At 44.6% G+C, this 72,089-nt stretch overlaps 3 protein-coding genes across 3 annotated transcripts; 1 reads left to right on the top strand and 2 right to left on the bottom strand.

Annotated features, from left to right (window-relative positions):
- Positions 1-17,032: 17,032 nt before the first annotated feature.
- Positions 17,033-18,092, bottom strand: MAGEB17 (MAGE family member B17). Its single transcript, XM_045872784.1, is given in 2 exon segments — positions 17,033-17,386; positions 17,388-18,092. Coding segments are annotated over 2 exon segments (1,038 nt in total). The 5' UTR covers positions 18,072-18,092.
- A 13,058-nt stretch (positions 18,093-31,150) lies between these two features.
- Positions 31,151-65,661, bottom strand: GRPR (gastrin releasing peptide receptor). Its single transcript, XM_045875192.3, has 3 exons — positions 64,742-65,661; positions 36,822-37,173; positions 31,151-35,037 (listed from the first exon to the last, which is right to left on the bottom strand). Exons 1-3 carry the CDS (start codon positions 65,152-65,154, stop codon positions 34,648-34,650), a joined length of 1,155 nt encoding a protein of 384 aa, XP_045731148.1. The 5' UTR covers positions 65,155-65,661; the 3' UTR covers positions 31,151-34,647.
- LOC123844563 (small ribosomal subunit protein eS24-like) lies at positions 59,578-60,013 on the top strand. Its single transcript, XM_064574817.1, has one exon. It carries the CDS (start codon positions 59,663-59,665, stop codon positions 59,912-59,914), a length of 252 nt encoding a protein of 83 aa, XP_064430887.1. The 5' UTR covers positions 59,578-59,662; the 3' UTR covers positions 59,915-60,013.
- Positions 65,662-72,089: the final 6,428 nt, after the last annotated feature.

The following is a 72,089-nucleotide window of genomic DNA, read 5'->3' as shown; positions in this document are numbered from 1 at the left end:
GCCCAATAATGACATTGAGACCTAAAGAAATGACCAAGGCAGAATGTTTTTATACTTTTTAGACAAGGAGACAATAAATCTGTGAGGAATTGACAGGACAAAAAAAAAAAAAAAAAACTTCAGGAGCTTGAATTAGTAAGGAATTCTAAACAGAATTTAGGCTGTCAGAGTAAATTGGTAAAAAGTAACAAGGGTTGTTTATACAGTCTTTTTGGCCCTGAATTTCCTATCTCTGATGATAAGAATGTCTCTTTACCTTCTGGTACAGGGAGGGCAACTTTCATATGGGAGATTTATTTCCTGCTTTCAGAGGGACAGAGGGTCTGAGTGTCTTTCTTGCACAGGCTGTCTCTTAAGTCACTTTTATTTAAAATAATCAATATACCAAAGTGGAGCATTATTGGGGCAGCCTGCCCTTGGCCCCTACCATCAGTATAGCTAAAGGCTTGTCGATTTTGTAGATATTTTAAAGAATCCACATTTGGTTTCATCAGTTTTCTTTATTATTTTTCTATTCCATGTTTCATTTATTCCTGCTCTGATCTTCCTTATTTCCTTCTTTATGCTTGCTTTGTGTTCAGTTTGTTCTTTTGCTAGCTTCTTTTTTTTTTTTAAGATTTTATTTATTTATTTGAGAGAGAGAGAGAGAGAGAATGAGAGAGAGAGAGAGCATGGGGGGGGAGGGTCAGAGGGAGAAGCAGACTCCCCGCTGAGCAGGGAGCCCGATGCAGGACTTGATCCCGGGACTCCAGGATCATGACCTGAGCTGAAGGCAGTCGCCTAACCAACTGAGCCACCCAGGCGCCCCTCTTTTGCTAGTTTCTTAAGGTGGAAGATTAAGTTATTAATTTGAGATCTTTCTTCTTTCCCACCCTCTGAGTACTGCTTTAGCTACATCTCACAAGTTTTGGTATGTTGTATTTTCGTTTATTTTCTAATTTCCATTATGATTTGTACTTTGATATCTTGGCTATTTAGAAGTATGTTCTTTAATTTCCACGTTTGTGAATTTCCTAAATTTCCTTCTGTTTTTTATCTCTAATTTCTTTCCATTGTAATTGGAGAATATACTTTGTATAACTTCAGTTTTTAAAAAATAGAGATGTGTTTTTGTGGCCCAATGTATGGTCTGCCTAGATAATGTTCCATGTGCACTTGACATGAATGTGTTCTGCTCTTGTTGGGTAGAATATTCTATGGATGTATGTTAGGTCTAGTTGGTTTATGGCATTGTTTACGCTTTTTTTTTTTTTTAAGATTTTATTTATTTTTTGACAGAGAGAGACACAGTGAGAAGAGGGAACACAAGCAGGGGGAATGGGAGAGGGAGAAGCAGGCTTCCCGTGGAGCAGGGAGCCCGATGCGGGGCTCAATCCCAGGACCCTGGGATCATGACCTGAGCAGAAGGCAGACGCTTAACGACTGAGCCACCCAGGCGCCACCATTGTTTATGCTTTTTTTTTTTTTTTTTAAAGATTTTATTTATTTATTTGAGAGAGAGAGACTGAGAGAGAGAGAGCATGAAAGGGGGGAGGGTTGGAGGGAGAAGCAGACTCCCTGCCAAGCAGGGAGCCCGATGCGGGACTCGATCCAGGGACTCCAGGATCATGACCTGAGCCGAAGGCAGTCGCTTAACCAACTGAGCCACCCAGCGCCCTGTTTATGCTTTTTAAGAGTGATTTTTCAGAGCTCCTTATGCTACTACTCTGGAAGTGATTTTCCACTACAGTTAATTGAACAGAAAATAGAAAATAGCTTTAGGATGATGCTTTCAAAGAACAAGGGTTTTCTTTAGGTTGACAACATCAGTATTAATAAAATAACTTACTTGTACTTGTCACAGTGCCTGGTAAAGCTGTACCCTTGTCTTTGGTTGCTTCTGTGAAATGGTGTGGTTTTAATACTAGTGAAAAGCTTTTCTTGGGCAAGCTTTCAACTATACTTAGTAGTTGAAGATGTAAAATAGTTTTCCTGGCAGTATCTAATGTCAAAGGCTATGGCTGAATCTTTGCAGATAAACAAGTAATAGGAAGTTATAAGAGACCGAATTTGATTGAGATTTTGCCATCTCTAGAACATTTGACAATGTCTTGAGACATTTTTGGTTATCTTCACTAAAGAGCATTATAGATACCTAGTTGGGAGAGGCTAGGGATGCTGCTATACATTCTAAAATGCACAAGACAGGCCCCACAACAAAGAAAAACATCTGGTCCAGAATGTTAATAGTGCCAAGATTGAAAAACCTTGTTCATAGATTAATCTGTTGTGATCAGAGGAGGAAATATTTAAGTTTTATTTAAGTTTTATTACTATAAACATCATGCATATTTTAAGTGCCTTGATTTTTTTTTTATTATTGATTATATTCCCATGACTTATTTAACAAGTGCCCTAATTTTGTTTCATTGAGGAAGGGAACTCAGAAGTACAAGGTAGAAGTACATTTTTAAAGTTAATGGATGACAAACTTGAAATTCAGGATATATTACTGAAATCAACATAAGAGATAAGCATAAGATAGTCTTAATGGAAAAAGGCCTTTGATAGGACGTAATTATTTCACACAGAGATTAATCATGAAGAGATGGTATTTTCTTTTTCTTTTTTTTTTTTAAGATTTTATTTATTTGAGAGACAGCTCGAGCAGGGGGAGAGGCAGAGGGAGAAGCAGACTCCCCACTGAGCAGGGAGCCCGATGCGGGGCTCGATACCAGGACCCTGGGACCCGAGCCAAAGGCAGACACTTAACCAACTGAGCCACCCAGGTGACCCAAGAGGTGGTAGGATTCGAAAATTGATCAGATACCTTTTCTCTGTATAATACTAAATACTTAGAATACCTTTATTAAATTTTGCTTTAGGTTTCATAGACTTTGTAAAGGTATTTAGGTTTTTAACTTATTTTTTTCTTTGTCTAATAGGTAGCTCCCATCTAGAATCTACTGGTATATATGTTCCATGAGGGCAAGGATTTTTTGTTTTATTTTGTTTTGAGTGTTTTGTTTTCTAATGTTTCCCCATCATCTAGAATAAGAGTCAACAAACTTTTTTTATGAAAGGCCAGACAATAAATATTTTCACCTTTGCAGCATATATGGTGTGCATCACAAATGCTCAAGTAGGATTGTGATTGGTTTTTGTTTATTTGTATGAAAGCAATTATTTTCTGTATATTGATTTTATAACCAGAAATATACTGAAATTCTGTATCATATGTAAGTTTTTTAGTTCATTCTGTTGGTTTTTCTACAAAAAATACCATTTATCTATGAATAATGATAACTTTATCTCCTCCTTTCCAATTTTTATGACTTTTATTTCTCTGGTCTAATTGTTTTGGCTAAATTTTAAAAAATTAAATAATAATGGTAATAAAAATTATCCTTGTCTTGTCCTTGTTTTAATGGAAATGCTTCTAGCATTTTCCCATAAATCATAATACTGACTTTGGCTATGTTCTATCATGATAAGTGAGTAAATTAATCAATTTCTGTTTTATTAATAGTTCATTTAAAATCATGAACAGATGTTGAATATATCAAATGCCTTGTCTGATTCTGTAGAAAAGTATAAGTCCTTTTCTTTTGATTTGTTAACCTTCCAATCTCCAGCTTACTTAGTTTTCCAAACAAGTTTTTTATAGTCCCACATTTATCAGGTAGAATCATAGTCTCTAAGGAATTAACTTTCTGTCCTCGTTGTTGCCCAGTTCTGATCATAGATATAGCTGTCAGCTCAAAAATGATGCCCGTGGTCTATTCCTTAGTTCACATCCTCTTGGGTAGAGGGTTCCCTGGGAAGACTCCCGGTGTCATTTTAATTTATCATCCTCTGGAATTCTGTTCTCTGACATCCACCTTCCCAAGGCTACTGCCAGTCTCTCATATTATCACTCACTAATTTCATGGTGGGAAATGCTTATTCATGAGCATTTGCTCTTCCTTTCGAAAGCAGGGTATTTGTGATGCCTTTTCTGTTGTGTTTCCCATACTTCCTTCCCTTGTATGCTTCCAAATGGGTTGGAAGGAAGGAAAGTTGCATGAGATTTAGAAGTTTAGAAGTTAAGCAGCAATGTTTAGCAGGTACAGAGTGTCAGGCAAGTTGTCACTGATCAGCTGGCTTACCTTGTCAGCAGGGGGCAGTACCTGGACACATAGCTCATCCAGCTTCTTAGAGGTTCCCTCTTTAGAGTTCTCTGGGACAAGTGCATGTGCTGTGCTATGGCAAAGCCAGCTTCTCCTGAAGGTTACCCATGGCATTGAGGATGGAGGTAGTAAGAGAAAGATGTAGGTTCCAGTTTGTCTTTGCTTTTATCTATGCACAGCTCACCTGCAATTGCTCTTCTGCCTGAACTATAGTGACTTCTGGCTCAACACTAGGTGCAGAGAAAACAGTCTTACACAAACTATTTTACCACCCCTACAGTAAACCCTATAATAAATCCCTTACTCTACACGCATTGTGTTTCTGCTTCTCTGTTGAACCCTGACTGATTCAGATTTTCTCTGAAACTAGTAATTAGAAATTATTTTACCCCTTCTCATTGGTGACTTTAGGAAGTCTTCTGGCACAATGTTATTTCATACAGAATCATCGAAATTTTATATATTTTGTGTCATAAGTTAAACATCAATATTAAAAGGCAACTGAATCATCCTGAGGAAAATTTCCTTGTTTCTCAAGAGCTAGTAAATTATTTTTGTCTGAGGGAAAGTGATTTCCTGAATGGAAGCCTTTGAAATTGTTGGTAATGTATGTTGATTCTGTAACTCTAATAATCATATTTCAGTTAAATTATTACATGGAAGTCCTGGGAGACCACTGGTCAGATTCTCTCTTGTGGGAGTTTAGACTTTCCTGAATTGCTCTGATTTGTCTTAAAACTCAATATATAGTTAGTGAGTCCACTCTTTTTTTTTTTTTTAAGATTTTATTTATTTATTTGAGAGAGAGAGAGAGAGCACAAGCAGGGGGGAGGGGCAGAGGAAGAGGGAGAAACACTCCCCACTGAGCAGGGAGCCCAACGCGGGGCTCGATCCCAGGACCCTGGGATCATGACCTGAGCTGAAGGCAGACGCTTAACTGACTGAGCCACCCAGGTGCCCTAGTGAATCCACTCTTGTTGGAAACAAATGGGACTAGAAATTGGGACTTTTGTCTCTTATACTTAGCTAAGTCACGCTGAGTGCATGTCCCCAAAGACAGTTTATATGCACTGCAATGAATGAAATATGGACTGCTTAAGTATTTCTTTTTATTCCTTTTTATCTTTTTTTTTTTTTAAGAGAGAGAGCATGAACGGGGGTTGGGGAAGGGGCAGATGGAGAGGGAGAGAGAGAATCTCAAGCAGGCTCCACACCCAGCATGGAGCCTGACATGGGGCTTGATGTCACGATCCTAGATCATGACCTGAGCAGAAATCAAGAGTCAGATGCTCAGCCAACTGAGCCACCCAGGCACCCCCTGCTTAAATATTGCTGTGAAAATTTTCACTCAGCCCAGAAGAGATGGTGCCAAATTTGCTACAATGATGTCATTTTTACATTAGAGAGGGACCTAACAATTAGGTCTTCTTTTTGTGAGGCAATAGAATCGCATTTGGCTGAATATGTTGTTTGTATTTTCTGCCATTGGCACTTTTTGAGGAATTGATCCTCTCATAGGCAAAACCCTCTAGGTTCATCAATTCCCAGCATATGTCAGCCACACCACTATACACATTTGGGGCCAGATAATTCTTTGTTGTGGGGAACTGTGTAGTGGCATCCTGGACCTCTACCCACTAAATCCCAGTAGCACTCCCACACTGAGCTATGACAACCAAAACCATCTCCAGACACTGCCCAGTGTGCCCTGAGGGACAGAATCACCCCAGGTTGAAAACCGCTGAGCATTTTGATTCAGACACACTTGAACTATGGGTTGGAGGGCAAAGAAATCTCACAAATGGAGGCTTAAGTCATGGTGAGCACAGTCTGAATACTGCTTAATATTGTTTGGAAAAGAGAATAAAGAGGCAGTAGGAATATGCCAAGTCAGTGCTATGATCTTCATTACTGCTATGTGAGATGAGCCAGGATGGAACAGGACGCCATCTTTTCTTAAGTACTAGAATGCATCTGATTCTGTTTCTCTGCATCAGCTTGCCCAGGGAATAAGTTTGAGCCTAAGGGTTGCTAATTATACTCATTGACTACATGGTAGGTGTTACAATAGAAAAGTAACCAGTTACAAAGTAATTATATAAAAAATATTGCATTTGGACTTCAGTTTCCAGTAATAGCACAGGCAGAGTTTCCAGATTGACCCTCCTGCTGAAAACAATTTAAAATACTAGGTTTAAAAAGTTATTAGAAGAGCTGATAGTTAGGAAGAAAGGAACATGTAGATAATAAATTGTATAAGGATGGAAACCAAGAGAGCTAAATAGTGTACTGAAGCAGTCTTTGATAATGAAAGTACTGGCCAAACTGATGTGAACTTGAACAGTGTCACACTGTTGTGTGGCATGGATTCAGGGAAAAAAATCAAGGCCTGCCTAAGAGGACGAGTCTGTCAGAAGGCCCCAGCGAAAACACTGGGAGCCCGAAGGGCTGTAGGGTCAGGGGACTGCAATGAAAATTGCTCTCTGAACCTTGGTACTGAGAAGAAAGGGAAGAGATGCCCTCAGGAAGATGTAATCATAAACTGCTTCTTTAGAGCCTAGGCAGCCCAAATTCATATTTCTTGAGTGTTCAACAAAACCTGAAACCAATAATGTAGTGGTTTTAGACAGGTTTGCTTAGTGTCCACAGCTGGCAGGCCAAAGCCAAAGCCAGTTCTCTCTATACTAGGAACTTCATTTCAGATCTCCAAGGATTCCAGCAAATAAATTTTTTTAAGAAATACAAGCAAGAGGGGCACCTGGGTGGCATAGTCGATTAAGCATCTGACTCTGTTTAGGCTCAGGTCATGATCTCAGGGTCATGGGATCAAGCCCCACATCGGGCTCCCTGCTCAGTGTAGAGTGTGCTTGAGACTCTCTCTCCCTCTCCTGCTCATGTGCATGCTCTCTCTCTCTCTCAAATAATAATAAATAAATCTATAGTAAAAAAAAAAAAAAAACACTTAAATACAAGCAAGAAGCAAAAGAGATTTGAAAAATGGAAGAAAATGTGGCACCATGAATGAGAGCAAAAAAAACAAGAGCAAGAAGAAACAGACTTACAAAGGTTTCACATATTAGTCACAGAATATAAAATAGCTAATGATTACTATACTTAAAGAAGAAATAGATAATTTTTAAAATACATGCAGGGGACAAAAAATTGTGAAAAATGGCCACATAGATTTGAAATAGAACCTTTAGAACTTAAAAATAGGTAAATAACTCAAAAAGAGCAGTTTAACAGAAATTAGATCCAGTTGTAGAAAAAACTAATAAACTGGAAGATTTATTTGAAGAAATTAACCAGAATGCATTAAAGAAAGATAAACACAAAGGAAAAGTAAAAGATAGGTTAAAAGAATTGCATGGGAATTGCATGAGAAGACTAATACACATCTAATCAGAATTACAGATACCAAAGATAGAACAAATGGGCACAGGTAATATTTGTACACACAGTATAATAAAATAAAACCACAGGACATAATTTAAAATTCATTCAACATGAATTCATAATTCATGTTCATAGGACATGTTCATTCCAGAATATAACTACCAAATATTAAATAAGAAGTGTTGAGTTTAATCCAGAAACACAAGATTTAGTATTTAGAAATCAATCATTAACAAGAAAACATTAAAATATATTAACTCAGCAGATGCAGAAAAAGCATTTAAAAAAAAAAAAACAGCATCATTCATAATATAAAAAATTACCTCAAACCTTTTAAAAAAAACCAGAATAGGAGGGAACCACCTTAACCTGCTAAGAGCACCTGTTAGGTTAAAACATATGAAATTGCTATTTTTGTAAGTCAAAAATGGTCAAATGTCACCAATTTTTGTATCTTTCAACCTAATACAAAAAGTTAAGAGCAAACATCATTGTCAATGGGGACATCCTAAGTGCCTTCTGAGGTCAGATAGCATGAAGGACTCAAGTAGGGCAAGAAAACCAAACATAAGGAAGAACTGGAAAGGAAGAAACAAAATATTATTCACAGCAATGTGATTATGTTTATAGAAAAGCCTAAACCATGCACATATAAATGAAAATCAGTAAGAGAGTTTAATAAGATTACTTGGTCATGTATATATAACATTTATTATAGTACATATATACATTACATTTTTTTTTACTTTTTTTTTTTTACATTTCTTTTTGTCAATTAAAATTTGAAAGGGAATGGGATTTCCATGTATAGTAACAGCAAAAATATATGTACCTCAAATTAAATCTAACAATGTGGAGTAAATTATAAAACTTTAGTGAAAATTATTAAAAAGACTTAAATCATTAGAGAGATACACCACATTCATGGATTGGAACACTCAGTATTGTCGAGGTATAAAGTCTTCTCAAACTGATTTGTAGTTTATTTCATAGCGATCAAAACTCCAATAATTATAAAAATTGACAAGTTGATTCTAAAATTTATGTGGAAGAGTATAAAGGGCGAAGAAGAACAAAGAAAGGAGGTTCAAGAGCAGGATGAGGGGATTTACCCTCCTTGATAGCAGGGCTTAGTATTAAAGCTATAGTGATTAAGACAATGTAGTGTCATCTCAGGGATAGACTAATAAAACTATGGAACAACACAGAACCCTGAAATACACTCATGTGTGGACTTTTAGTACAAGACTGGAGGCATGGAACATCATTGGGGAGAGGATGAATTTTTCAGTAATTGGCATTGAATATGGATAAGAAAGAAATGTCATACATTTCTCAAAAGTTACTCAAAGATTCATACCAGTTGAATTAAAGAAATAATATGAAAGGCAAAATAACAAAAATTTTAGAAGAAAATATGAGAGAATATTTTATTTTCTTTTATTTTTTTTAGGAGGGTAGGGGAGAGGGAGAGTGAGAACCTCAAGCAGGCTCCACACCCAGTGTGGAACGCAATGCAGGGCTCCATTTCTCAACCCTGAGATCATGACCTGAGCCAAAATCAAGAGTTGGATGCTTAACCGACTGAGCCACCCAGGCGCCCCGAATATTTTATCATCTTAAAGTAGGGCAGGATTTCTTACACAAGAAATAAAAACTATGGAATTTTAAGGGAGGCATTGATAAATTTGAAAGAAATCCTTAAAATTAAAGACATCTTTAAAATTCACCGTAAAAGTTATGAAAAAACAGGTAGTGTAAGATATTTACAAAACATGTTAACTATGTGAGGATTATTTAAAGAACTCAAATAAAAATCAGTAAGGAAACAACCTAACATAAAAATAAGTACAGAATTTAAATAGACCTCTCAGAAGAGGATATCCAAATGAGCAGAAAACACATGGCAAGGCCATCCACCTCAAGAGTAAACAAGGAAATGCAAACTAAAACCCCAATGAGCTATCACTACACATCAAATGGACAAAAATTTAAAAGTGAAAAAATACCAAATGTTGGTGAAAGATATAGATCAACATATTCTCTTCCATTGTGGTGAAAATTAGAATCACCACTTTGGAAAGAGTTAGGTATCACCTACCTAGTAAACTTGAACGTGTGCATGTCCTATGATCCAGTAATTCCAGTACTAGATATGAAACTTAGAAAACCTTTTGTACAAGTGAACCAGGAGATAACTACAAAAGTTTTCATAGTAGCATTAAACAACTCAAAGATTAACCAAAGTAAAGTGGATAAATACATTGAGGCATATTTATACATTGGAATGTGTATTGTAAGCCCTGACGGTTGGCTTTTCTTTTTGTAATGCAAATGCCTCATTTAAGTTTTGATTCTGAGGATCCTCTTCAAAGAGGGCTATCTAGCTCGAATAAATACATTGCCAGCCATACCAGACTAGATAAAGAGCCATGCCACTCCCTAGCCCCCAGACTTCTTTGTTTTAGAGATCTTGGTTGATTTCTGTAACTGAACATTTGGGCCACTATTTTTCTTTCTCTTCCTATGCTTTGAATTCCTGCTCTTATGTTTTAAATTTACCAATAAAAAGTGAACTTGTGGAAATCCTAGGCCCCCATCCTTGACCCCAATAAAAGCAGAATACCAAGTTAGCTGGCTCTCTCTCTCTCTACCTGCAACCTCATTGTGTAGCCCCAGGTGTGCTGTGTAATTTCTAGGTCTTATAAACAATAAACCTTCATTTTTCAAATTTCCCTGATGGTTATTGGTTATTGCTGAAGAGCACCTTACAATCATAATAAGAACCACAAGGGCCGGTCCAACCATAACATTGCTTATTGATAGGCTGAGACTGCCACAAAACAAATGTTACACAGCAATGGGAATGAGCAAACTAGAACCACATGCTTCAACATGGGTGAATATCACAAATATAATAGAAAACAACAACAACAAAAAAAGTCACAGATGATTACCTACAGTGTAGTTCCATTTATTTATTTTATTTTTTTAAAGATTTTATTTATTTGGGGTGCCTGGGTGGCTCAGTCGTTAAGCGTCTGCCTTCGGCTCAGGTCATGATCCCAGGGTCCTGGGATCGAGTCCCGCATTGGGCTCCCCGCTCAGCAGGAAGCCTGCTTCTCCCTCTCCCACTCCCCCTGCTTGTGATCGCTCTCTCGCTGTGTCTCACTCTGTCAAATAAATAAATAAAATCTTAAAAAAAAATATTTTATTTATTTGACAGAGAGAGAGAGAGAGCACAAGCAGGGGAGCAGCAGAGGGAGAGGGAGAAGCAGGCTCTCCGCTGAGCAAGGAGCTGTACGTGGGCTCGATCCCAGGACCCTGGGATCATGACCTGAGCCGAAGGCAGATGCTTAACTGACTGAGCCACCCAGGTGCCCCAGTTCCATTTATATAAAGTTCAAAAGCAGGTAAAACTGGACAAAGGATTAGATTGTTTAAAGATACATTCAAAGTGGGGGGAAAGAAAAGAAAACAAATACCACAAAATTCAGAATAGTGGTTACCTCCGGGGTAGTGTCTTAGCTCAGGCTGCTAGAACAAATTACCATAGACTGGGTTACTTTAACAGCAAACATTTATTTCTCACAGTTCTGGAGGCTGAGAGGTCCAAGATCAAGGTGCTAGCCAATGCAGGTCTTGGTGAGGGCCCTCTTCCTGATTTGTTGAAGTTTGTTTTCTTCTTATGTCCTCACAAGGGGTAGGTGGAGGGCTGGCTCTCCTCTGTTAAGGACACTAATCCCAGCATGGCGGTTTCACCCTTGTGACCTAATTACCTCTCCAAAGGCCCCACTTCCAAATACCATGCCATTGGGGCTTCAACATATTGGTGGGGGGCATAATCATTCAGTCCATAGCAGGTAGGAAGGGGTATATCATTAGGGAAGGACCACTGGGGGTTACTGAGGTAGTGACGATGTTGTTTCTTAATCTACATGTGGGCACATAGTGTTCATGTACTTATTCTTTAGACTCTACACACACATTTTATAGGCTTTTCTGTATGCAATATAGATTTCAGAGTTTAAAAAAAAAAGGAAGAGTGATATCAGAATTCCTCTGGATAATCTCAATGCACTGATGTCCTGAAATTCTGACTCATGGTAAAAGAAACAAAATTAACTTTACCCAGAAAAGAAAGACACTCCTGATTTTGTCAAGCTCTTGTTTTTTTCCCCTGCTAATGTTGTGATTGAGGGTTCTAATTCCTTGGAGAATCTAAACGTCAAGGGATACTGAGATCTTTTATCCCTAGCCTGTTGGCCTACAAAAGAGGGGGGATTGTCTTGTTCACCTATCTGTTATCTGTGCAGAGAGCCACCCTGTTGGAGCCCACTGGCTCCCCAATAAATGCACAGAGAATTGAATGACAGTGTTCAGTGGGCAAGTGTGGAGAGAGAGACCCCTTCTGCCCTAGAGGTCCTTCTCACTCCTCCCCCCCTCATCACACATCTGCCCATCCTTCAAAGTGCTTGCTCATAGCTTTGCCCTTCTATGAGTTCTTCTCAGAGCTTAGTTTGAGGCCAACTCTTCCTCTCCTGTTTTCCTCCCAGTCTTGTTTCTCAGTTTTCATTTTGCCCATTCTTGAGTATTTGTGGGTATGTTGACCAAACCCACTTAGCTTTGCCACTTTTTTGGGGTGCATATTAGGTTGATTTGGAAAAGAAAAGCCGTTTCATAGTGTGTCTGCTCTCCTTGGCTCCATATAGCTGACTTAAGGGGACTCCACTCTAGTGAACGATGATATAAAAATATTCATATTAGCCTGGCAGGAACTTCTGCTTTCCTCATCATTGCTCTTAGCACCTTCTTAAGATTCTGTGCCTAAAACACCCACAGAAAGCGGTGGTGGTGTTTGGCACTCTCCGAGGCTCCTGCAGAGTGCTCTGTGACCTGACATCACCCTTGCTCTGGGGAATATGCCCAAAAGAAGGAGAGAAGGAGGACGGAGACTCTTCTTCCACTGCGATAGTGGCCCGTACGTCCCCAAGGCTCTAGGACTCATCTCAGGCCTGGCGGCTTTTCTCACGGGCATAGAGCTTATTTTTCTGACCTCAAGACATGATGACTGTGGCTAAGGACAGCAGAAGGGAATGTGGCAGGAGGGCATGTGGTGTGGCTCCTGGAGGAGAAGGGTGAGAGGCTGTGAGCCCTTTTGCCAGGGCGATGCTCTTGGACCCCACAGGGCTCCTGTTCTTCTGGTCAGCCTGTCCCCTGAGGGCCCCCGAAGAAGTTAGAATGTGCCTTGGGCTGCAGCCCACCAGCCTTGCCTGGGGCTGCCTGGGGTGACAGCAGGGGCTGGTAGCAGGGATCCTCCCTGCTGGTTGGAGGCCTGTCAGTTTACAGTCAGCACCATCATATCAACTGTTGGCAGGGCCTGGGCCCCTCCCTTCTGTTGTACTGAAGTTGACCCCTAAAACCTGGCCCCCACCTTCCTGGAATCCCCAAGAGGAGAAGGGACCTGGGGCTGACAGCTCAGTGAGGGCCTTCTCTGGCCTGGGCTCACTGGGAGTCCCTCTACTGACATGAGTCCACCAGCCTCTGAAGGGAGAACTTGGGTACACCACATGTGCCTACCCCTGCATGGAGCTCCTGGTACTGCCAACAGGGGTGGGGCTCTGGGTGGCCTCCCCTTTTGGAGCGAGGTCCCCTGGTGAGCACTTGGGTTCCTCACTTGGATTCCAGTTAGGACCCAATCTCCTCTCTTGGAAGAATTGGGACCATCTCCGTAAACTAAGGCCCTCCCCTTCCTGAGACCTTCCAAGCAGAAGTCAGCCCATAGCTCTGTCCACCCTCCTAGTGCTGAGAGAGGACGTGGGGGTGGGGGGCAGGGGGCACTGGGCAGCTCCCTTGGTTATGGGCAGAGTGAGCTCTTCAGTCCACATTCAGGGTCCCCAATCTGGAAACTTGACCAGTCCTGGAACTTCATCCTCTTTCCTGAGTCTGTGCCCCTCAGACCAATGCCCTCATTTTCTGGATTCCCCGAGGGGAAAGTCAGGGTGGGCTGTGTCCAGCCAAGGCTGTATGGCACCTCTGAGGGCTGACAGCAGGCACAGGACCGTTTGGGACCCCAGTGATATGCATCACAGCCTGGACTCCTCCATCTACTCATCTGGGTCTATCAGCCTCACACTCAAGTCCTCACCTTCCTGAATGCCTAGAACATGGACTGCAACATATCTGCTTACCCCTGCCTCAGGCCTCCCAAGGCCAAGAGCTGGGGTGGGACTCTGAGAAGTCCCCTGCTTTGGGGAGAGTTCCTCTCATTAGTACTCAGGGTCCTCACCTGCACACCAATTAGGGATAAAACTCCTCCCTCTGTGACACTAGGGCCACCCATTACACCAAGGCCCTCCCATCTCGGTGACTCCACAGGCAAAAATGAAGGGTTTCTGGGCTAAATGCTCTGCCCTCGGCAATCCAAGGATAAGAACATACAGGGCCCTGTGGGAACCTCTCGACCAGTGGGAGTCCCCTCCTATCACTGAGTCCCAACCTTGTTTCCTCTTAGTTCCTGGGTCTCCACCTCTGCAGAACTGGGGCCACCCCCACTAGACCAAAGCCCTTCTCTTCCTGCTACCCTGCAGGCAGAAATGAGGGGGCTCCCCGATCTAACACCTCTTCTCTAGGCTTCCCAGGGTTACTAGCTGGGGCAGGAGCAGGGGAGGTTTGTGGGGCCTCCTGTGTTCTCAGGTGGGTGTTTCCCTCACTCCTTCAGCGTCCTCACCTTGACACCGAGCATTGTGGTGTCAGGCCCATTCTTGGGATGCCACCTCAGCTGACCTGGGGCTGCTTCTCTCACCTTCCTGGAACTACTGAGTTGGAAGACAGGGTGAGCCAAATCCAGCTACAACTGTTCCAGACCCTCAAGAGCTGACAGCTGGGGCAGGACCTCATGGGATCCCACTGTTCTGCTTGACTCCTTTCCTCATTCCTCATTCTAGGTCCTCCCCTTGTTGTCTGTCAGTGGCTCGCAATTCTCCCTCTACTGAGCTGAGGTCGCCTTCCTTAGACCAAGACGCTCATGTTCCAGACAACCCTGAAGGACGAGGGGATGGTCAGCCCTGCCTGGGGCCCTGTGGTCTGAGGGCAGATGCAGGTTAGTCTCTGTGAGACCACCTATATTCTGGGGTGTTGATCTCCCCATCCTCTGACATAGGGTCTCACATCTTGGCTCATGTTCCTAGATTACAGGCTTCCTAGGAAATGCTAGGTCCCTGCAAACACTTGAGCACCTTTCCTCCTGCAAACCTTGCAGATAGAATTGGTGTGGCAGGAGTGATGGGAGACTGGGAGGCTGTAGCTCAACGCAGCATGCCCAGGAAAAAGCCGGCCTATTTCTTCCTTCTCTTCACCAACTGGACTTAGCCTCGTATGTAACTTTGGTTCTAATACATCGACTTTCTCTAAGGCAGGGATGGAGCTGCATGGTTTGGTGAGCCCCTATCTTTCGGGGTGATCTGACACTGCATATGCAGATGATCATATGGTCCCCAACTATTTTCTTTTTCTTTATTCACGCCACTTGTTTATTTTGATATTTTATTGCTCTAGCTATGTATTCCAAACCAATAGTTTGTGCACAGAGCCCCCTTTTTATCACCTGAGATAGATCTAGGAGTCGTGAAAGGAAATGTGAATTATGACACAGTATCTGCCTCTGGCTGAGAGGCGCAGGGTAGTGTGGGCTCTAGATAAATTCAGACCATGGGTTCAGCACTGGCCCTGCAGCTTACCAGCAGTGTGAGCTCACGCACATTAGCAAACTCTCGGAGCCTCAGGTTCTTTATCTGTGGAGCAGGTTTGGTAAGCCCTGTCTTCCAAGACCGATGGATGTATGGAATATGTGTTGCAAATCCAATACGGAGCCTGACAAGTATTGAGATATTTTTGAATAGCAGTTATTACCATGATTATTTTGAGCCAGATGATACCACATACCACACTGGGATTTTTTTTCTTTTTTTCATTCGAGAAGGAGGTCAGAGAATATGCAGTGTTCTAGGAAAACAAAACAAAACAAAACACTCAAATCAGCCAAAATGCTGCTTACGAAATAAAACTAAACAGTATTTCCCCATTAGATGATGTCATTTGATGTGGGTGTGTGGTAGACTTCCCAGTTGGATACACCATGAAGCTACTACAGCTGTGCAAAGGGCAATGACTTGCCTCCTTCTCAGCTGCCCCTGCATGGAACCCATCTCTGTTTTTACTCATTTCACCACCACCAAAAATCTAGGCATGGTTTAGAGTTTGCCATATTACACAGAAGAATGCCCAATTTAGGTTTCCTTTTAATGGAGCGGTCAATCCCCCGAGCTGCCCCAGGCCAAGGCAAAGCGGTTGCTGTCACCTTCGTCTCAGAAACTCTCTGGACACTGATTGCACAAAACACCTAGTGAGTGCACTGTGTTCACCTGCCCGGGAACAGAGCCCAGGAGTCATTCTCCCCCTGCCGCAGGTGTCTGGGGACTTCTCTCTGGTTTACCACATCTCTAAGGAATGGTTAAGAGCAGTTTTCCATCGCACACATAGTCTTTCCATTGTGAGACCCACCATCTGGGGCTCTGGTCCCTGGTCCCTCACCATTTCAACAGCTTCAGCTAACCCTTGGTGTAGCCAAACTTAAAATTCCCTCCCACAGAGGGACTGGCAGCTTCCCAGGCTCCCCGCCTGTCTTGTCTCGGGAGATTTACCCTGGACTGCTTCTATGTAGAATCTCCTCACTCCTTCTGCCTTCTGTTTACTGTCCTTCAGGATGAGGAGTGTATCTCACCACGTTCCTTATCTGATAGCTTCTCTTGGACTCTGAAATGTTATTGGCAGGGGCTGAGTGTTCTTTGTGTACACATCCTAGAACTAGCATGAAGCCTTCCAAAGAGCAGATGCTCGATTCATGTTTGGTGAACAAAAGAGATGGTGAGCAAGAGTTCTAATTCATGACCATTTATTTTCTCCCACATTCTTGAAAAGCTAAGCAAGTCCAGGTATATATCTTTTAATTCTACCCAAAGAAAGAGCAAAATAAATAAGAAAAACCAAGAAAAGTAAAAACTTTTTACTTTTCTTTTTTTTTCCACTATCTTGTTATTTCAACATTTTCACAGTGCAGTTCTCTTACATTTTAATGAAAATCCCTATTCCAGGGCTATGTTTTTCTTGTACTGGCTCACGATAAAAGATGCAAGGATTTTCAGTTTGTTTTACAAAATACAAAACCATTACTCTCAAATTTGATAACTAGCGATAAATATGTGAGCCATGTTATTCATAAGCTTAGATTCTGAATTTCAATAAACATTTTTAAAAAGAACACATTGGAAAGATAAGAAAAAAGAGGTCAATCTGTACGTTATTTATGAATAACAAGAACACAACGAAGAGAGAGATTCTGCTCTCTCCAGCCCCACCTGACTCCACATTACTTTAGGAGGTTGACAGCCCTTTCCAAAGGCAAGGTGAAGACCCCATCTTCGACTTCACTAGGGCTGAGGGGGGCTGCTGGACGTGGCCTTGGAGCAGGCACTGGCCGGGGCACCAGTGGCAGCCTGGGTTGCAACTCTGGCCTGGCCTCGCTCTTCCTCATCTCTCAAAGCCTCTTCATACCAGCCCTGGAAGGCACTGGGATACACAGTATTGCTGACTTCGGCCCCAAACTCCAGGACTTTCATCTTGCTGGCTTCGGCGTGGCCTCTTGGGCCCCACAGGAACCCGTAGCAAGGAGCATCACGGTCGGCCCCCTGGCGGTACTCCAGGTGCTTCTCCTGCACCAAATCTTTGGTGATGAGCTTCCTGGGCTCCCCAAAGATGAGATGCCTCCTCCCAGCATAGACCCCCCAACACATTCAGGAATTCCCACGTCTCCTCCTCAGTGGCCCCGTTGCCATTCATGAAGATCCCACCCAGGAGAGGCATCAGGAGCCCGTTCTTGGGGAAGCCCACGCCGTCACTCAGACGCCCTTCGGTGGGAAGGCCCACTTTGCTAACAAAGGTGTAAGAGTGACTGCTGGGGTCAACTTCCTTCAGCTCAAGGCCAAAGACCAGCTCCAAGCGCTCAGTGGTTCTCTTGAGGATCTCAGGGAATTGCTCCTTGTACTTTTTGTTGATAACCTTCAGTATTTCTGCCTCGGTAAGGGGCTCCTTCATTTTATACTTGTACAGCAGAAAATGCACCAACATGCCCGCCTTCCCGGTCAGAGGATCGGTGTGAGAGCTCTCAGGGGAAGGCAGGGCCTGGCAGGGACTTGGGCTTTCCTCCCCTTGGCTCTTGGCACCTTCATCAGAACTTCAGCCTGAAATGGTTGCATCAGGACTGCTGGTAGATCAGGCCCTCTGAGACTTTTGGGGAGGGCCTGTTGCAGGGTAGCTCAGGGGTGCACCCTGACAGACAAGCAAGGGGGAAGAGGGGACCTCTTCTTCCACTGCTGCAGTGGCCTGAGCTGCCCCAAGACCCTGGCTCTCACCTCGGGCCTGTCGGCTTCTCTCCCAGGCACGGGGCTTACTCTTCTGACCATGAGGCATGAGTGTGGTTAGGGACAGCAGGCACGAGTGTGACAGGAGGGCACCTGACGCGGGCCCCTGGAGGAGGAGCATAAAAGGGTGTGAGTCCCTTCAGCAGGGAGATGTCACTGTGGCTTTAAAAATGCCCCATGTAGGTGTCCTTGAAGGCACTGCTGTAGGACCCCATAGGGCTTCTGTTCTCTCAGTCAGTCTGTCTCCTGAGGCCCTGGTGGAGGAAGTCAGAGTGTGCCTTAGGCTGCAGCCTGCCAGCCCTGGCTGGGACCAGGACCCTCGCTTCTCTGTTCTCCTCTGATCCCGCTCCCCTGCCCCCTAAGAAATGAGTCCTCTCACCCAAACAGTTCTGCCCGTGGCTTTCCAGGCTGACACCACAAGGAAGACTTTCCATGGCCTCCTCTGTTCTGGAGTGGTTTCTCTCATTGCTCCCACAGGATTTTTACCTTCACTCCCCACAGGGCCTGGGACTCCTCTCTCTGCTAAACTGGGGCAACCAGTCCTTAAACCAAGGCCTTCATTTACTGAAACCCTGCAAATTGAAGTCAGGGGGCACCTGAATCTGTCAGCTCTGCCCTGGGCCTCCCAGGGGTGAGGCTTGGTGCAACCCTCTCGATTGGGGGGGTGACTGGTCCCCATTTCCTCCCTCAGTATCCTCACCTTGACACCTGACCAGTCCTGGGACTCTCCCTTCAGGGGACCTGAGCCCATGCCTTTTACACCAAGGTCTTTACTTAAATGGGACCTCAGAGTTGGAAGTTCAGGGTGAGCCACAGCCTGCCAAGGCTGCTTGGGGCCTACAAAGGCTGAGAACAGGGTGAGGACTCTATGGGATCCCACAGCTCTCCACTGGGTCATTAGCTCAGTCCTCACCCAGAGTTCTGACGTTGGCTCAGTGTCAGACTTCTGACTCCTCGTTCTACTGAACTGAGTCAACCAGGCTCAGATCAAGGTCTTCCCTTCCCTGAGTCACTGGAGGGGAAGTTGGGTCACACCACACCTGGATCCACCTGCCTCAAGCCTCCTGGAGCTGAGAGCATGGGTAGTGTTCTGGTCTGCCCCCTCTTTTCGGGGGAGGTCCTCTCATTAGCACTCAGGGTCCTCAATCTGGAATCCTACTAGGGCGTTGGTCTCCTCCTGCTGCAGAACTGGGGCCACTTCCTTAGACGAGGCCCTTCTCTCCCTGGGACATTTCAAGCAGGTCACACCACGGCTCTGCTGGGACCTCCCAGAGCTGGGGGGCAAGGGCACTGGGTGTTTGTGTCAGTCCATCTTCAGGATCTCCACCTTCATACCAAACCAGTCCTGGAACTCCACCCTCCACTTACTAGAGTTCATGCCCTTCAGACCAAGGTCCTCCCCTTCCGAGTTCCCCAAGGTGGAAGTCAGGGTGAGCCTCGGTATGTCCGAGGCTGTATGGGGCCTCCGAGGGCTGACAGCAGGGGCAGGACTGTTTGGGACCCCACTGATAGACATCAAAGCCTGGGGCTCCTCCATCTGCTGATCTGGGTCTATCAGCTTTGCACTCGAGCCCTTATGTTCCTCAGTCGCTAGACAGGAAGCTCAGACGCACTGCATCTGTCTATCCCTACCTGCAGCTCCTAGTCGTGGCTGGCCCCTCCCCCGTTTTGAAGGAAAGGTCCCCTCGTTAGCACTCAGGGTCTCACCAGAACTCCACTTAGGACCCATGATTCTTCCTGTAGCAGAACCGTGGCCACCCCACTTAGACTTCGGCCCTCCCCTCCGTGGTGCGCTCCACAGACAAGCCAAATAATGTGCCAGGGCTCCCAGTGCTGAGGCTAGCGCAGTTCTTCGTGGGGCTTCCTTGGTGCTGGGCAGGGTGGTTGCTTCAGTCCACACTCAACGCCCTTACCTCGATACCTGAGCAGTCCTGAAATTTCCCTGTCCACTAACCCGACGTTGCGTCTGCCAGGCTAAGTTCCTCACCTTCCAGAGCTTTCAAGGCGAAAGTCAGAGTAAGCCATATCCGGCCAAGGCCGCTAGGGGTCTCTGAGGGCTGTCAGCAGGGGCTCTGGGCACCCTCCTCTTTTGGGGACAGGTCCTCTCTTTAGTATTCAGGGTCCTCACCTGGGCTCCAGTTGGGGCCAGAACTCCTCCCTCGGCGTCACTGGCACTGCTCCCTGTTTCCCAGGGCCTCCCGGACTGAGAGCTCCAGGCACGAATGAGGAGCTCCTGGGCTGAGCTGTCGGCCTCCTACGACGAAGAAAAGGGCGCTGGGGACATGTGACCCTCTCTGCTGGCGGGAATTATCGCTTATCACTAGGTCCTCGCCTTGGCTCTTGGTAGTTCTTGGGTCTCCTCGCTCTGCAGGACTGTAGCCCAATCTCACTAGATTAAGGTCTTCCTCTTTCTGAGGCCCTGCAGGCAGAAATGAGGGGGCTCCTCAGCCTGACAACTCTGCCTCAACTTGGGCCTCCCACGTTGCGGGCGCGCGGGGGCGGGGGGGGATGCTCTGTGGTGTCTCCTCCACTAGAGTGTGGGTAATTCCTGCATTCCTCCCTAAATGTCACCACCTTGACACCTGGCTAATCCTGGGACTCCACTCTCAGGAAACCTGGGGCTGCCCCCCTCCGATCAAAACCCTTATCTGCTGGGACTACAGAATTAGAAGTTAGGGTTAGCCAGGTCCAGACTTCCCATGACCGACAGCCAGGGCAGGACTCGATGGGACCCCACTCTTCTGGCTGGGTCCGCCCCTTGAAGCCCATTAGGGGCTCACATTCCTCCCTCTACTGGCCTGAGGTCGTCCCCCTTAGACCAAGGGTCTCACGTTCCTTGCAGTCCTGTAGGGTAATTGGGATACTTAGCTGCACAGGCCTGCCTGGGACCCTATCGGTCTTCAAGCAGCCATAGGCCAGTCTCTGTGGGTTGTCTATATTCTGGAATGTTGGTCTCCCCAGTCCTCCTACATAGGGATCCTCATTTCAGCTCCCGTCTCCTTGATTAAAGGCTTCCTGGGAAATGCTACATCCCTTCAAACTCTTGAGCAGTTTCCCAACTGTAAATTTTGCAGAAAGTAGTTCCTTGCCCCAGAATTATGGGACCGGAGCAAGCTGTAGCTTAAGACAAGAGGCCTAGGACAGGTGGTGTGCTCTCACCAGCCAGACTTAGCGTCTTATGTGGCTTCGGCTCTACTGACTTTCTACAGAGAAGGGGCAGAGCCTCAGGATTTTTGAGCCCCTGCTCTTTTTTTTTTTTTTTTTTAAGATTTTATTTATTTGCGAGAGAGAGAATGAGAGACAGAGAGCAGGAGAGGGAGGAGGGTCAGAGGGAGAAGCAGACTCCCTGCCGAGCAGGGAGCCCGATGTGGGACTCGATCCCGGGACTCCAGGATCATGACCTGAGCCGAAGGCAGTCGCTTAACCGACTGAGCCACCCAGGCGCCCGGAATTTTTTTTTTTTTTAAGATTTTATTTATTTATTTGAGACAGAGAGAATGAGAGAGAGAGAGCACATGAGAGGGGGGAGGGTCAGAGGGAGAAGCAGACTCCCCGCCGAGCAGGGAGCCCGATGCGGGACTCGATCCCGGGACTCCAGGATCATGACCTGAGCCGAAGGCAGTCGCTTAACCAACTGAGCCACCCAGGCGCCCGGAATTTTTTTTTTTTTTTAAGATTTTATTTATTTATTTGAGACAGAGAGAATGAGAGAGAGCACATGAGAGGGGGGAGGGTCAGAGGGAGAAGCAGACTCCCCGCCGAGCAGGGAGCCCGATGCGGGACTCGATCCCGGGACTCCAGGATCATGACCTGAGCCGAAGGCAGTCGCTTAACCAACTGAGCCACCCAGGCGCCCGGAATTTTTTTTTTTTTTTAAGATTTTATTTATTTATTTGAGACAGAGAGAATGAGAGAGAGCACATGAGAGGGGGGAGGGTCAGAGGGAGAAGCAGACTCCCCGCCGAGCAGGGAGCCCGATGCGGGACTCCATCCTGGGACTCCAGGATCATGACCTGAGCCGAAGGCAGTCGCTTAACCAACTGAGCCACCCAGGCGCCCGGAATTTTTTTTTTTTTTAAGATTTTATTTATTTATTTGAGACAGAGAGAATGAGAGAGAGAGAGCACATGAGAGGGGGGAGGGTCAGAGGGAGAAGCAGACTCCCTGCTGAGCAGGGAGCCCGATGCGGAGCCCCTGCTCTTTAGAGGTGATGTGATATTGCATTTGTAGATGATCATGTGATTGCCAAATATTAGCTCTTTTTTCTTTGTTCATACTCTTCATTTATTTTAGTATTCTTACTGCTCTGGTACAGTGTGTTCCAATCCAGCAGTTTGCACACAGCCTTTCTTCTTACTGCCTGAGACACATTTTAGAGTAGGGAGAAGAAACGTGAATTAGGAGATACAAGGCATATTTCCTTATTAAAATGAACCCCTATACCGTGGACTGAATGTGTCTCCCCCAAATTCATGTGCTATCATTTTAGCCCCCAGGGTGATGGTATTAGGAGGTGGGGCCTTCGGGAGGTGATTAGGTTGTGAGGGTCCTCACGAATGGGATCAGTGCTCTCGTGAAAGCACCCTGAGAAAGAGCTCTTAGCCCTTCCACTGTGTGAGACAAGCAAGAAGGAGCCACCTCTGAACCAGGAAGTGGGCTCTCACCAAACACCAAATCTGCTGGCACCTTGATCTTGGACTTCCCAGCCTTCAGAACTGAGTGAAATAGATTGTTGTTGCTTATAAGCTGCCCAGTCAATGGTATTTTTGTTATAGTAGCCCAAACGGGCTAAGACACCTTAAAACAAGTGTGACCACCTACAGTGATGTACATTAAGGGGCCGTCGAAGGCTCACCTGTCTGTGGTTATAGGCCAGGGAGCCCTGGTTCCTTCACTGATGTCTGGAGTGGGCATAGTTTTTCAGTAATGGTGAATTATGTCAACATTAGTTGGTGATGCTAATCAGGCTGCTTTCCTACAGTTTGGGTTTGCAAATTGGACAGCTACCTCTTACAAACACTGATCTCTGTTCAGATGCTTGCACCTTACAAATCTCAAGATGCTTACCAGCCTGTAGCATGGTAGAAGGGACATGGAAAGTTAGTCCTCGGAGCGCCTGGCTCAGTCGTTAAGCGTCTGCCTTCAGCTCGGGTCATGATCCCAGGGTCCTGGGATCGAGCCCCGCATCGGGCTCCCTGCTCGGCGGGAGGCCTGCTTCCCCCTCTCCCACTCCCCCTGCTTGTGTTCCCTTTCTCGCTGTGTCTCTCTCTGTCAAATAAATAAAATCTTTTAAAAAAAAAGAAAGTTAGTCCTCGCATAGGAGCGCATTTTCACGGTTGATGAGTGACTCTGTGCACTGCAAATGGAGACTGTTTGACAGTTCTGTTGAGGATGAGAAGTAAGGTAAATGCTAATATTTGCCTAAAAGGCAAAATTGACAAACTTTGACTCCTCCTGCTTCACTTTGCCTTACCCATGCTCTAGGCTCGGTTGTGAGAGAATGACCACATAGACCCCCACAAAGGGAGTTTTGTGGGTTTCTGTCAATGATTCAGGCACTGTGATAGACACTAGGGCTGGAGAGGGAGGGAGAGAGAGGGTGAGTGAGGGAGAGAGAGACTGAACGATTCTTGCCCCTAAGGTGCTGTATTAGTCTTATGCTGGGGGGTCAGCAACTACAGCTCTCAAGCCAAATCTAGCCCACCATCAGGTTTTGCAAATACAGATTTGTTAAAACACAGCCACGTTCATTCATTTACATGTTACCTGTGGCTGATTTTATGCTACAACAAGAGGGTTGAGTAGTCTTGACAGAGACTGTGGATCTCACAAGGCCTTAAATATTTACTACCTGGCCCTTTACAGAGAATGTTTGTCAATCCCTGATCTAGTGGGAGAGACCAGCATTCACACAAGTAAATATAATTCAAGGCGGTTTATGATAAAAGCTAGGGCCCGTGCAGAAAGGGCTGTTTGAGCACAGGAAAGCCGGAAGCCTTCACAGGGAGAGAACCCTGGAGCTGAGCTTTGAGGAATGGGTTGGATTCAGGCCAGCTGAGATGTAAGAGGACATCTCAGGTGAGATGGTCTTTAACCTTGTCTGCTCATTGCAATCACTCGGGGAACTTCGAATAGGGATGCCTGGTTCTCCCCTCCCAGAGATTCTGACTCAGTTGTTCTGGGGCAGGGCCTGGGCATCAGGATTTTTTTTTTTTTTTTTTTTTTTTTAAGAGTAAGCAGGAGAGTGAGGGAAGGGGCAGAGGGAGAGGGAGAGAGAGAATCTTAAGCAGGTTTTGAGTTTAGATGAATGGGAGAATTTTGACAACCATTAGAAGGCAAAGGGGACACAACAAGAGGCGAAGGATATTGAGAGAGAGCGGTTTTAGTTTTGAATATAAATAACCAGTTAGCATCTAAGTGGGACTGGCTTTTATTGTTAGGCATCTGCACAATTTGGAGTGACCTCTTTTCTATGTTCTCTTAAAATGTGCAACAAGGCAGAAACAGGGGTTGATGGCCCTTTGCTCCCTTCCCAACATTCAGGTAGGACCTAACTGGTTTTCACCCTTGGCTTGTGAGATGTTTTCTTTTTGTATTTGTCCAAACAGAACTACACCCTCCTACTTTAAAGGGACAGCAAACAAGGTTTTGCCTGTAATCTCGATTCTGCTTCTGAGAGGGTAGGTACACTGGAGCTTTTAACAGCCTCTTCTTAGATAAAACTGGAACAACAGCATCTAATCAGAAACTCAGTACCTTCTTTGGGGTGGGTAAATGGGTGATAGTTTTTAGTTCTTTGAAAAAAATCACTGAGCAATAAGCAGATACAATTTTTATCAATCTTTTATTTTATTTTTTATGTTCAGTTAGCCACCATATAGTACTACAGTTTTGTGGGGTTTTTGGGTTTTTTTTGGACAAAAGTTTCTCATGGGAATTTGGGAAGCATGACACGTCCCATTAGTTACTTACTATCAGGTAAAATTAGTCTTTCTGGGCAAGGAATGACTTGAGGCTCCAGGATCATGACCTGAACCCAAGGCAGTTGCTTAACCAACTGAGCCACCCGGGTGCCCTAAGGAATGACTTGAGTACAACAGACAACTGCCACTGTTAGTTGACCTCATTAGTAGACCACAAGAAAGGAAAAATAATTGTGTGATGAGTTCTAGGATGACTCTAGGCCCGGAAGGCCTAGGTATATTCCCAGTCCCTGGAGAGCAGGGATAGAACACTGGGGCATTTGGCCAATCTGTATGGACAGAGTTTGGTCCAAATGACTAAGGTGGTAAAGAGGCCACATGAGGAAAGAGATTCCAGGGCTCTCAAGCCAGAAGGCTGGTGTGACACCACCAGATGGCACAGCAGAAGTATCAAGCCCACTGGGGATTTCTTCACAGTAAATGATGTCCTCTGTCAGTGCTCACAAGTTGAATATGCATAGGATTCACTTGGGGATCTGTTAAAATTCTAATGCAGAAGGTCTGAGGCCGGGCCCAAGAGCTTGCATTTCTTTAAAAGATTTTATTTATTTATTTATTTATTTATTTATTTATTTATTTATTTGATAGAGAAAGAGAGAGAGAGCACAAGCAGGTGGAGTGGCAGGGAGAGGGAGAAGCAGGTTCCCTGCTAAGCAGGTTCCCCGCTGAGCAGGGAGCCCAACACGGGACTCCATCCCAGAACCCTGGGATCATGACCTGAGCCGAAGGCAGACGTTTAACTTAGGCACCCAGGCGCCCCCACAGACCATACTTTAAGTAGCAGTATCCTGGAAAACTCCTCAAGAGTGGACCCACAAGGGGAGCTTGGGTGGCTCAGTCGTTAAGCGTCTGCCTTCGGCTCAGGTCATGATCCCAGGGTCCTGGAATCGAGCCCTGCATTGGGCTTCCTGCTCAGCGGGGAAGCCTGCTTCTCCCTCTCCCACTCCCTCTGCTTGTGTTCCCTCTCTCGCTGTGTTTCTCTCTGTCAAATAAATAAATAAAAATCTTAAAAAAAAAAAAAAGAGTGGACCCACGAACATAGACTGTTCTAGCAAATAGCACATTGGGGAGTCAGAGCTAGTCCAGTCCGTCTGAGAGGCACTGAGGAGCACTGGGCTGTCACAGAAGGTGGGAAGGGACACTGGGAAACGTACTGGGTAGATGTCATAGTTGACAAGTGACCTGGAGCAAAATGCTTGACTTCCCTGATCTCAGTTCTGGGAAGCAGGGGGGATTGTGCTCTTAAAATTTCATTTTTATAATATTGAACACAGTTCAGTCCATATTCAAGGGACAAGACGCCTGCCTTTGTGTCATTTTCTTGATGTTATCTGATATCTCATAGTAGAAGCCAAAGTTTATCAATGTTGAGCCGAGTGACCAGGAAGTTTCTCTGCCTGATGTGTTAGCAGATAGCCATGCATAGATTTACCTTCCCTCTAGCAGAAGGGCCTGATGAACCTCTCCTCACCCATGTCATCTCCAAGCCAATTGTTTTCATTTTTCTAAAGCCTGATGACCAAGTGGAAACCCAAATCATGACACTTTCTTTAACTTCCTCATTTGTGAGATGTGCGGTTGTGTCTGGGCATTCTCTGGGGTATCTTCCAACTTCAATAATCCAAGACTTTAAAGAGAATATTAAATTCTCAATGTTACAATCTACGCATCAATAAAGCTGCTTTTCTGACAAGGTAGGCAGCGTGCTTACAAAGAGTTTAGAGTTTCTGATAAGAAAATTCACCTGGGCTTTCTCTCAGCAATTAACATGGACCAACCTTAAATGTCAATTGGATTTTTATACCCTGGGTGTCTCAAAGATTTTAGTCGGCTCATCTTCCCATCTAATCCAGGAAAACTAGAGATGCAGGGTCTACTTTAGGCACAATCATGAATCACTACTTTTAGCTATTTAAAACATTGACACTTTCAGTGTTCGCGATTTAACCGGTGGGTGATACATCCAGAGAGCCTTCTCCCAAGAGACCCCGTGGTCGTGGTTATATACAGCCCTGCACTCTGGGGCCTCCTTGGCATGGCTGTCAGTGTGCGCCTCAAGGAATCTTTTCGCTATATCTGATAGGCATGCTCTTCTTACCTGGAGTGCAGGGAACATCGACAGCCCCCATTTGCAACCAATTGTGTTACTTCTTTCGTGCTTTCCTGCTCTCTGATGACTAGGATTATCCCAGAAAACAGAGGTTCTCAAACTTTGGTATTTAAGCCCTAAAGAGAGCAATTTGGAATAACTGTCAAATTATAAAAGTATATGGTCTTTATTTCTGCAATTGCACATTTAAGATGTTTTCCTACAGCAACACTTGCTCATGTGTGAGATTATATATTCATTGCAACACGGTTCATCAAAGCAAAATACTGGAAACAACCTAAGTGTTCATCAAAGGGGGATTGAATAAGTAAATGCTATGCAGATATAAGAAAGAATGAGGAAGAATTTTGTATAATGATATGGAAAGACTTCCAAGATATGGTATGTAGTGAAGCAAACAGCGGGCAAAACAATGCATACAATGTGCTGCCATTTCTGTAAAATGGTGGTGGGCTGCAGGAAAACACACATTTGTATTTCCTGGCAAGTGCATAAGAAGTGTCCAGTAGCGTACACATAAAACAGCGGGGAGTGGTGATGGCTGCTGGGAACTGTGAGGTAGCCTCGTGACTTTTCCCTGAATACCTTTTTTATGCTTTTGATTTTGGATCGTGAGAAAAGCTTACTTATTCAAAAGTTAAATATATACTGTAAAAGTTTAATGAAACAAAACCCTTGTGATCTGAGGAATCACCTGGGGAGCCTGTTTTAAAATGCAGACTTTTGGGCCAAACCCCCAGATGTTCCCAGTCCAATGAGAATTGGGAGAATCTGCATTTTGCAACAAGCAGCCTGGGTGATTCTAATGTAGATGGTTCTGGAACGGAAGAAGAGCCCCGGAGCAGATGGCCACCGACTATATCCATGCAACAGCTTTTTATTTTTATTGAACATCGAATACATGCATCTGTCCATTTAATAAAGTATGCCTTATTATATTAAGAAATAAAACACATTTCTTATCTTCTATGACTTAAATATTCAGCTACACTGATTTGACTTAATGTCGCACAGATCACGTACAATGTGATAGAAGCACTGGAAACATGTCTTGAAAAACAAGAATACAATCATTGAGCACACTTCATAGACAGAATTTCACAGGGTCACACAGTTAAGTTTGCACGTTTAAAAGGATCTGAATCATTCACATTAATATTGTGAATTTCTTATAAATAATTCATTAGTCTAAGGAGTCTAGGTAAAGCCAAGCCATGACATTATTTATACTAAGTACCACACCTGGAACTTGTTCTGACTTATTTAACACAGAGCACATTTGTGATGCAATAAATATTTACAGTTAATAGTAACAAGTACAATTATAATTTACAAAATAGGAGTCTAATATTTAAAACAAAACAGAAAATGACATAAAGAAGTTTGTGCCATGTATTTTTACAACTCAGACCTTTTCAACAAATTTTATTACCCAAAATTCTGCTGACTTGGATGCAAGAAAGGTCGTGTTTGAATCTGTTAACCCCAGATTACAGGGGGGGAAGAAATTTTTTTTGGTCAGTTTTACTTTCTTAATGTTATTATACATTATCAGTAACGATATATCAGTAGCACTGGCTAAAACTGAAGCAAAGTGGTGAAAAAATATGGATTCACAACAGCCCTAAATTATATAATGTACCTTGAACAACTGAAATCCCGAGGTATACCAAAATTTTCAAGCTCATCTGAGAATTAATGAGGTGTTGAATGTGTGAAGTTTTACTGTCCATTAAAATGATCCTTTTAAACGACCATAAAATTATGTGAGTCCTGCCATGTCATTATATGGCTCTGGGAATGAATTTTAAATTTGGAGAAAAAAGGGGAAATAATCTTACCTTCTAGAATGTGAGCTCAGAATGGGCAGAGACACGATGGTATCTGTGTTTTTAACAGGGCACCTAGGGCTAGGCACTCAGATGCCTAAGTCCATACCTGAGCTCGTAACTTAGTCCAGGAGAGATTTTTCTGTTTAAAGGCTATTCATGTAGGGCGCCTGGGTGGCTCAGTTGGTTAAGCGACTGCCTTCGGCTCAGGTCATGATCCTGGAGTCCCGGGATCGAGTCCCGCATCGGGCTCCCTGCTCAGCAGGGAGTCTGCTTCTCCCTCTGACCCTCCCTCCTCTCATGTGCTCTCTCTCTCTCTCATTCTCTCTCTCAAATAAATAAATAAAATCTTTAAAAAAAAAAAAAAGGCTATTCATGTAGCCGGGGTCTCCAGGCTTCCAGAAAACCATCTGCTATCATATCTTACTGTTTGGCAGGGGAGGGTGGGAATGGGGAAGGGGTTCCACCTTTTACCAATACTTGTTCTCCAACGAATCCTAATTGAAAGAAGGATGCCTGGCTTGACTGTTCTCACTTGGATCCTCTGTATATGGCTGTTTGCCAAGGTTTTTTTTTCTCCTTGGTTAGTCACAGAACCAAGTGGGAAATTCTTCCCAGGGCTTCCAGTTGCAACTGAATTGTGTCTCTGAGGGCAACTGAATGAAGGGACTTCCTTGCCCACCTACTCTGTGCTACATTTCAGTCTCTGCCTGCAGCGAGTCCTTAACTTACGTGCTTAGAAACATCTTCCATGCCCTTTGTGTATATTCCTCAACCTCCTCGGTAGCTCATGCCTTTGGACAAAAGCTAGAGTAGGGACGGGACTATCAGATACTGGGAAGTTAATTTCTCACATGGGCTGGATTTGGGAAGCCATGCTGAGCAGTGGAATGGACGGGGTCTTAAGAGAGATCAGGTCCACATTAATACTCTGCCATTCCACTGTGCCGTGTGACCTTGGGATGGTGAAGTGATCTCCCTGAGCCTCAGCTTCATCATCTGAATGCTTTTCAAGGGACTCGTGAGGAAGAATAGAAATGTGCTCAGCACTGCACTTGGCACATCATTGGTGCTTGGTGACGTCGAGCCCCTCCCTTCCCGGCGCTTCTGGAGCCACAGAACTCCGTTGCGGTTTCACACAAACACAGATTTCCGCTTCAGTGTGACATGGAATCCTGTTCCAGCTAATAGGCCTCTCTGGGGAAACCAACAATGACTTGGTTCCCTGCCATAGGCCAAGTTAAACAGACTCAACTTTGCAGGCACAGGCTATCCTGTAAACTAGGAAAGTGATGATCAGCACTGTTCTTCAATATCACAGAATGGCCGTGACTATAAATGAGATCAGATTACGGTGGACCATATGAAATCACCCTTTTGGAGGTCAAATACGGGTCAACATCTGTAGCTGCATGCTTCAGCCTCATAGTTGCGTGGGTCTTTTAATAGATGGTCACTAGTAAATGTCATTTACAAATTTCCATAGTAAAGACTGTTAAGCAGCTCTTTGGCCAGCAGGGAAGGCTTGGATTAGATGAGACAATGAGTGTAAAAGTGTTTTATAGACCATGAACACTAGGTAAATGCAAAGTATTTTTTGAATTAATCGTGGACATGTGATATTTTAACCCAGGGGCTCTTAAATTTTTAAAAAATTAGATAAATTCCACTGAGTGCATTTCTAGTGCGGTTTCACAGAAGAAAAGTCTGTTCCCAGTGTGCGATTTATTGACTGCGCTGTATATATTCAGCTGGAGTTCATGCGTGGCCCGTACCTAAGAAAAGGGTGTCTTTGAAGGACAAAGTTATGATAAGAGGTGGTTTGATACTAAAGTTATTGTGTTTGTGTTGGCAGTGGGGGGCTGGAGGGGACTGTCAAGGTGGGAGCCGAGAGGAATGACTGTCACATACAGAATAAACTAGAGCTTGTTAGGGCTTTGTTTCTTTGAATAGCTGACACAAAACCTGGCCCCAGGAGAGTGAATAATTTCTTTGTTTTCAGTTGTTAATCCATTTTGTGAAAATTCAGCTGAACATTAGACAAATGTGCAAAATGTGCTCTAGTCCTCCCAGCAACCCAGGGTTAGTTCAGAGCCACCCTCTAACAACAGCTCCCCTGGGACCTGGATGTGAAGGGCAGAAATGGCAAGAAAGTTTGCCACCCCCTCAGCCCCCCACCCCCCACCTCACCACCACAGAAGTGAGTACTATTCATTCAGTTCTCATATGGTCAGGGTCTCAGGGCGATCATTTCTATCTGGCTTTTGGGAAAGTGACTTAGCCACCTTTTAGTCCACAGATTGAGGATGTCATTCAACTTGTAGCCCCCAAACAAAGCTACTCTCTATTCCTAGAAGACATTTGGTACATGAATAGACTCTGAAACCACTAACCACCTGTACTTTTGGCGTAAACCAAGACTTTATAACTTCGGTGTGCCCGTATCCTATGGACAAGTTCATTTATTTCTGTCCAGTGGGCATTTTCATAACAAGCTGAGTTTGGTTCATCTGAAGCAGCCTCTAAACTGTTTCTCTACTTAAGGGTTCGCCATCCTTCAAGATGAACCCGAAACCAAATGGTTTGTGTAGCAAAGAGGGAAATCCAGGGCTCATTAATGGGGCAGAAGGCCAGGTTCAGTGAGGGGGAGTGAGGGCAGCCAGAAGAACAGGGTTTAGCCATCCACATTTATGGGGAACCAACAGATCACCAACAGGGAGGGGCCTCATCTGCGCCAGGCAGGGAGGACCACCTTGCTGGAGAATATGGCTCCTCACAGCAGCTGTGCCTTCCCTGCCAGCAGCAGCCGTTGGTGGGAAGACTGCCTTGCTTTATTGCTTCATCTATCACTGTTGAGCTGCCTGCCTCAGGGAGGCTCAATTTAAGATAGACTGAAAGGTAGTGTCTGTCAATTGAATAAACACAGATGGTTTTCCATGGCAAAAATTGATTTTTTTCCCTCACCAAAGACATAAGTGCTAAACCTGATTATCTTTGAAAGCCAGGCGTGAAATGTCTTAGCTCCAGCCCCTGCCACACTCTGCCCTAACAGGGAGGTGATATCACGTGGGGGCTGGGGTGTCTCTCACCGTAATTCTAGGTTCTTGAGGTGGAATAAGAAGTTGACTTCCCTAGAGAAGGGCCTGGCAAAGTCCATCCCAATAAGAAGGTTTGGGTCCATCGTTCAGCTGATTCACAGAATAGTTTTACCAGTTCTGGGTCACTGGCTGGCAGAGGCCTTCTCCAACCCTTTCATTCAGGAGTCCCAAAGAGGTGATAAGATTGGTCTCATGACACACAGCTAGACCTAGACTTCAATCTCCTCACTGTTTGTCCAGAAGCTAGGGAGGAGACCGACACAATCTATGCCACGATGTTACCTGAAGGAGACATTAAGACGAGTCCTACTCCCAAAATGTCTTTGAAAGCAGGTAGATCAGAGATCTGCAAGTCACACTATGTACCCAGAATGCCAGACACTGCAGCCCCTAACTAGGTACGAAGTCACTGCATACTCAAGAGTTTTGAAGAAATCCAAGGGTAAAATCGTGGGGTAGTAGTTCATGATGACAGGTGCATGGAGGTTGGAGGTGAGCAGGAAAAGTACCCTTTGTATAATGAGGAGATCGAGCAATATGTTTTCTTATGTGTCTTTCAGCTTTAATTCCAAAACATAACAAGCTACTGGGACATGATTCATACAAATTATTCCAGTGTCTGTCTCCTTCCATTCCACTAGTGTGAACAGGACTGTAGAAGGTGGGTTGAAGGGTCTCCCAAGAGGAGTTGTTGCAAACGTAGCAGAAGTGGGGCAGCTGTGAGCGGGTGGGCTGTGTAAATGCTTTAGAGACAGAACTAGAAACAATGACAAGACTCAAAGGATTTTCGCAATAGAGGGATTTTAGTACTGTCCTCTCCTTCTAGAGATGAAAAAATGAGTTGAGAGAAGGGAAGCTGACAGCTAAACTCATACGTAGGCAGAGTTGGGATGTCCAGCTACAAATCTCGGTCCTTTCAGCTACACTGCCTGTCTTGCTTTTCAAACTGTCCAGTGTCATTATGGGCTGACTACCAGGAAAGCAGGTGGGTACAGTATAGAAGTGCATGCAGCAGACAGAAGTGAAGAGGTCTCACTCCAGCTAATACAGCTGTAAACACAGGTCTTTACAACGGTCTCTGTGCTAACTTCTAAAGCTCTGCAGGCAGTGAGCACGTCCTTTTATCGAGAGATGAAAGTGTTTTCATACAGGCCCTGTGGAAAAGAGAGCTGACAGTTCCTTCTCACTTGGACAGAGAAAACCAGAACTAAAATCGTCTTTGGATGTGAGGGATACACCTTAGGGCACATTTGCAGAATCTGGGTTTATCTGAAAGTGGGTTAACATGTTTGCAGTCTGTCAGAATCGGCCTATCCTGGAGTCAAGAAAAACTTGGTTCAGGGTTTCTAAAGTAAGATCGTCAGATCTCTTTACTCAGAAAAATAAGATTTCAGTCCTGTATTTTTCTACACACGGCTGTTGCATAAATACTATTCTTAACTAGAAACTTAATGTATCTGTAGCTCTTTTACAATCCGTTCTGAAAGCTAAGCCCCCTGTAAATGACTTAGACATATTCAAACAGAAATATATATTACTGAAATTTTATTCATTTCCTCCCACAGACTTTAGGTAAGCATATGTTAAATGTGTTAAATGTAAACATGTTTCTGTTTCCACTCAGATGTGATTCCCCCCTCCTTTTTCTTTCCATAAGAAATTACTGCTTCAATGTAGCAGACAAGGACAGCCAAATCTAAGTAGATACATTTGGCTGAAAATCTGTATACCAAAAATAAATACTATACTTTATGTACTTATAAATAATGAATTGAGAGTATGATCAGTTTTTTCCCACAAGGATTTCTGTTCTATGATAGAACTAACTATGCCATGGATGATTGAAATGGGGAAACAGCAAAAAGGATCTCCACTGAGTTAGAATTCAGAGTGTGAGATATCAATCCACAGCCTCACATGGATCTTTGTAGTGTGTCTATGTGTTTGGTTGTATTTTTGCCTTAAAATGATGTGTTGAGTGTTTCTCCTATGTCCCCAGTAACATCTTTTAAAAACAATCAACACTCAGGGATTTGTTTTAAACTGGCTTCCAGTGTTATCAATTTGGGAATGGTCCCTCATACATGGGACTTTTTCATAGGGTTGGCTTTCATGTTAGGAGTGTAAAAAACAGTTCCTTGGTTTGTAATTATAAATATTCCTGAAAAATTATTCAAATCATATTTTTAAAGCGCTAGTTTCTGCTTTAAGAAATGACAAGGTGAAGTCTTTCACAAAGTGGACATTTAATGTATAATTTTTCAGCTATATAAATCTGGTGGCTCATAGAGTTTCTATGACTTAATTGGCCATAGCCATATATCAGGACTTGATGCTTAAAAGAATAATTTCTTATTCCCTTTTCTAAAAAGGGGAGAGTTGGCTCTACATCAGAAGAAGCATTCAGAAGTTGAAATGGAAAACATAAGCCTCGATGCGCCTTTCAAACATCACAGCAATCCATTTGGGCTTCTCTGCAACCTGCCTACAAACTCATAGCCTACCAAAGGGTCTTTGGAGGGTATAGAGACAACAACAGATGTGAGGGTTCTTTAGCCATAAAGCAAAACCTGGGACCCCTGGGGTGACAGGGTCAAGGAGCAGCCTAGACGTACCCTTCATGACAGATGTTTCCATTGATGAGGCTGAAGGTGGCCACGGAGGGGTTGGTGCTCTTGAAGGAGGTCATGCAGGTGGTACTTCTGCCAGTGCTATGAGAGCGGGTCATCAGGCCAGGCCGACAACAGAGGAGCTGGGTGTTGAATTGTTTCCTGAAACTCTTGCTCAGCAGGTAGAGGGCGAAAGGGTTCACACAGGAGTTGGTGAAGGCCAGGAGGCGGGCGCAGATGCTGGTGATGAAGTGGAGCATGGAGGTGTCTACCTCAGAGTAGTGGTAGGAGCGGTACAGGTAGATGATGTGGTTGGGGAGCCAGCAGAAGGCAAAGAGGCCCACGAACACCAGCACTGTCTTGGCAAGGCGCTTCCGGGATTCAATCTAACGAGAGAGTCACACACATGGAGACAGAGGGACCAAGGGACGGTGTGGGATGAATGCAGAGAGACAACGATTCAGACAGCAAAGAAAAACAGGGAAAAAGAATTGGGGAAATAGATGAGCTCACAAAGCCACAGAAAAAGAGTTCAACAGGAGAAAGAGGACAAGAGAAAATCCGATAAAACGGGAGGAAAGCAACAGAAACAGATGGCATAAAAGGGGGGAAAGTCAGAAACACAGAAATGGAAAAGCCAGGAAGCAGAAATCCATGAAGTAGAATATAGTTAGAACGTGCCACTGAGAACAGATCTTTAAACAAAGTTGATTACCTGCTTGAATGGCTTGCACAATGAAATTTTAGTAAGTGACCTCTTTTTCCTCAGGAGAACACTGGTGCAGTTTATCAGCCCTATGACTTCACATCTTTCTTGGCTCCACAGTTAATCATTTCTTATTTCCTCTGATGCTCAAAAGAAGCAGCCAGCTTTGTTCTTTCTCATTGGCCAAACCAAAATAACTTCCTATTATTATTATTTTTTTATCTCAAGTTATTTCTGGGCTATACTATACAGGAAGGTCCTTAGACAAAGTGGGCTGAGCATCTCCTTTTGCTCCCAACACCCTCTGCCACTTCTGCAAAGGGGAAACATCTTTCTTATTAAAGAATTTGAGGTACAATGGATGTTCGCTATTGAGAGGTCTTTCAAATATGGAGACCGTTTCACTGAGAACTGCTACTCTCGTAATTGAGGCAAAAAGAAAAAAAAAGGAACTTTATAGGGTGAAGCCACCAACTGAGTAAGCTGTACCTTTAAACGGATGGGGAGTCTTTCTGCTTTTTCCATCATAAATCCCACATGATCTACATTTGGATTAGAAAGCAAGCACTGACAAAGAGGAGAAAGCTGGAGCCCCTGGTTTCTGCTATTCATACCTGAAGTTTGAAATTATGCAGCGTTATGGGGGATGGCGGAGGGAGTCTAACACATACGGAGGGCATTCTGCATTCTGGGCATTCTAGGTCACACATATGCTCTGTCTTTTAATCGTCACACAGCCTTACAATAGTGGGGTTATCACCCTATATCATGGGTAACAGAACTGAGGTTCAGAGAGAGTGAGTTAGTCATTAAGTCTGGATTTGAACCCAAATCAGTGTGAGTCTGTCTTAATCAAACTACTTCTGTTTCTTCAACCAGCCTTATTTTCCTGCTCCCTCTGCTTTGTCCCCATGTGGTAACTCTCTTCCTATCCAAACAATGTGACTGGAGTTTAAAGACGTCACATCCCACGGGCACCTGGGTGGCTCAGATGGTTAAGCGTCTGCCTTCGGCTCAGGTCATGATCCCAGGGTCCTGGGATCGAGTCCCACATCGGGCTCCCTGCTCCTTGGGAGCCTGCTTCTCCCTCTGCCTCTCTCTCTGTCTGTCTCTCATGAATAAATAAATAAAATCTTAAAAAAAAAAAAAAGACGTCACATCCCTATGAATCTCAATATTTTATTTTGTTAACAATACTTTTTCAGATAGTTCTCAAAAAGAAACCCATCCTTCAAATCTTTCAGATTCTCCACACCTCCCTAGCTTAGGTCTTTAGTAAGAGAACAAGATTATAAAGAACACCTGAATTCCTGGGCTTCTGTGGTTAGGAGTTTCCATTTACCATCACCCACCTCCTCTAATTGCAGAATCAGGTGACGTGACCACCTAAATAATGTACTTGCCAGTGGCATGCAAAAGAGATCCAAGCCCTAAAGAGGAAATGAATCAATCCTAAGCACCCACCTGCTTCTTGACATGTATATTCCCTTCCACAGGCAGATTGTAAGCACTCTGGATCAGATTTCTAGCAATGAAGTAGTAGTAGACAGAGATAATCGACAGTGGGATGATGTAGAAGACCAGGAAGGAAGCCATGGAGTGAATTTTGGGGTGTAGCTCATTAGAGTGTGGGTATGGGGCACAGCTAATGAAGGTCTGGTTGGTGCTTTCCTCATGGAAGGGATGTAGATCAGAAAACACAGCCTCTGGGATGGCCAAAAGCATGGAGATAATCCAGATCAATGCAGCTTTGAGGCAGATCTTCATCAGAGCGTGAGAGGCCTGGATATCCATTGGCCGGACGATGGCTTTGTACCTGGGGCAGGAAAGAGCCAATGTAGTGTGTAAGTTGCCTAATACTATTATGGATGCCAGGGCTGGGACTAGGGTGAGGCAAGCCAGGCAGCTGGGTGCACTATTTAAGGAGGTGCTCACTCTCAGGTTCATGCAGGTGCGGACTCTGTACTCACAAAACCATGACAATGAGGGCCTCCCTAAATGTTATACCTGAGTACCTTGCTCTCCTTATCCTAGTCCTGGCTCTGAAGGATGTGTTCCCATTTCTTCACCCACAATCTCTCCTGAGTTTAAGAATACTTTGCAGAAAAGCTGAAGCTCCTTTCATTTTTCTTCTTAAATCATAGAAATTAGTAACAAGCATGTTTATTTATTTTTATTTTTTTTTAAAGATTTTATTTATTTATTTGAAAGAGAGAGAATGAGAGAGAGAGAGAGCACATGAGAGGGGGGAGGGTCAGAGGGAGAAGCAGACTCCCCGCCGAGCAGGGAGCCCGATGCGGGACTCGATCCTGGGACTCCAGGATCATGACCTGAGCCGAAGGCCGTCGCTTAACCAACTGAGCCACCCAGGCGCCCCAGTAACAAGCATGTTTAAAGAAGGACACGGTGGGGGGGCACCTGGGTGGCTCAGTGGGTTAAGCGTCTGACCCTTGGTTTTGACTCAGGTCATGATCTCAGGGTCACGGGATCGAGCCCCGAGTCAGTTTCCACACTCAGCACGGGCAGAGTCTGCTTGAGATTCTCTCTCCCTCTGCCCCTCCCCCCGCTTGCACTCTTTCTCTCTCTCTCTCTCAAATAAATAAATCTTTTAAAAAAACTAAAGAAGGACACAGGGACAAGAAGGTTGGGTTTGTTTATTTGTCTGTTTTGGCAAAGCCTTCGTTTTGAGTATTCAAATGCCTTTTAGGGAACCTGAAGTCTGAGTATTTACATATGCCTCTTCGCTTTTTCAAAGGGTGCAGGACAAATAGCCCACTGAAAAAGTTATACCAGGAGCATCCCCGTAATTGTCAAATTAATCTTCCCCTGCCCTCCTTCTCTCTTTCAGTCTCATCTCTTGCAGTATTCAGGTCCCTCCTGGGTTCTGTGCTATATGGGCCCCTGTCTTGGATGCTCTGGGAAGCAGACACTGAGATGAAACCAGGGGGACAAAAAGTTTATTGGGGAGTAATACCTGTGAAAGGCAAAGGGAAGGACACAAGATTGGATGGAAGGGAGCTGTCAGACCCTGAGGCAGACCTGACAAGGTCTACACCAGTGAAAGTGACCAGCCATCCTAATTTGTCTGGAAATTGCCCAATTTTAGCACTGAAAGTCCTACATCCTGGGAAATCTCTCAGTCCCAGCAAACCAGGACAGCTGGTCACCCTATGCCAGCCTAATGGGAAGCTTGGTAACAGAGATTGCCCAGCGGAGGAGTCCTGTCTTGGGTGGAAATGGCCAGGCCCTTATATCACCACTTTGCTAGTCATGGGCTGGGGCCACCCAAAAAGAGTGTGACCTTAGTTACTATCTGGTTTAGTCACTGAGCAGGAACTGAGGAACTGTCCAAGAAGAGCATTGACCATAGCTTGAAAGCAGAAGTGGGCTCTGAAGGAACCAACAACTGGAGGCTGTCAGCTCACCACAGTCCCTGCAGCTGGAGAGTGAATCTTTTCTTCAAGGGATATCTGAGCAGAGCAGCTCAATGTCTGCCACAACTCCCCGTACAACGCCTAGCACAGTGGGGTGCACACCAGTTTTGTGTGCACTTGTCTGAGAACCCACTAGAGGATGAGCCTCTGGTGGGCAAAGAGTGTCTTCTATCTTGGCAAATATTTGTTCAGTCGAACATGAGCTGCGATAGTGGGGAAGTTGATGTGTGTTGGGACCAACTAAATGTGAGGGTGTTCATTGCTGAAAATGCTGTGTTAAAACTGGTTCTACCACTGATACTCTTATATGATGGACTTCGGTGATGGGGGAACACTTGTTTCTACTTACTTCCATGTTGATTAAGCTTCCATTGAGTTACCACTCTTTGCTGCACCCTGATTCCTCACTCACTTTCTGCCTCCCTCCAGGGAAAGGGGAGTGAGTTATTAAGAGGTGAGTTTGAGAAAAAGAATCTGGCATGTACTCTGGGCTCAGAGAGGCCTATGGTTGTCCCTGACTAGGGGAATGGCACATGTAATGTAGGAGATCAGGTGTTTGCAAGTTCATTATTGCTGTGGACCTAAGTCACTTCTCCAATAGCTTTATCAGGCATAGAAAAAATTATTTTTATTGTTCTCGATTTCTTTATCTAGCTCTCTGTTCCTAACACAGGTAGAGAAGAGAGGGCTCTTATTTAATGGGCATCCCCAGCACTCCAGAACAATACTGTAGTCCTGCTTCAGTGTACCTCAGTTTGCTTTTTCCATCCATAGATTGTATTGATTCATTTTAAACAATTACAGAAAAACATAAAAATTTCGAAGGAAGTTTTATTTTCTTCTGGCACTTTCTCTACTCACTAGTCATCTCAGACATTTTTGTTCCTAGTTTAGAATGTAGGCAAGGAATTTATATCTTTAATTAAAGGTACGTGAACATCTTCAGCCAAAGATGTATATGACTAAAGCTATCTCTGATAAATCAATTACAGATAAAGTAGTAATTATGACTTCCATCTGCGTTTTCTGACAGAAAGCAGTCATAAGTACTGTTAATTCTCCAAGTGAAGGTGATTCACTCCTGCATGAGTGACTCATTTCTGCATGAGGCAGAAACCAGAGTGAATGGCTTACCTCCTTTTCTCTTGGGAACCTTGTACTCCTAAGTGCAAAATGCCATGGGAACTGTTGAGCTGCTATTTCAAATTCATAACTTTTAAACATAAAAGATAGTATAAAAAATTACAGTTTTCTAGTTTTGCCAGAAAAATAATTTGAATCTAACTAAGCCTCTATATCTATGTACCAGTTTTCAAGAAACGTAGGGATAAAAGAATCTGCTAAATGATGAAGATACAGTCAAATCCCAAATTGGAAAATTCTACAGGAATGACTCCATTTTTTTTCCCTACAAATACATGGCATAGAAAAGGAGAAAAAAATTTTTTAAAAAGGAAGGAGAATGGTTATAGACCTACTGGGATGTGTAATACATATTAAGTGCAATGTGTGGACTCCTTTTGGATTTTGATTCAAATCAAACAACCATAAAAAGATACTTTTGAGACTACTGAGGAAAATCAAATATAGATTTAGTACCGGTGATATTAAGGAATTATTTTTAATATACTAGGTATTGTGGTTCTGTGTTTTTAAAAAGACTTTTTGTTAAAAACACACCCTAAAATATTTACTGTGAATATATTTACACTGAATTAATATAATGTCTAGGAATTGCTTTTAAATATTCAGATACATTCATATATCACTTGTGTAATTAAAAAATAAGTAAAAATGCACTGCAAATAATTTTCTGTTATGGAATATTCATAAAATATCAAAAGTAATTAAAGAAATCCCATTTACTAAGTTCTTGCTTTGTGCCAAGCAGAGACTAGCATCTGCATTATCTCATTTATGTCCAGACAACAGATGGGTGCTATTATCCTCATTCTACAGGTGACAAACTGAAGCTCACTTTCAGAAGTGGTAGAGTCAGCATTTGATTGAGGACCAACTCCTTTCAGGATATCATAGCTCTTTCAGAAGAAAGCTCTGGGGAAATCCTTCTTAGAAGCAGAGAAACAGACCAGAAGTTGTTTCCCAAATGTGTATGGAACACACCAAATGGTCCCTGGAAGTCTAATGGTTCTATAGAGCATGGGACATGTCAGTCTATTTCTTCTTCTGGTTTAGATAGCTCTCCCCAGAGCTCCCAGTGCAGGGAGACACCTCTGGTAGGGGCGGGAGGTGGGGAGTTCTTGCTTAGGAGTGATGGCTAGTTGGACTGGGGCGGATACTTAATCTAAACCAGCCAGTGAACTGCCTGACCAGCTACTAAATAGTAGAGCCTCTCTTTCTCTTAAGCATTTAAACTGAAAAAATGAGAGGATGTAGTTAGTCAATAACAGATGCTGGAAGTAAAAGATTTTGATGTCAAGAAAGGGATTGGGGGGGCGCCTGGGTGGCTCAGTCGTTAAGCGTCTGCCTTCGGCTCAGGTCATGATCCCGGGGTCCTGGGATCAAGCCCCGCATTGGGCTCCCTGCTCGGCGGGAAGCCTGCTTCTCCCTCTCCCCCACTTGTGTTCTCTCTCCCCCACTTGTGTTCCCTCTCTCGCTGTGTCTCTGTCAAATAAATAAAATCTTTAAAAAAAAAAGGGATTAGGCATATTTTAACCATGTGCAAGATAAATAAGCAGAGTAGGTAGACTGAGAGAAAGAGAAAGAATGAGGCAGACATAAAAGAAGCTGATGGGGCGCCTGAGTGGCTCAGTCAGTTAAGCATCCAACTCTTGATTTCAGCTCAGGTCATGATCTCAGGGTTGTGAGATTGAGCCCCGAGTCAGGCTCCTCGCTGAGTGCGGAATCTTTTTTTTTTTTTTTAAAGATTTTATTTATTTATTTATTCATGAGAGAGAGAGAGAGAGAAGCAGGCTCCCAAGGAGCAGGGAGCCCGATGTGGGACTCGATCCCAGAACCCTGGGATCATGACCTGAGCCGAAGGCAGACGCTTAACCATCTGAGCCACCCAGGTCCCGCTGAGTGAGAATCTGCTTAAGATTCTCTTTCTCCCAAGGGGCTCCTGGGTGGCACAGTCAGTTGAGCGCCTGACTCTTGGGTTCGGCTCAGGTCGTGATCTCAGGGTTGTGAGATCGAGTCCTGTGTTGGGCTCTGCACTCAGCGTGGAGTCTGCTTGAGACTCTCTCTCTCCCTCTGCCCCTCCACCCCCAAGAAGAAGGAAAAGAAAAAAAAAAAAAGAAGAAGCTGAGATGATGTGGCCCTAAGTCAAATGGAGGGTCCTTGGTTCCTGGCCCATGAACTGCTTTTGAATGTACAAGAGGTTTCCTGTTAGTCTTACAATTCTCCTATTTCCTTTTCACTTGAGTTAGTTTGAGTGGCTTCTGTTCTTTGTCAGCAAAAGAGCCTTATCTAGAATAGTTAGACATGATGGACATTTAAAGTTATCATCAGATTTATTTCCAGCATCATTTTGCATACATCATCCCCTACTGGCTGCCCTCTGAAAGAATGAATGATCAATTTTAATTGTACCCAAGAGATAGACTAGTCTACGGTCTGTTCCTAAATTCTCCATTACTTTCCTGCCTTCCTCCTTTCTTTCTGCCCAGTCCCAGTCTCCATTCATCTGAATCCTATCCTTCCAAATTCTAGTTGATAAGTATCATCTTGATGAAGCTTTTGCTGCTCAATCTAGGCCTCCATAATTCCTGTTCTTTCTCCTAAACTGTCTAATTTTATGATAGGATTATCGATGTTTTTTCATTTTATGTTTACTATGCACCATCTTGAATTGTTTGCTAGCTTTCCATGGGTATGTCTTTTCTACCTATTTATTAGAATAAATGTCCTGAGCTTAGAAGTTTACATCTGTTCCTCTTCTCTTCTTTCTGTATCACTAAAAATGCTCCAGGTCCCTTGTTCTGCATACCGCTTACTTCAAAGTAGAGGCTCAGTGCATACTTTCTAATTAATTAATAATATGTGACTTGCAGGTGTGTCTCCTGTTCCCGACTTCTCAAAAATGAGAGTAGATACACTTTTACATATTTAGTAAGAATCATTCCTCCATAGACTGACAAATCCACTCCTCTGATACTATGAGGCTCAAGACAATTGCTTCCCACTCCTAAAAACGTCTGTGCTTCATTTTTCTTACGCAAACATGGGAAAGGTCAGAAACATTCTGTGTAATAAGCTTAATGTCTCAGAGATTTTTTGGCAAGGAGCAGTAGCGGACTCCCACACCCAGGATTGGAAACCTTGGCCCACAGAAGAGTATGTCTTTTATTCAAATATGGGCAGTGTATTTATTTTTAAGAACGCAGCATTTCAGCCTTCATTTGTCCATACTTACCTACTGAAGTCTGTAGGAGTTGTTGAATAACAATATTTTAAAATCTCCTGATGCATACTACCTAGAGTGGACTGAGCTGAAGAGAAAACTTAAAGGAATTAGTCTCTAGGTAATTGGCACATTGTCAGCATTTAAATTAGAATCCTAACACCTAATCAGATTTGATGAGGCTATTTTTTTTTAATGTTTTTTTTTTTTTTTAAAGATTTTATTTATTTATTTGAGACAGAGAGAATGAGAGAGACAGAGAGCACATGAGAGGGGGGAGGGTCAGAGGGAGAAGCAGGCTCCCTGCCGAGCAGGGAGCCCGATGCGGGACTCGAACCCGGGACTCCAGGATCATGACCTGAGCCGAAGGCAGTCGCTTAACCAACTGAGCCACCCAGGCGCCCCTTTTTTTAATGTTTTATTTATTTATTCATGAGAGTCAGAGAGACAGAGAAGCAGAGGCAGAGGGAGAAGCAGCCTCTCCGCCTAGCAGGGAGCCCGATGCGGGACTCGATCCCAGGACCCTGGGATCATGACCTGAGCCAAAGGCAGACGCTTAACCATCTGAGCCACCCAGGCGCCCTTGACGAGGCTATTAAACATCGGCTTTATTTTCTCCTGAGACTAACGCCGGGAACTTTTCTGAAGAAATGTGGGGCGATTATTAGCTGACTTGTAAAATGACTATAATCCAGAGCAATGGCATTTTATCTCCCTTTGAGCTATTACTCTGCCAATGGAGAACTTGCTGGTCCTTGGTGCGCATCCAACCATTATCTTTAAGTAACAGATTACAGTTCTCCTTTTCTGTTCTCTCCAGGCCGAATAACTCCAATGCTCTTTTTCACTCCTTGATATACTCTGGTTTTCTCTAGCCTCTAATGTGGACTTGGGAGCAGAGATCTGGTTCCTAATGGTGAATCTACCAAGTAGATTTATGGTCTTGGACAAATCATGGACTCTGCACTTCAGTATTCTCATCCCTCCACAGGAGATAATAACTGCAGTCTTCAGTGTAATCAGTGATTCCAGCAAAAATGATAAAACCACTGAGGGAGAGGTTTTAGGGGAACAGGATATTCACATAGTCTCAAAGAGTCTCCCCATAGACTACTATCTAATTGCAAAGAGGAAAATGTACCTTTATGTTGGGGAGGTCCAGAAGTCACTCCTTTAACCAGGTGGTCAAATCCAGGGTGAACTTCTCTACTAGTTAGAGCAGGCACAAGGCCTATGGCCCACGATACTTTTAGGGGTTTTGAAAAGTGTTTCAATTTCTTTTAAAATGAGAAGAAAAAAATGAATATAATCCATCTTGGATTATATTTATCTTTATGCTGATATAATTATAAAATATAATTCTCAACATTTTTTTATGGAGAAAGGGTCCCATGAAGGTAAAAGTGCCAAGGGCCCATGAAATTCATAATTTGGCCCAGATTAAATTTAGCATCACCAATAATGGGACCATCTGAGATCATGTGCCTCCTGATAAAATGCAATGGGAAGAACACAACATTGCTTATGCAGTCATCTTGCCCCCCATTTTTTTTTTTAATTTTATTTATTCATTTGAGACACAGAGATACAGAGAGAGAGAGAGCATGAGCAGGGAGAGAGGCAGAGGGAGAGGGAGAAGCAGGCTCCCCGCTGAGCCAGGAGCCCGATGCGGGGCTCGATCCCAGGACCCTGGGATCATGACCTGAGCCGAAGGCAGACGCTTAACCATCTGAGCCACCCAGGCGCCCCCATCTTGCCCAAAATTTTTAACCTGAATCTGTATATGAGGAAACAATGAGACAAATCCAATTCTGGCACATTCTACAAGATAACTCGCTTAGATTCATCAAAACAGTCAACACCGTTGTTTTAGAAGAATATAGGGGAGCTACTGTTAACACCTTAAAGGAGATAAAAGAGATATAACAAGTAACCCTTTTCACAATATGTACATACAGCAAATTATTATGTTATGCATCTTAAACTTATACAACGTTATGTTGTATCTCAATAGGACTGGGAAAAAAGAGAAATATAACAACCAAATGCAATGCATGTGCCTTAATTTGATCCTGGATTTTTTTTTTCTAAAGTAATAAATTACTTTTTTTTTTTTTTTTTTGGAAAATGGGGGAAATGTGATTACATATCAGATGGTATTAAGGAATTATTGTTAATTTCATTAGGTGTGATAATGGTATTGGGGTTCTGCAGAAGAGTGTCCATGTTCTTAGGGAATACACACTGAAATACTCAGGATATTTGCACCTTACTTTCCAGAGTTCAACAGAATAAAACAAGCAAACAAATGTGTGTGTACACCCACCCACACCCACACACACACACACCGTAGAGCAAGAACAAAGTCTAGGAGATGTTAATTGTTGAGTGTGGGTGGGTATTATACAGAAGTTCACAAGCAAGGGAGAGAACATGCTAAAATATAGAATTTTAAAAAGATGGGGCGCCTGGGTGGCTCAGTTGGTTAAGCGACTGCCTTCGGCTCAGGTCATGATCCTGGAGTCCCAGGATTGAGTCCCGCATCGGGCTCCCTGCTCGGTGGGGAGCCTGCTTCTCCCTCTGACCCTCACCCCTCTCATGTGCTCTCTCTCTCTCATTCTCCCTGTCTCAAATAAATAAATAAAATCTTTAAAAAAAAAAGAAAAAGAATTTTAAAAAGATAAACTAAAAAAAGAGATTAACAGTAAAATAACAAATTCAAAATAATGTGTCAGCTCAGGTTTTGATCTCAGGGTTGCGAATTCAAGCCCCACGCTGGGCTCCATGCTGGGCGTGGAGCCTACTTATATAAAAAAAATAATAATGTGTTATAACTTCTTTGTTATATTCATATTGTTCTCTCGGGCTTGCAATTTTAGTATCATTGACAACCTGTGGGGTTTTGTTTTGCAGGAATATTTTAAAGCCACTTATCCTGAAGGTGCAGGGAAGAATGAGGTGCCATGGTTGAGCCTTCTGTATGTTGGGCCTTGTGCTCCTGCTGCCTGAGCTGCACATGATAAGGGATCCTCTGATGTGGACTCAGGTAGAGAGTGAGCCTCAGTTTAAACCACTACATATTAGTAACGTTTAATTCATCTTTATTTTTAAATAAAAATCAATATAAATAGAAGTTTTGACACTTTCCTCCCTTACCTGTGAGATCAGGTTGCACCTCTCCTGGAGGGCATGAACCCCACTTTGCAGTCCTCACAGATGGAGATTTCCCTTATAAGTGTCAGTGTCTCTTACAAAAGGGTAACTTTGATTAGGATTTTCAGAGCCTGTCCTGTGTCTGCTGTTTCTTAAAAAATAATCAGCCTAAAGTCATCCTCATGCCAAAGAGGCACATGTTGGGGTGGCAAAACCTGCCCCCTTTTGCTGGTATTGAAATTAAGGGAGAAACACAAAAAATTTATTAGAATGTCTGTTCCCCACCTGCTCTATCCATGATGAAAACACGGTGGTTCTAGGCAAACACAAAATTCCTTCCTTCCTTGAGTCTTTTATACTGAATCTCCTGCATCTTTCACTGCCATATACACACCCTGAAGTTCCCTGTGGCCTGGGCCTAGAGGGAGGTCTGAGCTCTTTCATAAAGTCAGAGGCTGCAGGGCCTCTAGAGGCCATCTGAATGAGACATTGGGAGCCAAGCTGAAAACGGCGTCAGGGAAGCTCTAAAATCCAGAGGCCGGCACAGGGCTGGAGAAAGGCGTGCTGATGTGGAGAAGGTTCAGAAGTGCAGGTACTGTTTCTGGGCTACGAGGGATGCAGAGGCTGAGGTATAAAATGGAAAGAGAGCTGCAAAACAATTGTTGGACATCTCATGGTGCCCTGGCGGAAGGAGTTGGGCAAATATTGATGCTTGGGCCCCAAACGGGTTTCAGCAGGATGACCTAATTCCAGAGCTCAGTGCTAATTCTGTGAAGGAATTTGTCAGAAGGGGTATAAGCAGGATGAAATATGACAGTTGCCAGTGGGTATGTTTCAAATGACAAAGAAGAGCAGTCACCCGGTTCCATTTCATTCGCCGCAAGCTGTTCGTAGGCCATTCCTCAAAAACTGTTATGGAGGGAAGAACATATATTTATAACTTGTTAGACTGTTTCAGCAATTTATGAGCCCAAAAGTTTGAAGAACGTTTATAAATCCCACTTGCGAGTTGTAGTTAGACATGGCCTGCATTTGCTCGACCGAGTAACATAGAAGATAGAGAACAGGGAAGAATCACAAAGACAGAGAAAAATCACCTGTGCTCTAGGGTGGAAGGTAAAATAGACTCGGGGTCATAAATTGTCTTCATAAATTGTCACTGCCAAACAGACCCCGAAACAAGGATTTAGGTGCAAGTAGTTTGTTCGAGGGGGGATCCCAGGAAGCACAGGGAGGGAGTGGAGAAGTGGGACAGGGAGGGAATGGAAGCCAAGGAAATGTGCCATTCTGGGCAACTGGAGCACATTCCAGAACTGTGGCACCAAAGCGTGAGGAGGCTGAGGCGTTTCCCGTGGACTCCCATCCCTCTTTGGTTGAGAATGGTCCTCCACTGTTAATTCTGGAGCACTCCCACCTGCCTCAAACCTTCCCATGGCCAGGTATCGCTCTCAGTCAGAGAAAAGCAGCAAGCCCAGGTCTGTGAGGGACCTCTAGGGAGTGCGAGGGATATGGGTGGGCCACCAAGAGCAACCACTCTGTAAAGTCTTCTCCTGGTCCCATCAGTGTATCAAACGCATATGCAGAAAATGAAATATCAGAGACAATGTTAGTTTTTGAATATATTTCAAATTATTGGGGATTAAAATAGAATTTCTAAATTATCTCAGTCAAATGCATTATCTTTTTTTTTTCTCAAAATAGGAATTATTAAAGCTCAAAAATACCATCATGGCATATGAGTCATTGTATCTAATTATAAAAATTTAATAGCACTATATTTAAATAACCTTTTATGAGAGTCTTCATACAGGGGGAAATGTTGACCCAACTTTGTAGCTTATTGGGTCCCCTGGCCCAGAAGGTTGATCCTGGCAGTGTTAGCGAGGTATCACTGCGTGGGGAAGGAGCCCAAGACAGTGAGTGGGAGGAACTGAAGGGAGACCGGGAGCCGTGCATTCTACACCCACTTCCATAATTCGCTATTTTTACAAAAGCATGCTGTCTCCGTTTCCTTTTATTTTATTTTATACTATTTATTTAACAAAAACTTATATGTGAGACTATGTGCCTGGTACAGCTCCTAACACATTTCAAGGATTATCTTTTTGAATCCCTGATAACGATGCAAGGAAGTAGGTACTACTGTGGTCATCTTCTTACAGATGAAGAATCTGAGGCACAAGGAGGTGAACCAGGTCACCCGAGCTCACACAGCCAGCAAGTGGCAGAGCTCGGAGTTGAACAGAGGTCCTGGGTCCAGATCTTAAACCATGAGACTTTCAGATCTCCATTTCCTTCATCTGTGAAATGAAACTAATGATATCAACCTTACTTGCTATAAGGAGGTGCTAAATGAGGTGTTTCAAAAGCACTTTGAAAACTAGGAAGCACGATTTAAATAAAAGGCCATTATAGTCCATGAAAAGAAATGATTGTCCCCTGAACAACACCTGGTTGAGATGTCAACATCCTCTCAGCTCCCTTACGAACATAAATAACACTCACGCTAATAACAAACACTCTTTTGACTGGGCATTCTAACATTTTATAAAGAAGTCAATACATTGTCTCATTTCATCATTACAAAACTTACAGTAGTCCTATGACATATTAAAAGTTAATACCCTTATCTCCATTTTATAGATCGAAAACTGAGACCTGTAGAATGGTTTGCCCAAAGTCACATAGTTGACAATGAGAAGAACCAGGGCTCAAACTCAGACATCGTTTCAAATTCAGTGCTTTTGAATTTGTCCTCACTGTGAATAGTGCTCCAGTAAATGTGACCTCCAAAAATTAACAATAAAAGAAAGAAGCAAAGAGAAGACAATACAGTGAAAGGAAGAAAGGACTGTTACTGTTTAACAGGTAGGGAGTTTCAGATTGGGAAGATGAAAACAGTTCTGGGGATGGATGGTGGTGATGGTTGTACAACCATGTGAATGCACCATAGAACGCCATAGAACTGAGCGCTTCAAAATGATTAAAATAGTCAATTTTATATTATGTATATTTCATCACAATACACTTAGGAAAAAAGGAAGGATGGGGGGGTAAAGGAGGGAGGGAAGAAAAGCTTAGAAGTTTGTCACCAGGCAACTTTGGGGGCATCTTAATTAAGAATGAACTGAAAAGGGCGCCTGGGTGGCTCAGTTGGTTGAGCGACTGCCTTCGGCTCAGGTCATGATCCTGGAGTCCTGGGATCGAGTCCCGCATCGGGCTCCCTGCTCGGCGGGAAACCTGCTTCTCCCTCTCCCACTCCCCCCTGCTTGTGTTCCCTCTCTCGCTGTGTCTTTCTCTGTCAAATAAATAAATAAAATCTTTAAAAAAAAAAAAAAGAATGAACTGAAAAAGTTTGCTTTGAGTCAGCAAAGCTATCATCAAGGAAGATGGTCTAGACAGTGCATTTGAATGACTTTTTTCAGTTGAAAATTTTAGAATAAAAGTGCTAACAGCCTTTTCCCAAGACATCTCCCATGGCCCAAACACTTCCTATTTCTCTAACCATTTCAAGCCTAGACGAACCCCTGGAGGTACAGAGGAAATGATTCTCCCTGAGCACAATTCCCCTTTTTCGCAATTTTAAAGGGCCTTGCGTACATGAGAACTTACAGGAGGCCAGCACTGTGCATGACGGTGAAACCATCTGGAGGACGTTGTGAGAAGCGCAGCGTCTGGTCACATCTTCACTTCCCCCATGAGCAACGGGAAGCCTCGGCCCCCAACACCCCCATGCCCACCACCCATGCGAGCTGGCATCTGGGTAAGCCTGGAGTTAAAACTCTCTCCTTTTCTTCATTTAAACAACTGTTAGTATCACAGTGGACCCAGGGCACACTGGAAAAGACACATATCTTAAAGACGTTGGGGTTTGACTCTCAATTTTTTGATTCGAAAGCAAATGCGCATGACATGACAGTACCTCATACTTTAAAGCACCACACAGGTGTCTGATTTGTATTGTATTGTTTTTATTATATCCCCTAGGAAGTCCATCCTGGCTAACTGGACAGGGGTCATGGATTCCCCTAGGTTCTAGTTTGATATTATAATGGTGATGTAACGGGACGGATGGTAGCTACACTGGTGATGAACTTCAAACCACTAAGCTGTACACCTGAAACTAATGTAACATTGTGTCAACTCTACGCAGCAAAGATACAGTGAAGACACTGCTAAATGCCTACGTCAGCAGGCATGCACACACTTTTATATCCCGCACAGCAAACTAAGGATCTACTGGTCAAATCTGACCCTCTGCCTGTTTCCACATGGCCCATGAGCTAAGAACAGTTTTTGCATTTTAAATGGCTTTTAAACAGTCAAAAGAAGAATCACATTTTGTGACATGTGAAAAGTACATGAAATTCAAGTTTCAGGGTCAGTAAATAAGGTTTCACTGCAACAGAGCTATGCCTATTTTCTTCCATAATATCTATGGCTGTTTTCATGCCATAATGGCAGTGTTGAGGGGTTGCAACAGAGACCTTACGGCCCACAAAGCTGAGAATATTTATTATAGGGCCCTTAAAAAAAATGTTTACTGGCCCCCCAGCCTGTGTGCACTGAATGTGTGAACATGGCTAGCATTTCTGTTGTTCTCGGCCTGTTCATACCAAAATTGTTGGTTCCTTCATTAATGGAGGAGAGAGTCTGTCTTCCATTTTACACAGCGCTCTGCCTGTTAGGCTTAGTAATTTGTGATCATGAAGACAATAGGCCACTGAGCTTTGCCGTTGGTCTTCCAGTGCTAAACACTCATTGTCCAGGATGCTTAGTCAATTTATCGGCACAGGTAAGGACTAATTTAGTATCTCAGGCTCTGCTTGGCATTATGGATATAAAAGTCCCTGACCACTAAGGACTTAAAATCTGGTTGGGGAAGCAAGCTAGGCCCAGGTAAGGCCCTGAAAGAACAACAGAATGATGCTTAACATATTACATTCCCCTTTGTGAGGCGCTCTTAGATGATGCTGGGTCAGTCTATGAAGTGCTTTTACCATGGTGCAGACATGAGTACATGTTTAATGCTAAACCTGTTTTCTATATAATTACGGAATATAAAACTTGGGAGTCATCAAGGCCCATTCCCTTCACATTACAGAAGAGGAAAAGTAGTGGCCAGAGGTCCCACAGTTGGTTAGCTGAGAACCAAGACTAGAACCTAGGTCTCTGGGTCCCCTAGTTAGTTATATTTGATTATAGCTCTTCAGTCTCAGGTCTTTTTAAAGCACCAGGAAAGAGTACTTCAAACTAAATATTTACTATACTGATCTTCATCCCGTAGTGCATATTTCCCTCAAACCATCATTTTAACCTCCAGTTTCACCTCTGCTGACAACCTAGGAAAGAAAAGATGCCAAATTCTGATTTTTCTGTTCTCCTGTGGTGTTTCCAATCATTTAAAGTAGAAGGGGAGGGGCGCCTGGGTGGCTCAGTCAGTTGAGCGTCCTACTCTTGATTTTGGCTCAGGTCATGATCTCAGGGTCATGGGATCGAGTCCCATGTCAGGCTACGTGTTCAGTGGGGAGGCTGCTTCTCTCCCTCTCCCTCTGCCCCTCTCCCCACTCATGCACATGTGCACATGCATGTGCGCTCTCTCTCTCTCTAATAAATAAATAAATCTTTATTTTTATTTATTTATTTTTTAAAATGTCACCTCTGATGGCTTTTTTTTTTTTAAGATTTTATTTATTTGACAGAGAGAGACACAGCGAGAGAGGGAACACAAGCAGGGGAAGTGGGGAAGGGAGAAGCAGGCTTCCCGTGGAGCAGGGAGCCTGATGCGGGGCTCGATCCCAGGACCCTGAGATCATGACCTGAGCCGAAGGCAGATGCTTAACAACTAAGCCACCCAGGCGCCCCAATAAATAAATCTTTAAAAAAAATAAAGTAGAAGGGGAAAAGGGGAAAGATAATAATGAAATTCTTAAAAATCTGTTTTGATTGCCATTTATTTAAAGAGAAATAAGCATTTCCCATATGCTCTCATGGAGAAACTACTGTAATTTTGTTTTTATATAATTTTGTATTGTTTTTTAATTGTGTTTAACATATTTCTCAGAGGCCCAAGCCCGGTATGAAAGTGCCTGATAATAAAACAAAACAAACAAACAAAAAATACCACCAAAGGGAAAAAAAGAAACTTTGAAAAGCTTGAAGTTGACCTGTAGTCATTCTATTTATATGTAGACAGCATAAAGAAATAAGTGAGTCACATGGACATACTATTATTTTTACAATGAGTTCTTCTCACACTGGAAATAAATTTCTTTATGTGCTGCACTTCACATTTTTTCCTGCTTCTTTCCTGGGTACCTTTAGCTATTCCCACTGGCTAACTGGTCTGAGTACAATACAAAAAAAGAAAAGTAAAAAGAAGTGAAGTTTAAAGAAATGTACCTCAGGAACATTTTGGCTCTTTCCTTCCCACGGAATTTCAGCTGTTCTCAACCCCTGCATAACTAAATGTTGGCTCCAGCTCTTACTTACTGGGGCTAAGAGCCCTGGCTTAGCTGAAAGATCCCAGAGGCTTTGATGTACCTACAGTACTTGGCAGTGTCCACTGCTGCAGGCCTCAGCTGAGACTCCTGACTTACTCACGTCTCTGAATCTAACCTGCGGAGATAATGTGAGGCTGTGCATGCTGATCCCACAGGTCCGATGAGGGAGTTCTGTTTTCCATTTCTGATAATGGCAAACCAGCTTGTTGCTGAGTAACTCCCCTAAAATGAAAAGTTAGGAAATCTCTTGGAAAGCATCAGAGAAATACCAAGGCAGTGAGGATCTGAGGGGCCAAAATCCTGGAGAGAAGGAAGCATAAAGAGATGAAGCTGTCATTCAGTACCATTTTTGCCTTACGGCATTTACCAAGTTTCAAACAGCAACAGAGAAATAAAGCTGAGCAGAGCTTCTAGCAGTTTTAGGAGGAAGGAGGACAATAAATGGAGTTCAAGGTCCACCAAGGAGAGGAGGCCAGGTAAACACCCCAGGCTTTCAGTTTGGATTCCCAAAAGGGGGACACCCTAGCAGGAGGGGTGAACTAAATCTTGCAAAGACCCAATCCCAGCCTCCAATCTGCTCAGTCCCTGATCGGGTCAGATATACTGCCACCTCCTAATTATCTGCAAGAAGCAAAAGCAAATCTTTTCTGGAAGATAATAACATGCAGAACCTCGAATTATTTACAGTTCTTCATATACAAAATCAGGTAGTCAAACAAAATTGCCTCGTATACCAGGAGGCAAAACAAAATGGCCAAAAAACAAGAGAAGAAAATCTGTAATAGAAACCGGCTTAGAGAGGTTCCACATGTTAGAGTTACCAGAGAGGGATTTTAAAATACATTGGGACTAATTCAAGAAATTAGATGACAAGATGGAACCAAATGGAAAGACTAGACATAGCTAAAGAGAGGATTAGTGAGCTGAAAATGGCTAGAGTGAAGTACAGTGAGAATAGCAGAATGGAAAACACAGTAAAAGGAGTAAGAAATTTATGGGACATGGTGAAATGAGATTGTGTTTAAAACAGTTCCTAGTAACAGAGGCTTGACCCTAGGATGGAATTTTCTGCCTCAATAAAAACAAAAACAAGCAAAGGAGGAAGAAAACTCGAAAAACTTAAAGTTAACCTGTAGTATTCTGTTGATACGTAGACAGCATAAAAAAAAGAGAATGGGACAGAAGCAATATTTGAAGTTGTAATGGTTGAGAACTTGAGAAAACTGGCTAAAATCTTCAAACCACAGATTTAAGAAAAGCTATGAATCCAAGCAGGAAAAAGACAAAGAAAACCACAGCTAAGTGCATCATAGTAATGCTGCTGAAAACCAAAGATAAAGAAAAAAATCTTAAAATCATTCAAAGAGCGACAAATCGATAATTTTAAAGAAACACCAACAAAACTGACATCTGTCATCATAGCGGAAATCCAAGTACAATAAATGGCAACGTCAAAGTGTGAAAGATCAGAACTGCTGGCCTAGAATTCTATGCCCAGTGAAAATCTCCTCCCCAAATGACATCAAATAAAGGCATTTTCATACACACCAAACCAGAAAATGTATCCCCATTATATTTACACTCAGGGAAACACTGAAGGGCATTCTTTGGGCAGAAGCAAAATGATCTCAGGTAAAGTCAGAGTTGTAGGAAGAAACAGAGAACAACAGAAAAGATAAATATGGGAATAAATTTAAGTCTAAAGGTAAAAAATATGTGAGTAAATATAAAGTATGTAAAAACAATAAACATAGTGAGTTGTGGGTTTTAAAATACAAAGAGAATTAAAATAGAAAATAACAATAGCTTCTCCCCACCCCCACCCCTCACAAAAGGCAGGAGGGAATTAAAATAAAGTGTCTTTGCATTGCAATCCTTGAATTGTCCTGGAAGTGGGAAAGTACTAATTTATAGCAAACTGTAATAAGTCAAGGATACATGTTATAAACTCTAGGGTAGCCCCTGAAAGAATACGAAGAAGAGCTTGTATAATTAAACTCATGGGGAGGGGTAGAATAATTAAAATATTTCACTAATTTAAAAGAAGGCAAGAAGAAAGGGAGAAAGGATAATGAGACTGGTGAGACCAATAAAAATCAAATAATAACGTGGTAGATTTAAATCCAAATATACCAGCAAAGTCAAATTTATCAGAGTGTCTATGTTTATAGGACAGAAACCTGTAGCCAAATTACAAACAGCAAAGACATTTGTGTAAAGTGACTCATGTTACACAGACCCACAAAATACCAACATTGATGAGGAAAACTTAAAACTCATAATGCCAAGACATCCATGGCAAACAAGTTAATGGACGTCAATTAAACAAGTATTGAAGATTACTCAAGGCACAAATCTTTAAATACTGTGAAATTGTACAGCCCATATAGGAAAGAAATTTGATAGTGGCTTTCTCAAATAATCTTAAACACTATACAGTCATCCTATAATTATATGACATAGCCAGTAATGACTTATGGAGCTGAAAGAAACTTTTCTAACCAATCCTTAATAATAAACCCATTTTAATCAACCATGCCACGAGTCTGACTCATCTTTCTAATTTCTCTATAGAAAAGGATATCACCAAACCATTGTCATTTTAAGAGGAGACAAATGAGGATGAAGCCAAAATATTTAAGAAAACAAGTGTGATGGACATGTGTCAGGCAATTAATTAATAGATACTATGCTATTTTTCTGGATTTTGTGATGTTTGTAGAATTTATCAACTTATTTAAATTTCTAACATTGTGATTTCTAAATCTAATATCTTTCTAAATCTTTTAAAACAACCACGTTTCTACCTAACTTTGCATTCATAATTTTACTTGTTTTTTCTTAAAAAGCATCCTCCAGGACGCCTGGGTGGCTCAGTCATTAAGCCTCTGCCTTTGGCTCAGTCATGATCCCCGGGTCCTGGGATCGAGCCCTGCATCGGGCTCCCTGCTCATCGGGGAGTCTGCTTCTCCCTCTGTTCCTCCCCCCTGCTTGTGCTCTCTCTCTCACACAAAAATAAATAAAATCTTTAAAAAAAAAAAAAGCATCCTCCAAATAGTTCCCATAAAACCTGCATAAGGTCTTTTCGTCTAGAGTTGGGATGACTGTTCTACTGCAGTCATTCTGTTAACCATCAAAAGAGATGAACATGATTCACAAACTGTAATCCAGCCTTCCAGGTTCTCTCAGTAGGACCTACCAGAATTCATTCATTTCTTTACTCCTTCCTTCATGTTTCCATCCACTCATGTATTCAATAAACACTTATCAAGCCTCTATTACAGGTTAGGGATGGTTTTAGTATCAAAGAATATGCTACTGAACGAGATAGCCTCCCATTTTTTTGGGGGGGGGGTATATTTCTAGTGGTAGAAGACAGATAATAAACAAGTAAGCAAATAAATGAACAAAATAATTCTCAAGAAAATAATACTGGATGATATTTACCTAAGAAAAATGAAGATATTCATCCATACAAAATCCTATGTGAACATTGATGACTTTATTCATAACTACCCAAACCAAAAACAACCCTAATGCCCACTGACTGAAGAAGGGATAAACCAACTGGTATACCCGTGCAGTGGAACACTACTCAGCAATAAAAAGGAATGGGCTCCTGATACATGCAACAACATGAGTTTGAAAGAAGCCAGACTTAACCAACTGTACACTGTATAATGTCATTCATATGCTATTTTAGAAAAGATCAGGGGTTTTCAGGAGCTGAGGGTGGGGGAATCGGATAGACTACACAAGGACATGATAGTATCTGGGGTGATGGATGTTCTACATCTAGACTGTAGTGGTGGTGGTTACATACTGCATAAGTTTGTCAAAATTCAGAGAAATGTACACCTAAAAGTTTACTATATGTAAGTTACACCTCAGTCAACCTGAAAAAAGAAACTGGGTGATGGAATAGTGTTGGTCATTCCTTTAGACTGAGTGGCCAATGAAGACCTCCCATAGAAAGTGATATTTATTTATTTTTTTAGAGGGGGCAGAGGTGCAGGGGGAGAGGGAGAGAGAATCTCAAGCAGGCTCCACGCCCAGCACAGAGCCCAATGCGGGGCTCTATCTCACGACCCTGAGATCATGATCTGAGCCAAAATCAAGAGTCGGACGCTTAACTGACTGAGCCACCCAGGCGCCCCTAAAGAAAGTGATATTTAATGTGTAAAATGAATCAGCAGCCTTTTAGAGGTTTCTGGCAAATCAAATCATTTCAAGTAGCAGCAAATATCAGATACTAATCAGCAGAATTTCAAAGATGACTGTAAGAAACAAAATCCCTTCTTCCATTACTGGGAGGTAGAGAGGAATGAAGAATTTTTTTTCTTTTATTCTGCAAAACGTGTTTTAATTAAGAGAGAATTTATGCAAACCCTACACACCAGGAGGATTTACAAGTGCAAAAATGCTAATTTAGTCTATTTTTCAAAGGATGTTATTGACAAGCACAGTTCAAAAAACCTCACCAGGAAGCCCTTTCCGGCTATGCAATATGTTTCATGATCAAGTTTGTGCTTTTTTTCTCTTTGCCTCCATGCATATTAAGTTGCCAGAAATGATACTTAATTAATCACACAAAAGTCTAACACTTTCACAGATAATATGTTAGAGACAAGGTCAAAATCCTTTTCTACCTTTCTGTCTACAGCACTCCAGTTGAAAGAGCCTTGCTGGGAAACCCCACTTCCGTTGCCCCTGCCTTCTGGGCACTGCAGAGTCTGCCAGCAGCCGTGGCAGATCCATCACCCTGGGGAAACACGAGTTGAGTTTCCTTCCAGAGAGGCAGTATGCTTCAGAAAAATCAGACTATAGAGAAGTTATGAACTGGTGACTCATGTAAGCCCCTCCAACAGAGGGACTTTCTGGAAAAGATGCTTTGCAAGAAATTAAATTGTCTTGGGGCGCCTGGGTGGCTCAGTCATTAAGCGTCTGCCTTCGGCTCAGGTCACGATCCCAGGGTCCTGGGATCGAGCCCCGCATCGGGCTCCCTGCTCCGCGGGAAGCCTGCTTCTCCCTCCCCGACTCCCCCTGCTTGTGTTCCCTCTCTCGCTGTGTCTCTCTCTGTCAAATAAATAAGATCTTTAAAAAAAAAAAAGAAAAAGAAATTAAATTGTCTTGTCTTGTGTGAAAGGGCCAATGTCCTTGAAATCAGTGAAGCTGGGCCTCTAGAACATTAGAGGAGCCTCTGGCATCACTGGGGCGATCCCCTTAGAAGGGCACCATCTTGCAGTTACTGGGGTTATCCTCCCTCAGGACAGTAGGGTCTGGGATCAGTAGCTCCCACTGTCCAGGGAAGGGAAATGGAATCAGACTCTGTGTTTTGATGGTGTCTGAAGAAAAGTTTCCAGTTCCCCCGAAGGAACTAGGACTTAAAATGAGGAGAGCAGTATTATAATCTGACTGCACTTTGAATCTGCTGTGACGAGGCCAAATTCCATCTTTTGGTCTCTGTCAAACAAGGGTTTGAACTTTAAGATGATTTCTACTGGTCACTGCTCAAACATCAACCAAGCTGTGGTTGTTGTCCTCTTACTAGATGTACGGTGGGCCCGGGTGTCATAGCAGGCACAGACCCCAAGGAGCTTCCCACATGATTAAGGAAGTAGAAAACACATCTATACAAAGGACCCAGTAATAAAATGTGGGACAGATTTGGTATTTCATAGACAATACAGGCAAAAACATCTTGAGAAGGGGAAAAATCAGTGAAAGCAAAAGATCAGGGAATGCTTCATAGAGGAGAAGGGACCTGAACTGTGCCTTGAGGGATCCATAGGATTTGGATAGATGGAGGGAATAGAACCCAGCTATTAAGGAGAGGGAAATGAAGTCAGAGAGGGGAGAAGTCAGAAGGCAATGTGGAAGCAATGAGAAGTTAGCTAGAGGGGCGCCTGGGTGGTTCAGTTGGTTAAGTGTTCGACTCTTGATTTCTGCTCAGGTCATGATCTCAGGGTTGTGGGATTGAGCCCCGTGTTGTCGGGCTCCATGCTGGGTGTGGAGCCTACTTAAGATTCTCTCTCCCTCTCCCTCTGCCCCTCCCTGCCCCCCACTCTGATCGCACGCTTGTGCTCTCTCTCTCTAAAAAGAAAAAAAAAGGAGTCTAGCTACAACTGTGTTTGTTCTGGCAAGCCTTGGGATAGGAAGATAGAAAGACAGACTGGTAGATAGAAGAGGGCCCGGCAAAAGAGAATTGAAGGATCAGAGAGAAGTTCATAACACAGACCTGGAAAGTGAACCACACATGTATTTTTCAGAAGGTCTCAAAACCTCATCAATGGGATGCCCAAATTCCCCAAGCCTGTGACTGGTGACTGTATTGGGCTGCCTGGTTTCTTCCCTCTTCATTTTTGCTATCTTCTCATAGAAGATATTTGACAGACAGGAATAGCCCATGCAGCTAGGGGGCATTTGATATTTGCCTATGTGAGAAATTCCTGATACTGTCAATGAGACAGACCAACTAACATGGATCTTGGAAAAGAGATTTGGACCCCAAGACACAGAGCAAACTCTCTTCTGTCCAATAGAACTCTCTGCAATGATGGAAATGTTCTGTATCTGTACTGTCCAGTAGAGTCATGTGTGGCTACTGAGCCTTTGACACGTGGCTGGTGTGACTAGGGAGCTGAATTTTTAGTTTTACTTGGTTAGTGGCTAAGATGCTGGACCATGCAGCTCGAGATGGCAGGAAAGGCTGAAACTACATTATCTCATAAACTCTTTGCAATGAACCTCTTTTCCTCCACGGCTGCTTGAAGCTTGGCCGCCATCATGAACGACACAGTAACTATCTGGACCAGGAAGTTCATGACTAACTGACTACTTCAGCGGAAACAGATGGTCATTGATGTTCTTCACCCCGGAAAGGCAACAGTACCTAAGACAGAAATTCGGGAAAAACTAGCCAAAATGTACAAGAGCACACCAGATGTCATATTTGTGTTTGGATTCAGAACCCATTTTGGTGGTGGCAAGACAACCGGCTTTGGCATGATATATGATTCCTTGGATTATGCAAAGAAAAATGAACCCAAACACAGACTTGCAAGACATGGCCTGTATGAGAAGAAAAAGACATCAAGAAAATAGTGAAAGGAAAGCAAAAACAGAATGAAGAAAGTCAGGGGGACTGCAAAAGCCAATGTTGGTGCTGGCAAAAAGTGAGCTGGAGATTGGACAACAGGAGGAGTAAAGATGCTGCAGTGGCTTTATCTGTGGAGGTTGTGCAGATTTTTCATGAGAGGATCAAGAAACTAAGAATGTTAATGTGAAAAAAAAAAAAACCTCCTTGCAATGAATTCAAAGAATCTGTACTTCAAGAAGTTTGCCTAAATGCAATTCTTTCCTGTTTTCTTTACACATTCCAAATCACAAGGGAGGGGAAAATGTATGAACAGTCTTTTCCATGGAATCAAGGATCACAATTACAGTGGAACTCCTCTATATATCTACCTTTGGGATTCATTCTGCCATCCATTCTAGCAGAAATAGCACTGAATAATAATACTGAAGGAGGCACAATATAACTTGGGTATTATATGCTGTCAAGATAACATCTAGCTTTAAACGTCACACTTACTGGAAAACATAAACTCTCCTTACCCTTCTCCTATTGAGGGCCTAATTTTGGTCTTAAACTCCATTTACATAATGCTGAGGACCTAGTACAGAAATGGGCATCTAGTAGGAAAGACCAGTCTGTAAAAAATATATCCATCCATCCATCCATCTGCCCATCCACTCATCCACCCACCTATCTTTTCATTTGTCCATCCATGCACCCATCTTCATCCCCCGAATCTATTCATAGACTCAGAAAGAAAGGTTTTTCTCACATTTACTCAGTGAGAGCTTCATAGAGAGGAAGAGATAAGAAGTCAGTAACTGTATGAAACATTTTAAAGAGTATGCTTTCAGATGAATTCCAAAAAAGGAAAAGAAGAATGAGAAGAAAAGTGTGTATTAATTAACCATAATTTTAATTAATCACTGTTTATTCATCACCCGTTTGGTGCCAAGGAACCATGTGAGGCAGTGTGGAAGATAGAAGAATATATAAGAAATCTCTGCCCTCAGCATTCTTTTTTTTCTTTTAAAGATTTTCCCATCCAAGTACTAACCAGGCCAGACCCTGCTTAGCTTCCGAGATCAGACAAGATCGGGCGCGTTCAGGGTGGTATGGCCGTTTTTATTTATTTGACAGTGAGAGAGCGCAAGTGTGCACATAAGCAGAGGGAGAGGGAGGAGCAGGCTTCCCGCTGAGCAGGGAGCCCAGTGCGGGGCTCGATCCCAGGACCCTGGGATCATGACCTGAGCCGAACGCAGAAGCTTAACCGACTGAGCCACCCAGGCGCCCCTGCCCTCAGCATGCTTAATAATCTACTTGAAAAGTTAACGCAATGAATATACGAGAGGCTAAAAAAAGACAAATGAGTAAAATACTTCAAAAGAGCAAAATGAAAGAAGTCACAAGATAATTCATGTCTGAGATAATAAGCTTTATGTTTAGGGGAGGGTTAGGACCTTGGGGCTAGAATGGTCCAACTTAGGGTTTTAAGGAGGAAGCTTGAACCATATTCCGAATGATAGGCAAGATGACAGATAAAAAATTTGGAGGGACCTTAGAAATAATCTAGCTCAACTCTATTACTTTACAGATGATTCAACTAAGGTCAGAGAGTTAAGTGACTTGGGCAGTAATGGCAGCAAAAAGCCTAAAAGGCAGGACCGTTGATGCCCACTCCAAGCCCGTACATCACATGGGGAGTAGTGTCTTCTATGCAGGAAAGGAGAAAGTGTCTGGAGAGTGGGCAGGACACAGCATAAGCAAGGGAGCAGAGCCAGGAACTCATCAGTGTTCCACCAGGTATGAGGACATCGGCGCGTGTGTAAGGGGAAAAAGGCATGGAAGGAGGGGGAGGGCAGGGACCAAAAGCGAAGGGGCTTGAATGCAAATCTGCAATTGACCAGCTGTGTGAAACCCAGAATTCTGGTTTCTGGGACTGCCTTGAAGTCTCCCTCTGACACAGTGGCAAGAGTGTAAACTTTTCCAGAAAACTGTTATCCCCTTCATATTAAAAAAGACTCAAGTTCGCCTGGGGGAAGGGAGGGCTGCAGAAGGGAGATGGGGATGAGTACCGGCATTGCTGGTGAACCTACAAGGGGCAGGGATGGATGACTATCACTATGCTGTTCCCACCTCAGAAACCCTGATGCAGTAGATTTAGGGTAGGGACTAAGAAGCTGTATTGGTTTTGAGTTCCCCATTGATTTGTGATGATCATCCAGTTTGGAGGGTCTTCTGGTTCATCCTTTTACCACCCTGTCAAATACAGACTTAGCGCTTTAGAAAACTCTTCGACGATATTTACTAAATATGTGTCCCCTGTGATCTGGCGATTCCATTCCCAGGCTTAAACCCAAGAGAAATAAACACATATGTTCCCCAAAAGGCACAAATAAGCTTATCCAGAGTAGGTTATTATGAACCCCAAACTGGAAACAACCCAATGTCCATCAGTATTAGAATGGATAGATAAACAGGGTATATTCATACAGTGGAATACTACACAAGAATTAAAAAGAACATAGATGACTGTCACAGACATGACAGGCATAAGAAGTATGATGCCCTTTATACGAGATTAAACAACTGGCAAAAATAATCTATGTTAACTGAACTCAGAATAGTGATTGCTCCTGTCTGGGGGTGGGTATTAACTGGAACTAGGCATAAAAGAAAACTCCTGGGGTGCCGGAACTATTCTATATCTACATCTGGGTGGTTTACTTACGTTATGAAGACATAAGTAAAAATCCATTGAGCTATACACTTGTTCACTTTACTGTATACAGATCGTACCTTGTTGAGAAAAACCAGAGAGGGTATGGGTGTGTGTATTTGCCCTGCCGTCCTCATGAGGTTATTATAAGACCCCAATAGCTTTTCAAAATGAGATAAATAGATAAGTGTAGTTTTGTGTTATTTAACTAGCTCAATACTTATTCTTGTCGAAATCGGTTAGATGCACTCACGACCTGTGATTCAGGTGATCCATCAGCTTTTTGAAGCCTCACCAAAGCACAGAAAGTTCGTTATAGGGCAGCTTATAGTAGGGGAAGAACACACAGTAACTATAAACTTGCTGAGAACACACCGGAGCTGCCAAAGGCTGCAACCTGGCTGTGGAAAGAGCCTTTCTGCTGATGGGGAATTCGGTCTGCTCTGAAACTCTGGAAAGAGCCCCCTGCAGCTACATCTTCACATCCCACACCCTCGCTTTCCTCTCTGTCCCCCCACCCCACCCCAAGAAAATGGCAAACACCCTCTACACCACTGCACCCAGCAGCCCGGGGTCCAAAATCTCATCTTCCCATCGGGAAAATTCGCCTCCATCCTGAGATGACCTCGGCATCTGTGTAATGAGCCACAGACCTCCTGCCAACACGCGAGACTGCCCATGGCCACCAGCACCTGCGGGGCCGCTGTTCAGGTGAGAGCAAGCTGGGGGCGAGCGGCGAGAGTGGAGAAAGCCCCTCCGGCTGGTACGGTGTGCAGACCTTGCCTCCGGGCTATTACTTTTCCATCTTTGAAAATGAACAGTGTACTTCAGGCAGCTAAGTATAAAGACATGTCTACAAATACTGGTAACACTGTCTTTATTCGTCCATTACTCGACAAAGCCAGATCACCTGGGGACTGTTTGTTCCTCTATAAAATGAAAACCCACTACCACGTGTATTAAAATGTGGGACATTTTCTTCAGAGTATAAACTTTCAAGAGCTGCTTCTATGCCTTTCCTGGTACACGCTCAGATCCTCATGTGTCTTTAACAGCATAACATACAGTGGATTTTAAAATGAAAACTTAGAGTCTCTGGTTCATTGTTCCAGTTTTTTCTTAATTTGACCATATGCTCCATGATGTTTCGGGAGTCTATTCATTACTGTGTCCACTTTCTAGAGCTCAGAAGCATGCTAGATCTAGGCAGCAATGTGTGTGAACAGCCTGCGGATATTTCCCGACGGGTTAATTCAAGCAAGTGTTTTTTAACATAATAGATGCTTGGTAAATGTTGAAGGAATTAATATGAATCTTTAAGAGTGAATAAAGGTGAATTTTTAAGCAACATGTTCACACAAGAAATGCAGTTCACAAATGTGAGTGTTGCCCAGAACGAAACGTTGGACTCCCCACCAAAAAAACCCAACCAAACAAAAAAACCCAAAGGCACTGTATGTGGAAGTACATCAAAAAGATTAAAATTCAAAATCAAACTTGAACTTTCTCAAGGGAAAAAAAATCCAAATAATGCTTGATTTCACTGAAGGGACACTTAGAAAAACCAGCTCTCTGGTTACAGAGAGCCCAATACAAAATCAGCTGTGAGAAAAGGTAAATGGTCTAAGGAAAATAAATTTCAAAGAAATGCTGCTTATTGTCTCCTCTTGTTTATTTCTGAAGGAATATTTTGAGGAAGAAATTCAGTGGGACTTTTCTGTTCTCTGAAGCTTTTGAATTGTTTCGAAGAAACATTTGCCTGGGGTGTAAACTCTCTTAGGTGTGATTTTTTTTTTTTTCCTCACCAGTCAATTAATTTTGCAGGGAGGGAGAATTAGGAAAAAGCAACGCTAAACCGATTTGTCTCCAGAAAATACATGTCAATCTTATGCTCAGAGATTTTTTTGTTTCTCATTTCTCCCCTTTCGTCCCAAGAGCCCCTCACTTTTCTTTCTTAAACCGATAATGTCCAATTCAAAAAGTAATCCCCAGAAGAACAACGTGCCTGGAAGGGAATCTGAGTTTGACTAAAACTTCCCTTTGTGCAAACAGCTCTGCCTGCCCCAAGCTGGTGGCTCATTTCCCAAGGCACCTGCCACCCTCAGAGAGAAGGTGACTTTCCTCCAGAACTCACCTGTCCGCCGAGAGAGCCGTGAGTGTGAAGACAGACACCCCCACCGAGGTGAGCTGTATAAAGGGGATCAGTTTGCAGCCAATTCTGCCAAACAGCCATCTGTCGGCCAGGTACCTGCTGGCATCCACCGGAGCGCACGTTACCAGGAGGAGCAGGTCTCCCAAGGCCAGACTGGAGATGAACAGGTTGGGCACATTTCGCATGGCCTTCACCGTACAGAAGATCTTGATCAGGGTGATGTTGCCGACGAGGCCTATCAGAATGATGACCCCATAGATGGCAGGGATGACATAGAAGATCCCTGGGTGGAACCAGTCGTCGTTGGTGGGGAGATCTGCACTGTGATTGGAGATGTTGCAGTGCAAGAAGTGGTCCACTTCCAAGTTCAAAAGCAAACAATCATTCAGAGCCATCCTCTAGGTTCTTGCCCCCCTGAAAAGGGCTCTTAGATGCTGTTGCTTAACTTTGATTTTGTAGTTGGGTGAAGATGAGGATAAAATCTATGCTGGGCTCTTTATCTTCTTTGACAAAAATACTCTGAGTACATATACACCATGGCATTCAGAACGGCCGGCACTATTCTGATGCTGGTGCTGCTCTGGTCCTTGCATGACCAATGTAACACATGTCTAAATTCAGTAAGTTAGCAACAAAAAGTCAGCCAGAACTAAACCCACTCTGTAGCAACTCTTTCTACCTCCACTCTAGTCTGAGTCTCCCTGGCTGCAGTTTACTAGCAACTTTTGGCCGCCTATTTTCATACGGCATTTCCTATCTTTCCTGATGTGTAGAACCTGAAGGTTTAAAGTGGGTAGAAAAACAACTGCACTGAGAAAGCCTCACATCCTATAGGCAGGATGCTGTGCGCGTCACTGACTTCAGCAGCAAACCGCCCCTCCGCGGCGCTGAGGCTCTGCGGAGGCACCGGGGCTACTTATAGACAGAGAAGGCCAGCCCCCTGCTGGCCACTTGAGTCACTGCCCAGGAGCCCGCTCTCCCCGCGCTCTCCCCGCGCTCTCCCCGAGAAGCCACCCGCAGGCTCCAGCCGGCAGACGCCCGGGCGTCTTCCGCTTCCGGATGTGGCTCCTGGGGCACTGCTAGCCCTCGGCAAAAGGCGGCGCGCATCCTGCTGAGGCTCTGCCCGCGAATGCAGGAAGAACTCGCAGCCCCATTTCTCATCTTTTCCGGTTCTTTGAATGACATGTTCAAGGTGCTATAAAATGGGGCTGCAACGGAATTAAACGCGCACGGACGCACACGGGATGTCCATGTGCGAGCGGTCCCACCAGCCTTCCCCGCGGCCCCTTGAACGCGGACGGCTACTGAGGAAAAAGAGGCATGGGCTTTGTGCCTTAAAGCTTCGGTCACTCACGTCTGGGAAAAGCCGAAGCAGAACACACACACACACACACACACACACGCTCTTCCCCGTAGATTTGCCAGGCCATCACACACACACACACACATGCTCTTCCCCGTAGATTTGCCAGGCCATCACACACACACGCGCGCGCTCTTCCCCATAGATTTGCCAGGCCATCACACACACACGCGCGCGCTCTTCCCCGTAGATTTGCCAGGCCATCACACACACACACACACACATGCTCTTCCCCGTAGATTTGCCAGGCCATCACACACACACACACACATGCTCTTCCCCGTAGATTTGCCAGGCCATCACACACACACGCGCGCGCTCTTCCCCATAGATTTGCCAGGCCATCACACACACACGCGCGCGCTCTTCCCCGTAGATTTGCCAGGCCATCACACACACACACACACACATGCTCTTCCCCGTAGATTTGCCAGGCCATCACACACACACACACACATGCTCTTCCCCGTAGATTTGCCAGGCCATCACACACACACGCGCGCGCTCTTCCCCATAGATTTGCCAGGCCATCACACACACACGCGCGCGCTCTTCCCCATAGATTTGCCAGGCCATCACACACACACGCGCGCGCTCTTCCCCGTAGATTTGCCAGGCCATCACACACACACGCGCGCGCTCTTCCCCGTAGATTTGCCAGGCCATCACACACACACGCGCGCGCTCTTCCCCGTAGATTTGCCAGGCCATCACACACACACACACACACATGCTCTTCCCCGTAGATTTGCCAGGCCATCAACACACACACACATGCTCTTCCCCGTAGATTTGCCAGGCCATCACACACACACACACACATGCTCTTCCCCGTAGATTTGCCAGGCCATCACACACACACGCGCGCGCTCTTCCCCATAGATTTGCCAGGCCATCACACACACACGCGCGCGCTCTTCCCCATAGATTTGCCAGGCCATCACACACACACGCGCGCGCTCTTCCCCGTAGATTTGCCAGGCCATCACACACACACACACACACATGCTCTTCCCCGTAGATTTGCCAGGCCATCACACACACACACACACATGCTCTTCCCCGTAGATTTGCCAGGCCATCACACACACACGCGCGCGCTCTTCCCCATAGATTTGCCAGGCCATCACACACACACGCGCGCGCTCTTCCCCATAGATTTGCCAGGCCATCACACACACACGCGCGCGCTCTTCCCCGTAGATTTGCCAGGCCATCACACACACACGCGCGCGCTCTTCCCCGTAGATTTGCCAGGCCATCACACACACACGCGCGCGCTCTTCCCCGTAGATTTGCCAGGCCATCACACACACACACACACACATGCTCTTCCCCGTAGATTTGCCAGGCCATCAACACACACACACATGCTCTTCCCCGTAGATTTGCCAGGCCATCACACACACACACACACATGCTCTTCCCCGTAGATTTGCCAGGCCATCACACACACACGCGCGCGCTCTTCCCCATAGATTTGCCAGGCCATCACACACACACGCGCGCGCTCTTCCCCATAGATTTGCCAGGCCATCACACACACACGCGCGCGCTCTTCCCCGTAGATTTGCCAGGCCATCACACACACACACACACACATGCTCTTCCCCGTAGATTTGCCAGGCAATCAACACACACACACATGCTCTTCCCCGTAGATTTGCCAGGCCATCACACACACACACACACATGCTCTTCCCCGTAGATTTGCCAGGCCATCACACACACACACGCGCGCTCTTCCCCATAGATTTGCCAGGCCATCACACACACACGCGTGCGCTCTTCCCCGTAGATTTGCCAGGCCATCACACACACACACACACACATGCTCTTCCCCGTAGATTTGCCAGGCCATCACACACACACGCGCGCGCTCTTCCCCATAGATTTGCCAGGCCATCACACACACACGCGCGCGCTCTTCCCCGTAGATTTGCCAGGCCATCACACACACACACACACACATGCTCTTCCCCGTAGATTTGCCAGGCCATCAACACACACACACATGCTCTTCCCCGTAGATTTGCCAGGCCATCACACACACACACACACATGCTCTTCCCCGTAGATTTGCCAGGCCATCACACACACACGCGCGCGCTCTTCCCCATAGATTTGCCAGGCCATCACACACACACGCGCGCGCTCTTCCCCATAGATTTGCCAGGCCATCACACACACACGCGCGCGCTCTTCCCTGTAGATTTGCCAGGCCATCACACACACACACACACACATGCTCTTCCCCGTAGATTTGCCAGGCAATCAACACACACACACATGCTCTTCCCCGTAGATTTGCCAGGCCATCACACACACACACACACATGCTCTTCCCCGTAGATTTGCCAGGCCATCACACACACACACGCGCGCTCTTCCCCATAGATTTGCCAGGCCATCACACACACACGCGTGCGCTCTTCCCCGTAGATTTGCCAGGCCATCACACACACACACACACACATGCTCTTCCCCGTAGATTTGCCAGGCCATCAACACACACACACATGCTCTTCCCCGTAGATTTGCCAGGCCATCACACACACACACACACATGCTCTTCCCCGTAGATTTGCCAGGCCATCACACACACACGCGCGCGCTCTTCCCCATAGATTTGCCAGGCCATCACAGACACACGCGCGCGCTCTTCCCCGTAGATTTGCCAGGCCATCACACACACACACACACACATGCTCTTCCCCGTAGATTTGCCAGGCCATCAACACACACACACATGCTCTTCCCCGTAGATTTGCCAGGCCATCACACACACACACACACATGCTCTTCCCCGTAGATTTGCCAGGCCATCACACACACGCGCGCGCTCTTCCCCGTAGATTTGCCAGGCCATCACACACACACACACACACATGCTCTTCCCCGTAGATTTGCCAGGCCATCAACACACACACACATGCTCTTCCCCGTAGATTTGCCAGGCCATCACACACACACACACACATGCTCTTCCCCGTAGATTTGCCAGGCCATCACACACACACGCGCGCGCTCTTCCCCATAGATTTGCCAGGCCATCACACACACACGCGCGCGCTCTTCCCCATAGATTTGCCAGGCCATCACACACACACGCGCGCGCTCTTCCCCGTAGATTTGCCAGGCCATCACACACACACACACACACATGCTCTTCCCCGTAGATTTGCCAGGCCATCAACACACACACACATGCTCTTCCCCGTAGATTTGCCAGGCCATCACACACACACACACACATGCTCTTCCCCGTAGATTTGCCAGGCCATCACACACACACACGCGCGCTCTTCCCCATAGATTTGCCAGGCCATCACACACACACGCGTGCGCTCTTCCCCGTAGATTTGCCAGGCCATCACACACACACACACACACATGCTCTTCCCCGTAGATTTGCCAGGCCATCAACACACACACACATGCTCTTCCCCGTAGATTTGCCAGGCCATCACACACACACACACACATGCTCTTCCCCTTAGATTTGCCAGGCCATCACACACACACGCGCGCGCTCTTCCCCATAGATTTGCCAGGCCATCACACACACACGCGCGCGCTCTTCCCCGTAGATTTGCCAGGCCATCACACACACACACACACACACATGCTCTTCCCCGTAGATTTGCCAGGCCATCAACACACACACACATGCTCTTCCCCGTAGATTTGCCAGGCCATCACACACACACACACACATGCTCTTCCCCGTAGATTTGCCAGGCCATCACACACACACGCGCGCGCTCTTCCCCATAGATTTGCCAGGCCATCACACACACACGCGCGCGCTCTTCCCCATAGATTTGCCAGGCCATCACACACACACGCGCGTGCTCTTCCCCGTAGATTTGCCAGGCCATCACACACACACACACACACATGCTCTTCCCCGTAGATTTGCCAGGCCATCAACACACACACACATGCTCTTCCCCGTAGATTTGCCAGGCCATCACACACACACACACACATGCTCTTCCCCGTAGATTTGCCAGGCCATCACACACACACACGCGCGCTCTTCCCCATAGATTTGCCAGTCCATCACACACACACGCGTGCGCTCTTCCCCGTAGATTTGCCAGGCCATCACACACACACACACACACATGCTCTTCCCCGTAGATTTGCCAGGCCATCAACACACACACACATGCTCTTCCCCGTAGATTTGCCAGGCCATCACACACACACACACACATGCTCTTCCCCTTAGATTTGCCAGGCCATCACACACACACGCGCGCGCTCTTCCCCATAGATTTGCCAGGCCATCACACACACACGCGCGCGCTCTTCCCCGTAGATTTGCCAGGCCATCACACACACACACACACACATGCTCTTCCCCGTAGATTTGCCAGGCCATCAACACACACACACATGCTCTTCCCCGTAGATTTGCCAGGCCATCAACACACACACACATGCTCTTCCCCGTAGATTTGCCAGGCCATCACACACACACACACACATGCTCTTCCCCGTAGATTTGCCAGGCCATCACACACACACACGCGCGCTCTTCCCCATAGATTTGCCAGGCCATCACACACACACGCGCGCGCTCTTCCCCGTAGATTTGCCAGGCCATCACACACACACACACACACATGCTCTTCCCCGTAGATTTGCCAGGCCATCAACACACACACACATGCTCTTCCCCGTAGATTTGCCAGGCCATCACACACACACACACACATGCTCTTCCCCGTAGATTTGCCAGGCCATCACACACACACGCGCGCGCTCTTCCCCGTAGATTTGCCAGGCCATCACACACACACACACACACATGCTCTTCCCCGTAGATTTGCCAGGCCATCAACACACACACACATGCTCTTCCCCGTAGATTTGCCAGGCCATCAACACACACACACATGCTCTTCCCCGTAGATTTGCCAGGCCATCACACACACACACACACATGCTCTTCCCCGTAGATTTGCCAGGCCATCACACACACACACGCGCGCTCTTCCCCATAGATTTGCCAGGCCATCACACACACACGCGCGCGCTCTTCCCCGTAGATTTGCCAGGCCATCACACACACACACACACATGCTCTTCCCCGTAGATTTGCCAGGCCATCAACACACACACACATGCTCTTCCCCGTAGATTTGCCAGGCCATCACACACACACACACACACATGCTCTTCCCCGTAGATTTGCCAGGCCATCAACACACACACACACATGCTCTTCCCCGTAGATTTGCCAGGCCATCACACACACACACACACACGCACGCGCGTGCACGCGCTCTTCCCCATAGATTTGCCAGGCCATCACACACACACGCGCGCGCTCTTCCCCATAGATTTGCCAGGCCATCACACACACACGCGCGCGCTCTTCCCCATAGATTTGCCAGGCCATCACACACACACACACACATGCTCTTCCCCGTAGATTTGCCAGGCCATCACACACACAGACACATGCTCTTCCCCGTAGATTTGCCAGGCCATCACACACACACACACACACACGCTCTTCCCCGTAGATTTGCCAGGCCGTCACACACACACACACACACACGCACGCGCGTGCACGCGCTCTTCCCCATAGATTTGCCAGGCCATCACACACACACGCGCGCGCTCTTCCCCATAGATTTGCCAGGCCATCACACACACACGCGCGCGCTCTTCCCCGTAGATTTGCCAGGCCATCACACACACACACACACATGCTCTTCCCCGTAGATTTGCCAGGCCATCACACACACACACACACACGCCCTTCCCCGTTGATTTGCCAGGCCATCACACACACACACACACACGCACGCCCGTGCACGCGCTCTTCCCCATAGATTTGCCAGGCCATCACACACACGCGCGCGCGCTCTTCCCCATAGATTTGCCAGGCCATCACACACACACGCGCGCGCTCTTCCCCATAGATTTGCTAGGCCATCACACACACAC

This window comes from Mirounga angustirostris, unplaced genomic scaffold (assembly GCF_029215605.1).
Source record: "Mirounga angustirostris isolate CCGP_5_RB_7025 unplaced genomic scaffold, mMirAng1.0.hap1 SCAF_11, whole genome shotgun sequence".
Classification (NCBI taxonomy): Eukaryota; Metazoa; Chordata; class Mammalia; order Carnivora; family Phocidae; genus Mirounga; species Mirounga angustirostris.
This window is presented reverse-complemented; position numbering and strand designations above follow the sequence as displayed.

What these genes read in the sequence shown, in the direction of transcription:
- LOC123844563 (XM_064574817.1), top strand. Translation starts at nt 59,663, where the DNA reads ATGGTCATTGATGTTCTTCACCCCGGAAAGGCAACAGTACCTAAGACA.
- GRPR (XM_045875192.3), bottom strand. Translation starts at nt 65,154, where the DNA reads ATGGCTCTGAATGATTGTTTGCTTTTGAACTTGGAAGTGGACCACTTC. An exon ending in ACGGCTCTCTCGGCGGACAG is followed by an intron (nt 37,174 to 64,741) that starts GTGAGTTCTGGA and finishes TTCCTGCCCCAG; the next exon opens with GTACAAAGCCATCGTCCGGC. An exon ending in ATATACATGTCAAGAAGCAG is followed by an intron (nt 35,038 to 36,821) that starts GTGGGTGCTTAG and finishes CTCTCTCGTTAG; the next exon opens with ATTGAATCCCGGAAGCGCCT.